This window comes from Rhinopithecus roxellana, chromosome 15 (genome assembly GCF_007565055.1).
Source record: "Rhinopithecus roxellana isolate Shanxi Qingling chromosome 15, ASM756505v1, whole genome shotgun sequence".
In the NCBI taxonomy this organism is placed as follows: Eukaryota; Metazoa; Chordata; class Mammalia; order Primates; family Cercopithecidae; genus Rhinopithecus; species Rhinopithecus roxellana.
The window spans coordinates 104,228,265-104,300,353 of NC_044563.1; the positions used below are offsets into that span (position 1 = coordinate 104,228,265).

Below are 72,089 nucleotides of genomic sequence, written 5' to 3' on the forward strand. Positions count from 1 at the left end.
ACTTAATTCTGCAGGCTGAACCTTACTCCATGGTTTTGTGGTTTCCAGGTGTGAAAAATCAATTATTAATAGCAAAGTAGGTCAGAGAAATGGGAGAAAAGGATGGGAAATGAAGGAGAGCATGCAAGAGTCTTGCTTCTATTTTTTTGATCACCAGTTCTCTGGCTTTTTTCTTCCTTACATCTTACCTCCCTTTGTTAGGAACACATTCCACACTTGGTTTCACTGTGAAGACTCAAGAAAAGGGAAAACGTATTTTGACTATTGTTTGTCGAGTTATTCAGTATTGAACATACTTAACATATTCCCAACCTACAGATCACAAAAACACAAACAAGCAACAACAAAAAACACCAACAAATATCTATAACAACAAGCAAGTGCTAGTACAAACAAAAGTGATATAAATCGAGAGGGAAAATGATCCTGCTTTCTCTACTTGCCTTGCGTTCACCAAACTCTCTTTGCTGACCCTGAAGCTTCTTTCATTTTAAACTTAGAATTCTTGCAGGTTTAGTCCAAGTATGCAATTACCCTTGGCTGTGAGAGGTGGCTGAGCAGTTAGAAAAATGCTACCAAATAGGATGAAAGGTGAATTTGTACTTAAAAAGTTGGGTTGGAATCTAAAGCATACAATTCAGTCTTCTAGGAGATTATAGTGTAGTACTAATAAATATATTTTGTGAAAAAAATTGATGCAAGGTTTAAATAAACCAGATTTGACTTCTATAATAAATTTAGAAACTCTTTTACCAAAGCTCCTCATTGCAGGTTTTGGGGATAAAGGGTAGAGTGCTATAAATCTATTATTTAAAGAAAACTAAAATGAATTCTAGATGTTTCTGGTTAACAGTAAGCCTCTATTTTCCCTACATAACATATTTGACCATTGGCCCGTCAGAACAGTAGCTGCACTGATGTATTAGAGACCATTACAAATGTGAATTTACTTAGTTTAGCAGGAAGCCTAGATGACTGTTTAAATATTCCCTATACTGTTGTACCAAAATATAATTCTATGTCTACTGCTCCTTGTAGTCTATCCAAAGGCAACTGGGTGGCAGTATTCTGAAATATGCACACCAAAAATACACCATTTACAATTCATCAAGTTAAAGTAACCCAGTGATAATCTCTCTCTGTGTGTGTGTGTGTGTGTGTGTGTGTGTGTGTGTGTGTGTTTGTATTTGTATTTCCTACTAATAGTATGCATTTTGCTTCCCTAAACATCCAAGATGCTTCAGAAAGAAGATTCTCTAACATCTTTTTCTATTCAGGAATTTTACTCCTCCACATCTGCCATGACCTTAGTCTTGAACACTCTTTTGAAAGTGTACAGATGTATTTGCATTAGCAAAATAATAGAAGGATTTGGTGTAGCTCACACATATAGGCTCTGATAAAGCTTTAATAATTTCCGCCTCGTATTTCAAATATTCTGAAATCGTGTATCTTTTTCAAAGACTGAAATAGGTTATTTGCATATGGAAGAGTGATAAAAAAAATTTTGATAAAGAAAATGTGGCTATTTCATAATTGCTTTTAGTCCTTATAATCAAAAAATTAAATATTAGGATATTGTTTGAGACCCGTTTACCATGAAATAAAATTATAAATATAGATGTGCTGGGGGTAAAAATTCTTGATAATTTAAGGGCTATTTACATGGCAGAAAGAAAAGGAAGAAGGCATATTAAGAATAACCTTCACTGAAACATAAAACCATATTAAGTAGATGGTGCCAGAGTATCCAACGTTTTTAAGGTAAAGATTGATCAAGGTGAGAAAAAAAAAAAAAAAAAAAAAAAACTTCAGTCTCATCTTTTTGGGATAATCTTCAAGATATTTAGATAAAGTAGAAGAGTTAGATGAGTGCTTACAAATACAATGTGGCACTGTAAAGCAATATAATTTTAAAATACTGTGTTCAACTACTTATTTGTTGCTTCAGCTTGTTTTAATAAGAATCTTGAACATAATGATATCATTAACTATCCAGACATAGCATGTGAATGCTGGGTAAGCAGTCATACTCTGCAAAAAGCTGTCTTTCTCTTAAATATAGTAACACAGAATCAAATATCTTAGAAAACATATGCTGAAATTACATATGCACCATTGTATCTGATTAGAATGTGATTCTGTACAATAGCTACTTCTGATAAAAATGAGTCTAAAAAGTTACCTTCCAAAAATCAAGGTCCCTGCAATTCTTTCTCTTCTTTTGCAAGAAGAAATGTGAATTCCTAAAAGCTCTGTACATACTAGATAGGAAGCAGCTGGGACACCACTGTCTTCTCATGCTCCATCGGGATACAGAACAAGATACATCTGGCTGTATGAGAGAAAAAAGAAATCTTCTAGAATTAATGTAGCACACTGTCAATTAGGATTCAAATTTAGATGCTGAATGAAGCCTTCTCAAAACACATACCAGTTCACATCCTTCTGTTTCTTAAACTGCTGCCAACAGAACTTCCGAAATTTCAACCTTATTTGAGAAAACTATATAAATTGTATGTAAAATTATATAATTAAATTTTATAATATGCTTAGCAGTAAAGTGTAATACTGCTGTTCATTTTTTGTTTTGCCCAGGATTAAGAAAAAAGAAAAATAGAGAGGAACTTGCTGCAAGGCAGACAATAAATGAAGCTATTTTAATGAAATCACATGATATTGGAAAAATCTTTGTTTTGTAAATTTTGTTCTATGCAGAAAATGAGCACATCCATCCATCCCTTGCACCAAAAACAGAAAGGAAGGCCTATGAAAATCAGACCATGAAGTCTTATTTTTCATTATTTGGTCTAGTAATTTAATTTCATTTTCCAGATTTTTAATGCTGCACTTTATTATGTATTTGATGCTGAATTTCTGAATTTGACTTGTCCAAATGGCATCAATCCTGCCTTTATCTCATTGCCAGAAGTAGTGAATATATTGCTTTTCATCCTGATGAAAGGGAAGATTCAATGTTGTTTGAAGGAGAGGGGCTGATCTGTGTGGTGGCAGTAGAACATATTCCGATTGATGTCCTCTAACCTTGAAAACTTGCCAGAGCATCCACCTAGTTCAACCCTAGTTCACTTATGGTGGAAACCCATTATGGGCACCGTTAGCAACTATTGTGCCTATATATTAATCAGTCTAGTTCATCCCCTTACTTCTCAGCCCTTCCACGTTGAAAGAAGTAAAAAGTGGAACTCACCAATTGCTATTTAAGCACATTTGCTAGTTTTGTAAAGTCTATAGACTTCTAAGAGGAATATATGAAACCTCAAGTAAATATATTAAAACATGGACAAAATAAATATATTTATGATATGTACTTTTTATTGTAGTTACTATCAAATTTTAATCAAAAAATTTGTAATACTAGGGAAATCTCAGGTTTTACTAATGGAATTATGAAAAAATATTAATCTTAATACAATTTGTAAAATGCCTTAAAAGTTAGATGTTGAAATGGACTTCCAGGTCCTGTAGCTACTTCTATTAAAATTATCATAATAATATTTTATAAAATGAGAAAAGTAGTACAGTTTCTCTTTCCAGTTGCCCTGAAGCAGACTAACGGATGCTTGTAAAGATGTTTCTCAGCATAAATGGATTGTTAGAGAATGAACTTCAGTTAATTCTGACCTTAAAAAAATGTCATGTAGCTATGTATTTTCATCTGAAACATTTTCAAGAGTCTTGCAAACAAGTCACTCTAAAATAATTAATGACAATGTTTATGTGCTCAGTTACATTTTGGTTTTTCAATACATATTCTTACCTTATGTGAAAGTAGATTGTATCCCTGGTTTTCATTTTTCAGCACATTTTCAGGTTTTCTAAGAGAAGTATAAAATCAAAATCTGTCACTACTGCTCAACATTTAGTTATGTAATCTGGAATTCAACTCTAAACAATATCGGGCAACTCATATAAGCAAGTGAATTATAGCCTAGGCATTGAAGTGTGCCTCTTTTTCATTCTACTCTTAAATCCCACTTAAAAGACCTGATAGTTTTATTATTATTAATATAAACGTTAAGAATGGAAATTTTCATAATATTGAAAAATGCTTTAAAACTGCAGATTTTATATATATCTTTATAACAAAAACATCATCCCATTTCTTATCAAAGACAAGTGCCAATATATATGGATAGATAGAATATTCGTCAGAAAATATATGCTACTAAAATAATCTCATCTATTAGCCAACATAGTTTTAATATTATCATTAAACTTTCATAAAACTCAATTTATTATAAATCCTGAGAGTGATTAGTAACTGTTATTTGAAAGCCATTTTAGTAATCATAGCAAGCACTAATATTAAGCAGTAAAAAATCAACAATTAGATAAATGTCAGAAATAAACCATGAGCTCTTAGAAATTAGTGGGATACCATTAGGCATTCATAAGATATAATAATTCAAAAGTAAAAATTATATGCTTTGTAGCTCAGAAAGTGCTTTCACCTATTTTCTCATTTGTGGAGCCGTGAAGTAATAGTAGGTATTTCAAATTCAAGCATCAGATATTTCATAAATAGTGCATATGCCTGTGTGTGGAATTATCGATGTTTTGAACCTATAAACAGGATAGAAAGGAAGAGATGCTGGGGAAACAACACTGGAGAAGAAAAAGAAGTAAATGGTAAAAGTGGAAAAAATGATTAGATTATGTTTATTTTAGAATAGATTCATTTAGTGACTATGAATTGAGGAACCTACTTAATGCCAGGCACTATTTGCAGCTCTGGATATACAGCAATGAACAAAACTTTTAAATCACGCCCACAAGATAAGGTAACCAACTCATCTCAGTTTGCACAGATGTTCCTGGTTTTAGTACTGAAAACCCTGTGTTCCAGAAACCTCGTAGTCTAGGGCAAATCAAGATGGTTGCTCACCATGATCAGAACCTCACTTTCTGGTAACTGTCATCTTGATTTCCAAATTCATATTAATATGTTTATCTCATTGTTAACGACAATGCAAGGTAGCACTGACCACAAGTAGCCAATGGCTAGTATACCTGTTTCCAACTGGGGCAAAGTTATGACAAGAACAAATTATAGTACTATCAAATTTCCTAGAATTATTTCTAGACCACACTCCTTGGAGTGCAACTGAAGTACCAAAAGCACAACTTGCCCTCAAGGAAAAGTTAGTGTCTGGGAATGTCAACAATCGTAACTACCACTTGCAGGACACCTACGTATATAGTCTCTAGTTCTTACAAAGCCCTCTAAGGTAGGTATCATTATCTCCATTGTAAGGATAAAGACTTTGAGAGTAAACTCTCCCGTTATTGGGTAATAATGAGAAAGAAAACCTAAGATAAAAGAAGAGAATTGGAGCTTTCAGATGGCTGTAGAAAGTCTTATTTAAGCAATAGCATTTGTTTTTCAGAACAGAAAACTATTAATGCTCTCAGTATATTTTATTTCTTGTGTTCTATTGGATTATATTTTCCTGGAAACTGGCTTCTCTTTGGGGACACATTTTGGTAATCAACGCTAGTCTTATTCTTGTTCAGTCAAGTTTACTAATGAAATGGATAGGACAGCACCTTTGAAGCACTGGCTTGGTTAATGTGGCAATGTTTGAACTATTTTTGTATTGACTATTATTGAATTTCATAGAGGAACTTCAAATTGAAGACGTTATGGATCAGCCAGCATTCAAAGATGAAAATAAATCAATCAACACTTTTTTATCATAATTATACAGTTTTAGATATTTTATTTTAGGGTTGCATTATGATTCACTTTTATATTCTAATCAAATGTCATTGATGGATATCCCTGAATACCACAGTAGCTAAACCAGCATATTCCAGTCCCTTCCCATAAGAAAATAAAATTATCTTTCCTAACTTCAATAGTTCTTTAACATCTCATTATGTACATTGTTTTTATGAAGTCAGTAGAATCATCCAATTCATCCTTCTTAGAATACAACACACTATTTAAAGTTGTCTAAACTTCTTAAGCGGTAACCATTAGGCAGCAACCATTTTGCACTTGCCAAGTAGCTAAAAAAACAGAAAACACATAAGACGTGCCCCTAAAAGCAAGACATTTAACTTCTGAAAGTTGGAGACTCAAATAAACAGTACTAAATTTTAAAAATCAAATTATCCCAACTGAGTGCTCCTGACAAATTTAAGTCCCTTCAGTATTGGTTAGTTATTTTTTATATTTAGTAAAAGCATTACCTTTGGTAAATAATAATTGCAACCAAAGTAAAAATATTGCCATAATAATAAATGGAAACATGAGAGAACTAACTGGTTAATATGGATTAGCATTGCAATACGGTAGAAAAGCTTTCCACGTAAAGAAATACGTGACAGACTTGAGAATGGAACACTAGTTGTAGAACTTTTAATACGAAATGAGTAGATTAGTTTTAAATACTTGACCCAATTCAGTGTCACTTCATTTGTAAGTACATTCATTCATTTATTCATGGAACATTTATTGAGTGTTTTTGCTATGCCAACAATAAAGTTATTGTTAATACAAAAATAAGGGACACAGCTTTTGCCTTCAAGGAGTTAACAATATTGCAAATACAATATGATGAACTGAATGGAAGAGGTAGCACATATTATATAAGCAGACAGAAGGGAAAGAGACCTGGGCTGTGTAGTTGGAAGATGGAGAATCAGATTTGTTTTTTATATGAATAAAAGCAAACTAGATTGTGTCCTACTGGATGAATAGGAGTTAGCCAGGTGGTAGAAGGTGATATATCACTTTTCCCAGAACAAATACAGCAAAGTCAAGGAACAAGCAACATCATGATGATAGACAACTGCAAGTGGCTTCATGTTTCTATAATAGAACTAAACATTCAATTTGGAGATTGCTAAAGACAAAACAAAGATAGTGATTTAAGGCGCTGTATATGGCATGTTGACCCTATTAAATGTAACTTATGGATAATGATGAAATATTAACATTTTCTAAATGGTTGTGTGGCATTGATAATATATTTGAGCTTTGAATGGGTTACTAGCATGGCAGAAGAAAAAAATTTAAGATTAAAAAGACTAGGTCAGAGAGAAATCCATATTGGAGATTGTTTTACTATCATAATGGAGAGATAATTGGTGGAAGGTCCAATTAAAATACAATAAACCGAGTTAGCTAGACTTGTTTTCTCATTGTATGATGAGAGGAAGAGAAGGAAACAAGGTTTCTTATATTTGTTGACTAGTGGAAATAATGGAAAATCAGCAGGTAAGGGGTGATTAGAAGATAATGTTTATAGTTAGTTGAAAAAAAGTTGTTCCAGGTGAAGATTGGGAAAGGAAGTATTGCAGGACTTTTCCGTAATTCATCTAAAGACAGAGTTCCTGTCCATCCCATGGCCCTGAAAATGTAAGCTTGCAGATGGTTTAAAGGGTGAGTAAAGCAGGGTTTTATTGGGTGAAAAGAAAAAAAGAACCAGGGTGCGGGGAGTTGGGGTGAAAACAGAGACTCTCACAAGCCAGAGTCCCTCTGCTAGGGCGCTTCCTGCCAGGTAGTTGGAATCTCAGGTTCCATACAGGAAGACGAGGGGCCAGGTTCAGGCTCCTCTCTGCTGCAAACATCATGAACTTCCCAGGGCTCCACCTCAGTGGGCAGGCTGGTTGGGGTTTCTTCAGGGACCTCCCTCCCACCTGGCTGTCTCATTCCCTCCTCTAAAGAACTATATCTAACTGCCTTTAGATTATGGATAAGGACAAAGACCGATCTTAACTGCTTCCTGCTGACAGGGTGCTGTTTGGGGAAACAGCCATCCCCAGAGGCCTATATAAGGGTTCCTGACAAAGGGGGCCATTGTCAGAGGCTTCGGTTGCATGAGAGTTTGGCGTTTGATGGCCTGAAGGCAAGAACAGACAAACTGGGTTATTAGAAAACGTATCAAAACAAAACAAGGGGAGGGGTAAAGACAGCTCAAAATTTCTGAGGTCTTTTACCAGTTTACACAGGGAGATGGAGGCCAATAGCTGACTGGTAAAAAAAACTTTACCCCATTGCTGGCATGTTGGGTTTTGGGGTTCCCATCTCCTGAGCTCAATATTAAACCAACCAGTTTAAGGTTTAGGAAATTAACTCTCCAGTTTGGAGGATGCATCTGAGGGGATTGTCTCATAGTATGGAGACATAATTACCTATTAGGAATAGAGGACCAAGGAGGAGAAAGGAATAAAAAGAAAGCATTTTTTTCAAAAGAGTCCCAAAGGTTCAGAATGCATTCTAAAGGGGTACAGACTGAAGATGAATGACTACCCTTCTAGAAAGAGGGGAGCAGGTAGCCCTGGTTCCCTTCAGTTCTTAGGAGATACCTGGGGTATGCAAGGGAGACAAGGAAGAGTGTCCTCTTTCCCTTCTTCCGACCTTGCATCCCCGAGTTTCAGTGACCTTGGCAGGTGCTGCCATGAATGTTAAAGCAGCTTGCACCCATGAAGCAGGGGGGTCTAGATAGCAGGAATCATCTGCTCCCACCTAGGTCTCTTTTCCACCTACTGTCAGAAGCCTTGGAGTTCCCTAGACCTCATTTATGCCATGGATATTAACGTGGTCTTTATCCAAGAAACAGGAAACTTGGGGTTGGCTTAATCAGTGGGAATCAGCCACACTCACCTGCACTGTGCCTTTTAACCTATCGTTGTCTTTGCTTCTGGATCCTTCAGATCCAGTTTTCCTTCCTGGGACTTTGACTTGAAGCTTGGAATTGAGTTTGGGACAAAAATGTGTCTCAAGAGGGGTTGCATGAACTTCTTATCATAAGCTGAATGGTAAGGTGAAAATGTGGAACTGAGTCCTCCTCCAACAAGGGAGAGGGAAGGATGTCTTGTGACACATCCAGATAACTGGCTGCTATAGTTATGCTTGCTAGAATTTGGGTGCATGGTGCTTTGCTTTGGTTAGCTCCCTTGGTCTTACTTTACCAAAAGGAAACTACTGAGTAATTGGTATCATATTTATTCCCATCACCTGGAAAGATTTGCAGGCTAATTGCTCAGAACTAGAATACTGGTCCATATTTCATCATTACCCATGCCTTTTGTTCTTTCTGAGCTACAGCCAGAGATTGCTGGTTGGTTCACAGGAACAATCAGGGTTAGTCTAAAATGTAGGCAAGAAACTTAAAAACAACGAGTTTAGAATTTAATGACAAATATATAAGTTTTGAAGCATGATTTGTTTCTCTGCAGACATCATGGTTGTTAGAAAACAAATTATGATAGGACTGAGTGGTTTTCAAAATAGTCTTTAGTCTTATACTTGGCCTGATTATTTGCATAAAGTGCAGCAAGAGCAATTATTTCTACATAGGGCTTTTGGATTGGCTTTGATGGAATTCTGTTCCACAAGGAATCTCAGATAAGACCGTTTAAAGCGGAGCCCAGGCATGGGTTTGCGTTCTTAAATACCTGTGAGTTGGGTGATCCTCTCCCCTTAAGGTCCCAAGATAAACTTGGAGCCCTTGCACCTGTTAGAAAGTGAAATTGTTTACTGACCACAGGTGAGGAACCCTGCATAGGGACTGTGTAGCCAAGGGTATGAGGCCAATTTCTGCACTGGGCTTTTATTGGCTCTGAAAGTGGAGATTGACTCCTTAAAGCAAAGCATACCCTTCCAGTCAAAGCCTTGGTAAAATAACCATTTTCTTCAATTGTGTTCTGTCGCAAAAGAAAAATGGATTCTTATTGCACTGATGCAAATATTGCCATAAATTAAGAATACTCACAGAAAGTCTCCAAATTCTAGAGGAACGAGGCAGAGAGAAAAAAACATGCCCCAAATTTTGTCCACAGGAGTATACCTTACTTAATTATTAAAGGCCGTAAATAGTTCAAAATAAGTTTCATTGACTTTGAAAACCAAAACAAGGATTAGCAATATTCCAAGCAAAAGTCAAAAAGATTTGCTCAGCTTCCTGAGTTCAGTCAATTTAGTTAAATCTTGTTTTGCTTGATATTCGTGAACATTTCAGCTCTTTATGAGTCCTGTACATTTTCCTTTATTCCAATGTCACAATCTCCAAAGTTATCAGAAACCTAATTGTCTCAAACACGATCAGAAATTGTATCTGAGAGCACCTGTCAGGGTCTTTTTTTCTTTCTTTTTTTTTTTTTTTTTTGAGACAAAGTCTCATTCTTTGCCCAGGCTGGAGTGTACAATGTTGTGATCTTGGCTCACTGCAAACTCTGTCTCCTGGATTCAAGTGGTTTTCCTGCCTCATCCTCATGAGTAGCTGGGATTACAGGTGCACGCCACCACACCAGGCTATTTTTGTATTTTTAGCAGAGATGAGATTTCACCAAGTTGGTCAGGCTGGTCTTGAACTCCTGACCTCGTGATCCAGCCACCTCAGCCTCCCAAAGTGCTGGGATTACAGGTGTGAGCTACTGCGCCTAGCCTAAGATATCCATGCTGCCAACATCTTGGCCTTGATCTTTTAGCCTCCAGCACTATGAGCAAATAATTTGTTGTTTAAGCCACACAGTCTGTGGTCAGAGTCTAATAGCCTATTATAAACCATTTTTTGAAATGGATTAAAACCAAACAACAATTGTCTATGAATAGCAAAATGTCCAGGGTAGTTACAGTTAGAAACACAATTGACAAATAAGTTTGGTTATCTCCGTGTTACAATAATTTAACATAACAACCTTAATTATGATTGATGGCATATACTTAGACATTAGAATTTTAGAAATACTACATAGTTTAGGAACATATATTATCACTATTCACCAAGATATAAAACTAAAGAAGATTGAGCATTATTTTAGCAATACCATGTACCTAAACATGTCAAATTTGCCTCTCTTCTCTGGACAGTTCAGGGGCCCCCTGAAGTATTCAAAAAGCCATGTGTCAGGAAAGACAATTTTTTTTTTTTGAGACGAAGTCTCACTCTGTCCCCCAGGCTGGAGTGCAGTGGCATGATCTCGGCTCTCTGCAAGCTTCGCGTCCCGGGTTCATGCCATTCTCCTGCCTCAATCTCCTGAGTTGCTGGGACTACAGGTGCCCACCACCACGCCCAGCTAATTTTTTGTATTTTTAGTAGAGACATGGTTTCACCGTGTTAGCCAGGATGGTTTTGATTTCCTGACCTCGTGATCCGTCCGCCTCTGTCTTCCAAAGTGCTGGGATTACAGGCGTGAACCACCGCGCTGGGCCAGGAAAGACAATTTTGAAGCTGAAGTTTGATTCTGAAAAGGCTGTTAAATGTTATAGGTTTAAAATACTTGATATTATGAAATAGAATTCCGGATTACCATAAGTTATTTATTTTGCCAAAATGATGATTCAGAAATTTAAAAGCAAACCCTTTTATAACCCTTTATGAATTTTGCTAAAAAGCAGATTAGCACCTTAGGAAAACCTTGTTATGCTTTTATTTCAATGTTCAATTTACAGAAAAACTATAAATACCTTTTATTGAAATTAATCAATATTTTTACACAGATAGCCTCTTCTGGAAGATTCACTTCCACCATTCTTCCACCACTTCTTTGAACCTTCAGCTTTTTCCTATTTTAACTTAAAACCATCCTTTTAGTTTACATTTCCATGTCTCCTTAACTTTTTGCTTAAAAACACATTTTATTGTTGTTACACACCTTGCATGTAAATCTAGCTCTAGGAGTTTCAGTAACTCCTAGCAATTTTTAACTTTAAGGTAAAATTTGGTAAGTTGCTTTAATTGTGTGCTAACTGCAGCCAAGGTTTGCCTTCTTAGTTAAGAATGGTTAGTTCCATCTGTCCCCAGGTCTCAGCAATTGTGAAGCCGCCAAGTCAAATAGTTCTCAAAATTCAAAAAGCAGTTTGTAACCTTAAAACACTTCACAAACCTTGCATGTGATCTCCATTTTACTAATAGTTTTTAGGGCTGTTTTTATTTCTGAAAGATTAAAGTCAGGGAACTGAAAGTTACCACAGATTTTATCTTCCCTTTAAACAATATTAGATCCAAGTGCTTATCTTTCTTCAGGCCAAATTAATTAGAGCTCTTTTGACAGACATTACACACAGACAGGCAGAAAAAAAAAAAAAAAAAAAACCCAGTCGCTGGGTGGGGCACTTTAAGAGACAGGGCTAGGCAGCCAGGTGCAGTAGCTCATGCCTGTTAATCCCAGCTCTTTGGGAGGCCAAGGTGGGCAGATCACCTAAGGTCAGGAGTTCAAGACCAGCCTGGCCAACATGGTGAAACCCCTATTAAAAATATAACAATTAGCTGGGCATGGTGGCAGGCATCTGTAATCGCAGCTACTTGGGAGGCTGAGGCAGGAGAATCACTTGAACCTGGGAGGCAGAGGTTGCAATGAGCCGAGATCATGCCACTGCACTCCAGCCTGAGCCACAGAGTGAAACTCCATCTCAAGAAAAGGAAAGAAAAAAAAAAAAAAAAAGAAAAGAAAAAAGAAACAGGGCTAAGACAACAAACTTGCAGACATCTAAGCTGGGGGGGCCTCATCCCCTCAGGCAGTATTGCTAAACTAAGCCTTGCCAAGCAGTAACCAGCCATGCCCTCAGGATGTAAAACAAGATAGAAGCTTGATTTCACAACAAAAACTTTGCAGAGAATACGGTTATAGTTGGCCTAGTAAAACATCTTCTACAACAACAATAAAAAAAAAACTTTAAAAGTTAGTTTGCTGACAGGGTAGAGAAGGCCACAGAGAAGAAACAGAGAAACAGTTTAAAAGTGCAACCTCTTATTCTTATGCAAGTGCTTCCTCCACCAGGGAGACAAGTTTAGCTTATTACTGTCTGAGAGTTAAACCCCTTGGACAGGGAAGGGGAAGGCTGGGGCAGCCTACAGGGGCTGGGAACGAGCCAGCTGGCTGTGCAGGACCCGTAGGCCATGAGTCCCAGCCCCAGTAGGGAGCGGGGAGCGAAGGGAGCTGCTGGTTACCGGTGGGTCCCAAAAAAGGAAGGAAAAGGCCATGAAAAGGCCCGGGAGCTACGCGGGGTGGAGGCATGGCTTCCCCCACACTCAGAAGTCTGAAGATTAAAAGGCTGAGAAGCAACAGTGAGAAGCTTTGAGTCTCCCCTTCTCTCAGGGCTTCTAGAGCCTCCACGTTACAGAAAAATGTTGCACGACTTTTCCTTAGTTCATCTAAAGATGGGGTTCTCGTCCATCTCATGGCCATGAAAATTTAGGCTCGCAGACCAGTTTAAAGGATGAGTAAAGACAGATTTTACTGGAGGAAAAAAGAAAAAAAGAGGGAAACAAGTAACTCTCTCAAGGCCAGAGTACCTCCGCTAAAGCACTTCCGGCCAGAGGGTTAGAATCCCAGGTTCCACACAGGAAGAGGAGGGGCCAGGCTCAGGCTCACCCTGCTGCAAACATCCTGACCTTCCCTAGGCTCCACCTCAGCGGGCAGGCTGGTTGGAGTTACTCCATGGACCCTCTCCCACGGACTGTCTCAGAAGGTAAAGCTAAATTTTAATGATATGGAGTTTGGATACCTATGGGAAATTCTAGTAGAGTTGTCCAGTAGGAAGCTTTTCTGGGCTGGTAATATGAATCTCACAGTCATCAATATAAAATTTGTAGTGAAAACAGTGGGTGAAATCACCTACTATGCAATACAGCTATTTCAGTGGGAAAAGAAAGAACTGTGAGAAATAACATTTCATAGATGTGAAGAGGAAGAGAAAAACATTAATTAAACAGCCACTAAAGAAATATTTGTTGTTTTCACTGTAGGTAAGGCCCTATGCTAGGCCCTGAGGTTATCTCTGTAAATATGAATCCTAGGCCAGAAACAGAAAACAGGTGACAAAGATAATTAATTGCAGCTGCGTTAACTGCTCTAAGGTAAAATTGCAGGGTAGATGATACTGCAAAGGGAATTTCTTTTAAAGTAGTGGAACTAGAGAAATTAGTGGTAATTGATGTTAATTAGAAGAAGATACAGGACAAGCGAAGTTGCAGTCTAAGGAATTTAGACTTTATTCTATAGGTAATAAGGTCATGGAGAAGAAAAATAGATATGAACCAAAATTCATATCAAAATGGTTATAAGAATTCAATGAGGAATCAGTGAAGTTATAAATCTCTAGCTGGGACTGAAGAAATAAGAAGATGCCTTAAGTAAATATATAAGGAACTTTGTATTTTCTGACCTATATCACACAAGCAGCCCACAAGTACTATGCAATAAAGAGAATTTTCTGAAGAATCACAAACTCATGATATCTACATTCAGACTGGTTTACTGTGGCTTGAAAAAATAGAAAGCAAATGCCTTTGATAAGTTTCCTAAATAGCTAACTAATCCATTTTAGGAGGTTCTTTCATTCCTTAATATATAGTACGAATTGTTTTTAATGGAAGAACCATGAAACAGGAAATTCAAAATACTACAAAGTCCACTATGAGAATGAAGTTAGGTTATCATCTACTAAATAACTTATTAATTGATGCTATAATAACTCAGAGAAAAATTGCAGTTGCAGTTTTCCAATGCAGTCAGATAAGAAATATAATGAATAGAAGGAATGTAGGCTTTTATACTTGTGATTAGACCACTGAAGAGAAATTCAAGGAAAGTAATGGATGCTGCAGTATGAATAAATAAAACCTCTGGAGACCAGATTACAGGTAACCATTTTGCTGTGAACACCAAGGCACACACGAGAAGTGAAGTAATACACACCTCTGCCATCTCAGGGGCCTGTCACCCAATGTTAGGTGACATCATGTGTATTATTAATCCAAGGCTTGGAAAGCTTTTTAAAATGCTTTGGTATTTGTTTTAAAAAAAAGTATTAAAATTGGTAATTGACCATGATTTCTAATTTTTTTATAAAATATTATTCATAAGCTGTCTGCTTATGCTGGCATTGCAAAACATAGCAGTATATATTTATTACACAATAGTAAATTTACTTATATATTAATAAGTAACATTTTGAAAACATGGAAAGAGCTGGAACCTTCTGGGTCATGATAACTGGGTTTATTTTGCTTGTAGTGCAGGTCAGAGAGAAACATGTCTATGCTAATCATTAAGCAATGAAATAAAAATAGAGTCATGAGCAGATAACCTCACCTGGATCAACATAATAAATGTCAGAATTGGGTGGGGGACAGAGGAAAAGCAAAAAATAATAAGTTTTGGCCGGGTGTGGTGGCTCACACCTGTAATCCCAGCACTTTGGGAGGTCGAGGCGGGCGGATCACGAGGTCAGGAGATCAAGACCATCCTGGCTGACATGGTGAAACCCCGTCTCTACTAAAAAAAAAAAGTACAAAAAATTTGTCGGGCATGGTGGTGAGTCCTGTAGTCCCAGCTACTCAGGAGGCTGAGGCAGGAGAATGGTGTGAACCCGGGAGGCGGAGCTTGCAGTGAGCCAAGGTTTCACCACTGCACTCCAGCCTGGGCAACAGTGCAAGACTCTGTCTCAAAAAAAAAAAAAAAAAAAAAAAAAAAAGAATAAGATGTTTTTAGTCACACACAGAATCTTAAAATCAACGTCTTTCAATCTGTAAGTCTGATAATTAATGGTTTGGATTCTACATCAGTTTCCTTCTGGTTCTTTCATTGGATGATTACTAGCACAGTATCCAGGAGGAAGATTATCACCATTCATTACAAGCCTTCTGAGTATGTTACAATATTAGAATTTAGATAGGTTTTCTTTCTGGAGTTTAAAATGTAGAGTTTCTATATTTTAATTGATTACTTAGAATTTGGTAAGCACCTGTCCTATGTCTGTTTGTATCCAGTGAATCAAGTATGTATAGTTTTTGCTTTTACCTTTACTTGGGTCCTAGAAACATAAGCACAAACATGTTCGCAGACAAATTATTTTTATAGTTTCTTGTTTTATTTTATACCTCGAAACTTTTGTTCAGCTGTCCCATGGCTATGGAAAATATTGTACTTTAAAAATATTTACCTGTTGCCTTTAAGCCTATTGACAGATTCTATCTTTACACAGCCATACTTTCCTTGAATGAATCCACACCCTAAGTTTGCCCATTTGTCATTTTGAAACAGGAACAGCAGGGAAAGGGGTAGAACACCATCAAACCATTACATCTTTTCTAACTCCAACTATTCACTTTTTCCATTTTAAATATTTTTAAACATTTTAAAATAGTATTTTAGTAGCCATTCAGACACTAGATACAATATTTTAGCCTTTGTTTTTGAGTTCCAAATTTCCATTAAAATTTTTGACTTTTTAAAAACTGCATGACTCTAATATTTTCGTGAGTATATACATGTGTGGACATAAATCCCCATGTACTTCTTCCACACTTATATTCTCCTTTCTTTTGCTACTGGCAACACACATTTTATAAAAGTTTTTTAGTGAATGTGTAGGACAATAGTTTTTCTCTTCTAGTAGTTTTATGGTTTAAAACTCTCAGTTATATGTTCTTTATTGTTTATTAATTTTTCCACCTGCTTCTGAAAGATTCAAAATATCAAAGTTATAATGGTACTGACTTTAAAATCACATTATTCATTAATATAGTTTTCCTTTTGAAAGAGACAGTTGTTTCTCAATATGTCATTTGTGTATCTACATCATTGGTAATAATACTTATTCATTATAATATTAATAACATTGTTATAGCTAGCATTTATTGAATTCTCAGGTCAGACCACTCTTAGGTTTATAAATTTGATTTTACATTCCTCAACTTTTCCAACTGTCCTCAATATTAAGACTAAGCACTATAAGAAAAATAAAGGATGAGTCTGAAGATTCCACCCAAGGTAGGAAAATGAGGACCAGAGGTACATACTATTTTATTTCCCTTCTCCATTGCCTATCCTTCAGAAGTAGAAACTCTGTTATACATTCTACTTACATAAAACCACCCTTTTATTAAATCTTGCTTAATAAATGTCTCTTAAAGAACTGAAAAAAACAGTTAATGAATCCATAACATAATTTTACACATCCTTTCTTAGGTTCATAAAAGAGAACATGCTCTACAAAGGTTAATCACACACACACACACACACACACACACACACACAAAATGTGGTCCTAAACTATTTCTGTGTCTTGGAAAATGTGTCTCAGAGTTGCAGAATCCTTTCAGTGACCTGAAATAGAGACCTTGACAATGTAGCCCTGAACATCCATTATGAATGTAAAAGGAATAAATGTAAAAAGCAGAGTTTGTAATTCTTGCAATGTTGATGCCAAGTTCTCCTCTGTTCACAGTATTTCTAATGACTATCTTAGTAAACAGAGCTGACTTAATATGTGCTCTTGGGATTTCACCTCCTGCCCTCAATCATATTTCTGCCAAGTTGTATGTTTTTTAGTGTGAAGACTCTTAGAAAATATCTAATATGATGCAGTTTACAGAGTTTTCAGTTCACTTTTTTTTTCCCCTCTAGATTGTGGGGGTCTTGAGAGATGGAAAAAGGAATTACATTATTGTAAAACATAAAGGGGTCTCATGTAAAGATTCAAGAAATGTTAAAGTAAAATGCATGCGTCACTTAGTAAATACACCAGAATCACATTAATGCATTTGAAAGAAAACTTTTGCAAAACTTAGATGTCTTTGTTGCAGGCCTTCAGGCTCCTACTCTTTACTCATCTTTTCCCTGAAACTACTTTTTAAAAGTCAGGTTTCAAGAGGCAGAATTTCACTTTTAAATGATTTAATTAAATTAGGGGTTTGCAAACTATTAGCTACCTACCAAAGACCACTGCTAGTAAATAAATTTATTGGAACACAGTCATGCCCATTTGTTTATGCAATATCTATGGTTGCTTTAATGCTGTAATAACAGAGTTGAGTAGTTGCAACTGAGATTGTATGCTTCAAAAAGTCTAAAATAGGTTGGGCATGGCGGCTCATGCCTGTAATCCTAGCACTTTGGGAGACCGAGGCGGGTGGATCACCTGAGGTCAGGAGTTGGAGACCAGCCTGGACAATACGGTGAAACTCCATCTCTACTGAAAATACAAAAATCAGCTGGGCGTGGTGGAGTGCGCCTGTAATCCCAGCTACCTGGGAAACTGAGGCAGGAGAATCGCTGAAACCCGGGAGGCACAGGCTGCAGTGAGCCAAGATTGCACCACTGCACTCCAGCCTGGGCTACAGAGCGAAACTCTGTCTCCAAAAAAGAAAAAAAATTCTAAAATATTTACTATTTGACTCTTTATAGAAAATTTGCCAACACTTTGTGTAGAAGATGGAAACTAATTAGTCTCTCCAATATAAGCAATTATTAACATAGTATTAAATAATTTGTAATAGTTGGGCTTTGAAGTCCCATATCTGCATTCTTTAAGAATACCTTCCTTCAGCTGGGCACAGTGGCTCATACCTGTAATCCCAACACGTCGGGAGGCCGAGGCAGGCAGATCACCAGATCAGCCAATCAAGACCATCCTGGCCAACATGGTGAAACCCCACCTCTACTAAAAATACAAAAATGAGCTGGGAGTGGTGGTGCATGCCTGTAATCCCAGCTACTCGAGAGGCTGAGGCAGGATAATTGCTTGAACCCAGAAGGTGGAGGTTGCAGCGAGCCAAGTTTGTGCCATTGCACTCCAGCCTGGTGACAGAGCGAAACTCTGTCTCAAAGAAAGAAAGAATTTTTAAAAAAGGATACCTTCCTTCCACTAGCTACACTGCTTGTTTGTAATTATAGACTAAAACAGCATGGTATTTATGAGCAAGTAAAATTTCACATTGGACACTACTCTGTGACTTAAAATACTGTCTTTGAGATTCCTTCAGCACTTCTTTGGTTGCAGAATTTATTACCACCTTCAGTATTTTTAATTGTATCTGAGTGAATTAACAAGAATCTCATAAAAAGAAATATAGCCAATGAGCTTTTAGAAAGCTTCCTTTTTGTTTAAAAAAAAAAAAAAAAAAAAAACACTGAATGAAGCTAATTTCTCTTAAATGTGAGTGTTCCCTAGAAACTTCCACACCATCCTATGCTATACTTACATGTTGATTAGATGCTTCACTTGCATGTAATTTTCCTGAAGAAATATTTATTTTGCTGTGTTGATGATTCTTTTTCAACTACAATTATTAGGGGAATATAGTCAGTCCCTAAAAATAAAAGATGACAGGTGTTCAGGCAACCATGACAAATTTAAATGGCATGATTACTTCTCTGCGGTAGATTATTTGTTTTATTGTCTGAAATAACATAATTACATTGCGGTCTACTTCCATCTATAGTTACATCAAAGAGAAGATAAAAGAATAAATTAAGCTTGTTTCAAGTACATTTTGGATAATAATTGCAGAGGACTTGAAAGTTGGCAGGCCAGTTGAAATGTGCCCAGAATTCACTAAAACTAATATCTAATATTTTGAGGATTTTGACTTGACATATATTTTAACTTTCCATCTATTTTCCGAGTGTTTTTGAACAAGCTCCAAATCTCCATTTAGAATAATGAGCAATAAGGAATTTTTCTTTTTCCTTATAATCCAAGGGTATAGAGAAGAAAAGCTCCTACCCAGATCATTTCCCCCTAAAGATTCTATCCTTAGACTTTGCTTCCCACTTAAATGTCTAACTCATCCTTTCTCAGTTCTGACTCCATATTAGAAGCACCTTGTGATGTTCAAAAAAACAGTAACATTCAAGCCCCATGCATACTTCAGCGATTTTGATTGAGTTTATCTGGGGTAAGGCCAAAACGTCAATGTTTTTAAAGATCCCCTTGTAATTCTAGTGTACACTAGGGTTGAAAATTGCTGCTCTAAATGCCTTAGTGACTATATAGGTAGATGCTATGAAATGACAAACCCAGTGGACTATCAGTAGGAGCCAAGTATGAAGTTTTTGATGGAGGTTTGAATGAGCTTGAAATAGCAAAGCAATGGATGGAAATTTAGTTTCTCATATTGGATGTGAGCAATTAGAATTCACTTCCCAACTTAGTATAATACCACACAGGCATACCATTTGTCATGTGATTTCACACTTAACCAATACCTGCTTATGGCTTAATGAATATAAATGAATACGAATATAAACTAATTGTGCAGAGGGTAGTAATCATTTGTCCTCTATGTGCTTTTATCATAATAATGAATTTAAATGGCTATCACAATTCTTTTTTTTTTTTTTTATTATTATACTTTAAGTTCTAGGGTACATGTGCATAACGTGCAGGTTTGTTACATATGTATATTTGTACACACCATGTTGGTGTGCTGCACCCATCAACTCATCAGCACCCATCAATTCATCATTTATATCATGTATAACTCCCCAATGCAATCCCTCCCCCATCCCCCCTCCCCATGATAGGCCCTGGTGTGTGATGTTCCCCTTCCCGAGTCCAGGTGATCTCATCGTTCAGTTCCCACCTATGAGTGAGAACATGCGGTGTTTGGTTTTCTCTTCTTGTGATAGTTTGCTAAGAATGATGGTTTCCAGCTGCATCCATGTCCCTATAAAGGACGCAAACTCATCCTTTTTTATGGCTGCATAGTATTCCATGGTGTATATATGCCACATTTTCTTAATCCAGTCTGTCACAGATGGACATTTGGGTTGATTCCAAGTCTTTGCTATTGTGAATAGTGCCACAATAAACATACGTGTGCATGTGTCTTTGTAGTAGAATAATTTATAATCCTTTGGGTATATACCCAGTAGTGGGATGGCTGGGTCATATGGTACATCTAGTTCTAGATCCTTGAGGAATTGCCATACTGTTTTCCATAATGGTTGAACTAGTTTACAATCCCACCAACAGTGTAAAAGTGTTCCCATTTCTCCACATCGTCTCCAACACCTGTTGTTTCCTAATTTTTTAATGATTGCCATTCTAACTGGTGTGAGATGGTATCTCATTGGGCTTTTGATTTGCACTTCTTTGATGGCGAGTGATGATGAGCATTTTTTCATGTGTCTGTTGGCTGTATGAATGTCTTCTTTTGAGAAATGTCTGTTCATATCCTTTGCCCACTTTTTGATGGGGTTGTTTGTTTTTTTCTTGTATATTTGTTTGAGTTCTTTGTAGATTCTGGATATTAGCCCTTTGTCAGATGAGTAGATTGCAAAAATTTTCTCCCATTCTGTAGGTTGCCTGTTCACTCTGATGGTAGTTTCTTTTGCTGTGCAGAAGCTCTTTAGTTTAATGAGATCCCATTTGTCAATTTTTGCTTTTGCTGCCGTTGCTTTTGGTGTTTTAGACATGAAGTCCTTGCCCATGCCTATGTCCTGAATGGTACTACCTAGATTTTCTTCTAGGGTTTTTATGGTATTAGGTCTAACATTTAAGTCTCTAATCCATCTTGAATTAATCTTCGCATAAGGAGTAAGGAAAGGATCCAGTTTCAGTTTTCTACTTATGGCTAGCCAATTTTCCCAGCACCATTTATTAAATAGGGAATCCTTTCCTCATTTCTTGTTTCTCTCAGGTTTGTCAAAGATCAGATGGCTGTAGATGTGTGGTATTATTTCTGAGGACTCTGTTCTGTTCCATTGGTCTATATCTCTGTTTTGGTACCAGTACCATGCTGTTTTGGTTACTGTAGCCTTGTAGTATAGTTTGAAGTCAGGTAGCGTGATGCCTCCAGCTTTGTCCTTTTGACTTAGGATTGTCTTGGCAATGCGGGCTCTTTTTTGGTTCCATATGAACTTTAAAGCAGTTTTTTCCAATTCTGTGAAGAAACTCATTGGTAGCTTGATGGGGATGGCATTGAATCTATAAATAACCTTGGGCAGTATGGCCATTTTCATGATATGGATTCTTCCTATCCATGAGCATGGTATGTTCTTCCATTTGTTTGTGTCCTCTTTGATTTCACTGAGCAGTGGTTTGTAGTTCTCCTTGAAGAGGTCCTTTACATCCCTTGTAAGTTGGATTCCTAGGTATTTTATTCTCTTTGAAGCAATTGTGAATGGAAGTTCATTCCTGATTTGGCTCTCTGCTTGTCTGTTACTGGTGTATAAGAATGCTTGTGATTTTTGCACATTAATTTTGTATCCTGAGACTTTGCTGAAGTTGCTTATCAGCTTAAGGAGATTTTGGGCTGAGACGATGGGGTTTTCTAAATATACAATCATGTCATCTGCAAACAGGGACAATTTGACTTCTTCTTTTCCTAACTGAATATCCTTGATTTCTTTCTCTTGCCTGATTGCCCTAGCCAGAACTTCCAACACTATGTTGAATAGGAGTGGTGAGAGAGGGCATCCCTGTCTTGTACCAGTTTTCAAAGGGAATTTTTCCAGTTTTTGCCCATTCAGTATGATATTAGCTGTGGGTTTGTCATAAATAGCTCTTATTATTTTGAGGTATGTTCCATCAATACTGAATTTATTGAGCGTTTTTAGCATGAAGGGCTGTTGAAGTTTGTCAAAAGCCTTTTCTGCATCTATTGAGATAATCATGTGGTTCTTGACTTTGGTTCTGTTTATATGCTGGATTATGTTTATTGATTTGCGAATGTTGAACCAGCCTTGCATTCCAGGATGAATCCCATGGTGGATAAGCTTTTTGATGTGCTGCTGAATCCGGTTTGCCAGTATTTTATTGAGGATTTTTGCATCGATGTTCATCAGGGATATTGGTCTAAAATTCTCTTTTTTTGTTGTGTCTCTGCCAGGCTTTGGTATCAGGATGATGTTGGCCTCATAAAATGAGTTAGGGAGGATTCCCTCTTTTTCTATTGATTGGAATACTTTCAGAAGGAATGGTACCAGCTCCTCCTTGTACCTGTGGTAGAATTCAGCTGTGAATCCATCTGGTCCTGGACTTTTTTTGGTGGGTAGGCTATTAATTGTTGCCTCAATTTCAGAGCCTGCTATTGGTCTATTCAGGGATTCAACTTCTTCCTGGTTTAGCCTTGGGAGAGTGTAAGTGTCCAGGAAATTGTCCATTTCTTCTAGATTTTCTAGTTGATTTGCGTAGAGGTGTTTATAGTATTCTCTGATGGTAGTTTGTATTTCTGTGGGGTCAGTGGTGATATCCCCTTTATCATTTTTTATTGCATCTATTTGATTCCTCTCTCTTTTCTTCTTTATTAGTCTTGCTAGCAGTCTGTCAATTTTGTTGATCTTTTCAAAAAACCAACTCCTGGATTCATTGATTTTTTGGAGGGTTTTTTGTGTCTCTATCTCCTTCAGTTCTGCTCTGATCTTAGTTATTTCTTGTCTTCTGCTAGCTTTTGAATGTATTTGCTCTTGCCTCTCTAGTTCTTTTAATTGTGATGTTAGAGTGTCAATTTTAGATCTTTCCTGCTTTCTCTTGTGGGCATTTAGTGCTATAAATTTCCCTCTACACACTGCTTTAAATGTGTCCCAGAGATTCTGGTATGTTGTATCTTTGTTCTCATTGGTTTCAAAGAACATCTTTATTTCTGCCTTCATTTCATTATGTACCCAGTAGTCATTCAGGAGCAGGTTGTTCAGTTTCCATGTAGTTGAGCGGTTTTGATTGAGTTTCTTAGTCCTGAGTTCTAGTTTGATTGCACTGTGGTCTGAGAGACAGTTTGTTATAATTTCTGTTCTTGTACATTTGCTGAGGAGTGCTTTACTTCCAATTATGTGGTCAATTTTGGAATAAGTGCGATGTGGTGCTGAGAAGAATGTATATTCTGTTGATTTGGGGTGGAGAGTTCTATCAATGTCTATTAGGTCCGCTTGGTGCAAAGATGAGTTCAATTCCTGGATATCCTTGTTAACTTTCTGTCTCGTTGATCTGTCTAATGTTGACAGTAGAGTGTTGAAGTCTCCCATTATTATTGTATGGGAGTCTAAGTCTCTTTGTAAGTCTCTAAGGACTTGCTTTATGAATCTGGGTGCTCCTGTATTGGGTGCATATATATTTAGGATAGTTAGCTCTTCCTGTTGAATTGATCCCTTTACCATTATGTAATGGCCTTCTTTGTCTCTTTTGATCTTTGATGGTTTAAAGTCTGTTTTATCAGAGACTAGGATTGCAACCCCTGCTTTTTTTTTGTTCTCCATTTGCTTGGTAGATCTTCCTCCATCCCTTTATTTTGAGCCTATGTATGTCTCTGCATGTGAGATGGGTCTCCTGAATACAGCAGACTGATGGGTCTTGACTCTTTATCCAGTTTGCCAGTCTGTGTCTTTTAATTGGAGCATTTAGTCCATTTACATTTAAGGTTAATATTGTTATGTGTGGACTTGATCTTGCCATTATGATATTAACTGGTTATTTTGCTCGTTAGTTGATGCAGTTTCTTCCTAGCCTCGATGGTCTTTACATTTTGGCATGTTTTTGCAATGGCTGGTACCGGTTGTTCCTTTCCATGTTTAGGGCTTCCTTCAGGGTCTCTTGTAAGGCAGGCCTGGTGGTGACAAAATCTCTAAGCATTTGTTTATATGTAAAGGATTTTATTTCTCCTTCACTGATGAAACTTAGTTTGGCTGGATATGAAATTCTGGGTTTAAAATTCTTTTCTTTAAGAACATTGAATATTGGCCCCCACTCTCTTCTGGCTTGTAGAGTTTCTGCCGAGAGATCTGTTGTTAGTCTGATGGGCTTCCCTTTGTGGGTAACCCGACCTTTCTCTCTGGCTGCCCTTAAGATTTTTTCCTTCATTTCAACTTTGGTGAATCTGGCAATTATGTGTCTTAGAGTTGCTCTTTTCGAGGAGTATCTTTGTGGAGTTCTCTGTATTTCCTGAATTTGAATGTTGGCCTGCCCTACTAGGTTGGGGAAGTTCTCCTGGATGATATCCTGAAGAGTGTTTTCCAACTTGGTTCCATTTTCCCCCTCACTTTCAGGCACCCCAATCAGACATAGATTTGGTCTTTTTACATAATCCCATACTTCTTGTCGGCTTTGTTCATTTCTTTTTCTCCTTTTTTCTTTTGGTTTCTCTTCTCGCTTCATTTCATTCATTTGATCCTCAATCGCTGATACTGTTTCTTCCAGTTGATCAAGTCGGTTACTGAAGCTTGTGCATTTGTCAGGTATTTCTCGTGTCATGGTTTTCATCTCTGTCATTTCGTTTATGACCTTCTCTGCATTAATTAGTCTAGCTGTCAATTCTTCCACTCTTTTTTCAAGATTTTTCGTTTCTTTGCGCTGGGTACGTAATTCCTCCTTTAGCTCTGAGTTCTCGTTTGATGGACTGAAGCCTTCTTCTCTCATCTCGTCAAAGTCATTTTCTGACCAGCTTTGATCTGTTGCTGGCGATGGGCTGCGCTCCTTTGCAGGGGGAGATGTGCTCTTATTTTTTGAATTTCCAGCTTTTCTGCCCTGCTTTTTCCCCATCTTTGTGGTTTTATCTGTCTCTGGTCTTTGATGATGGTGACGTACTGATGGGGTTTTGGTATAGTTGTCCTTCCTGTTTGATAGTTTTCCTTCTGACAGTCAGGACCCTCAGCTATAAGTCTGTTGGAGATTGCTTGAGGTCCACTCCAGACCCTGTTTGCCTGGGTATCAGCAGCAGAGGTTGCAGAAGATAGAATATTGCTGAACAGCGAGTGTACCTGTCTGATTCTTACTGTGGAAGCTTCCTCTCAGGGGTGTACTCCACCCTGTGTGGTGTGGGGTATCAGACTGCCCCTAGTGGGGGATGTCTCCCAGTGAGGCTACTCAGGGGTCAGTGACCCACTTGAGCAGGCAGTCTGTCCGTTCTCAGATCTCAACCTCCGTGTTGGGAGATCCACTGCTCTCTTCAAAGCTGTCAGACAGTGTCGTTCGCGTCTGCTCAGGCCTCTGCTGCTTCCCCTGTTGTTTATTTAGCTGAGCCCTGCCCCCAGAGGTGGAGTCTATAGAGACAGGCAGGTTTCCTTGAGCTGCTGTGAGCTCCACCCAGTACGAGCTTCCCAGCGGGTTTGTTTACCTACTTAAGCCTCAGCAATGGCTGGCGCCCCTCCCCCAGCCTCGCTGCTGCCTTGCGGTTAGATCGCCGCAGACTGCTGTGTTAACAATGAGGGAGGCTCCGTGGGCGTGGGACCCTCCCGGCCAGGTGAGGGATATATTCTTCTGGTGTGCCCGTTTGCTTAAAGCACGGTATTGGGGTGGGAGTTACCCGATTTTCCAGGTGTTGTGTGTCTCAGTTCCCCTGGGTAGGAAAAGGGATTCCCTTCCCCCTTGCGCTTTCCAGGTGAGGCCATGCCTCGCCCTGCTTCAGCTCTCTCTGGTCAGGCTGCAGCAGCTGACCAGCACCGATTGTCCGGCACTCCCTAGTGAGATGACCCCAGTACCTCAGTTGAAAATGCAGAAATCACCGGTCTTCTGTGTCACTCGCGCTGGGAGTTGGAGACTGGAGCTGTTCCTATTTGGCCATCTTGCTCCGCCCTGGCTATCACAATTCTTGAGGCTAGAAGTAATTAATGCATTTCAGACTGTGGACATAGATGGGACCTAGGATATAAGAACAAGAAAAGTTATTATTTCTCATCAGTGTACATCTTTAAGAATAAGGCAGTCATATGCCTTTCCTGGAATAAGAAAGAAAGAAGATTCAGTGAAGACATGAGGTTCCTCCTATCGTCAAGGGTTCCTCCTATAGTGTGTCTCTTGGGGCACAGGGAAGATAAACAGTGTGGCATAGGGAAGTGCCTCACCTGTAGCTTTAGCTGGATGGTCTACTCTTGTAACGAGGCTCTTGGATATTTCTAGGGAACATATAGTGAGAGTAATGACCTAAAAGGATTATAGGCTAGGGGATGGAAGTAAAAACTCTCCAAACCAGCTTGATTCTTTCCACAAATGTAATTAGGTAAATTCCAAAATCTTGATATTTTGTCTTTTATCATGAAAAAATTAATCCAGAAACCTGAAAGTCATTTATTCATTCCTTTATTCAATTCAATCTATAGCTATTTTCTATATTTTTCCCAACTATACTTCATTATCAATATTGAAATGTCTAACATGGTTAATCCTATTGTTAGTCTTCTTTCCTTCATTTCTTTGTTCATTTCTTTTCTTTCCCTCTCTTCGCCCTTTTTTTAAAAAATCTCTTCTCAGTTTTTCTGTTTTTTAAACTACAAAATTAATACATCCTGTTGTAACAGGAAAACCAATACAATACGAAGATATGTAAAGACGACACTTATCATTACCCATCTGTCCCAGGTGATCAACATTAGAAGCTTGGCATTTTTCTTTCTGCACGATTAGTTTACTTAAGCTGTTGCCACACTTTTTTTTTTTTTTTCTATTTCCTTCAGGGGCAAGAATATTTCCTAGAGCAGCAACTAAGTAAACAACTCTGTAGTGAAGTACTAAAATTCAGGCTCCTAGATTTAGAATGCTTGTTTGGATCTTTCCTCCACTATCCACTATAAAGGAAACAACTTAAGCTTGAAATGCTCTATTTTTTTCATCTATAATATGAAAATAATAGCCTAACTTCATCATACAGAGGCTGTGAGGATTTATGTGTGGTAATGCATATAAAGTATTAAGATGTGATATGGCATCTAGACAACTACAAATAAAGGATGATTTTTATTACCAATCAACTTTTATGCTGATTATCTCATGCATTTTAGAGAAGAGAACATTTCCAAGTTGTTTTTCTCCAATCTGTGCAAGAAATATTTTCCAATGTGCTAAGCCTACAGCAAGAGCCCACAGGAGCTGAGTGGGACCAGAGCTGTTACAGATTTATTTCAGGGAATTGCTTGACTTAAAGTTGAATGTGAATGGGTAATTTAAAATCATTCTGTGTAGCAGGACGTTCAAACTAAAGATAGACATTGGTGCTGATGGCACTACATCATGACTTTTTCAGATATTTTATGTACAAGGGAGGGGTTGGGTGTGTGTGGGTGTGGTGATGTGACCTGCTCACCTGAGTAAGTAAGCAGTCCAGGGAGAAAGCAGTGACCAGCCAAATTCCAAGTACTCAAGTTATTCTTTTCCTCAAGCCTTTTCTTGAGAAAAGCTTGTACATTACCTTTCGGAGAGATGGGCATCAATTGCTATGGCACTAAATACTCTGTTCTCTTTGGCTAGGTATATATCTTATACTCGGTGCTAAATATATAGTAAAGTCTCAATAAATACGAATGAAGAAATGGATGCATAAATGGATTAATGACTAACTGGATGTTTGAATAAAAGATGTGGTCCTCCCATTGCATTCCTCTTGTCTGCTGAGGAGACCAAGAAAGACCACACAAGGCTGTGCTTAAAACACATTTTTAACTGGCCGGGGGCAGTGGCTCACACCTGTAATCCCAGTTTGGGAGGCCGAGGCGGGCGGATCACGAGGTCAGGCGATTGAGACTAGCTGAAACCATCCTGGCTAACATGGTGAAACCCCGTCTCTACTAAAAATACAAAAACAAAATTATCCGGGCGTGGTGGCGGACACCTGTAGTCCCAGATACTTGGGAGCCTGAGGCAGGAGAATGGTGTAAGCCGGAAGGCGGAGCTTGCAGTGAGCCGAGATCAGGCCACTGCACTCCAGCCAGGGTGACAGAGCGAGACTCAAACAAACAAACAAAAACCAAAAAACACATTTTTAGTGTCAATGACAATGTTTTTAAGATATTCTCTTTTTTTTTTTTTGAGACGGAGTCTCGCTCTGTCGCCCAAGCTGGAGTGCAGTGGCCGGATCTCAGCTCACTGCAAGCTCTGCCTCCGGGGTTCCCACCATTCTCCCGCCTCAGCCTCCGAGTAGCTGGGACTACAGGCGCCCGCCACCTCGCCCGGCTAGTTTTTCGTACTTTTTAGTAGAGACGGGGTTTCACCGTGTTAGCCAGGATGGTCTCGATCTCCTGACCTCGTGATCCGCCCGTCTCGGCCTCCCAAAGTGCTGGGATTACAGGCTTGAGCCACCGCGCCCGGCCTTTTTAAGATATTCTTAAAGTGTCTCTGAGTTTCCTCATCTTTAAATTGAAGCTCATATTTTCTCAGTGTTACGGTGCATGGATTACTTGGGACAATGTGTGTGTAATTTTTTTTTCATATTATACTTATTAAATGGGTAATTATGAAAATAAGAGTGTTAGGATGCACTAAAAGTTGAGCTTTATATGGGTCTGGCACAATGTGAAAGATTACAAAATATTTGATGAATGAGTGAATGAATGAATGGGTGGGTGAAAACATCTTGATTAAATTATGGCCCAGCTTCTGCTAATTCACACAAAGTCCAGAGTTACTGGTGAAAGATGACTACACACTTATACGAGGTGTCATCACACAATAGCTGTGGACTAAATCTGTCCCCATAACCCTGATTGGTTGGTTTGTTGGAATGACTCCAGACAAAATTAATACAAATTTGTTTTCTCTCTGGCTAAGTACCTACATTATAATCTCAATTTTGCCTCTTTATTCACAAAGCCTGAAATATTTAATATCTGCTCTGTACAGGAAATGTTTTCTAACTCTCTCTGTACTACAGGCTCCAAGATTGCTGGGCCAAGTCTGATATTATCTACCTCAGTACCTCACTTTCTGCCTGATTTATTATGGTAATCACTCCCTCAATGACTATTTAATGAATGAATAAACAAACGTATAAATATATTCTTCACTCTACTCCCAATGCCCTATGCACTGATCTTCAATACAGAAAGTATTTGTTTCAGAGTTCACAAAAACAGACATTTTACATTTTACTAGGATAGAAAAATAATTTAAAATTTATAACTACATTATTAAATGCAAATTGTTTAAAAAACATTTTAAAAGCGTAGTGTGTATCATGATGAATTATTTTCTGGTTATCTGCAGAGGTAGAATGTACTTCTCCAACTTATGCTTGAGATTCTAGCTGGTCTACTTCCATATGTGGATATTGCAGGAAAGATGATATTCACGGGCTGAAAAGCCTTCTTGTCAAGGATGGAGTTTACCTGGGAGTGTTTGTCTTTTGCTGGTCCTTTCTTTTGTTCTTAAAAAATTTCAGGTGGGGAGAAATGCATATCCAATTATGCTAACGAACTCACAGAGGAGGCTTTCAGCTTCACGCTGTGTAGTGCTCACGGTGTGGAAAGACTTTCACTTAGTACAATTCTTTGGTCTATAAGAGCCGTGTGACTTAAAGTTAAGTGCTTTCAAGATTCCCAGTATAAGTAGAATGGAGTCTATTTAAGTGCATGTGCCCTTTATGGCTATTTATAAACTCTTATTAGCCTCCATTTTTATGTTTCTTTCTCCTTTTGTTTTTGTAGTTGAAAATTTCCTTTTGCTATTTTGTCTGATTTCCTGTAGTCGTTTAATATAAATCACTTCAAATCTCTTTTTTTCAAGTAGGTAGGATAACCAGAATTTCTAAATATGATATAAACTATGTTTATAATCTTACTCCTGAGACATTTCTGAATTAAGTAATTTTTTCTTCCCTGAATCAACCAATACATGCTTATTTCCCAGTCCCCCTCCACAATATTCATGGGATTCAGAGTAAGAATACTAATGGAAGTCCACAAACCATATTTTTAAATAGCTAAAAGTTATAAATAAGCTAATATACTGTTAAATAAAATACATTCTGTCTTCCTACCTTGACAAATATCTGCCCTTATTCTGGCCTGGAAGGCAGGCATGAACTTAGCTTTCTTGAGCTCTCAGAGTGGAGTGACTCAGGGAGGGTCAGGCCAAACCCTTGCCAGCCTTTCTTCTCCTTCTGTTCCATGCAACTCTTGCTGGAACCACCAAGACACAAAATCTCCCACCTCTACCACAATGCCCCTTGGCCATCCTGCAGGGCTTTGAATGTGCTATAATCTGTCTTAATTTGACCCTGAAATGTTTGGGCAAACAAATCTCAAGCCCTAGCAGACTGGACTGTGGACTAACATGTGGGTACAAGTGCTAGTGGGCATGTTCTTTTGATGCTGTGGTTTCATCCAGTTCGTGGCATAACCAGAAGAAAGCCAGGATGGACCCTCCAAATCACAGGATTCTTTTATTCATGTAGAAGGGAAGTACTTTGTCACGTAATGGAAAGAACATTGACTTTGAAGTAAACTGTAGCTTCAAATTTCAGCTCATAGTTTTGTTAAGACTGTGATCCTGGTGAAGTTGCCCAAACTGTTTGGTTTCCTTGTCTGCCTACTTTATTATAATTTCAGTGAGAGAGTAAACAAGATGATGCAAAGCATTGGCACAGTGTTTGATGTCCAATAGATGCTTAAAAAAAAGTTGGTTCTTTTTGCTATTATACAGCTAGTAAATATTTAGTAAATGATTGACTTTTTTTTGTTGATTTCATTTTATTGATTATACATCTTTACTCATACCCCTCTACTTCACAGGAGGTGGCTTTAGTCTTACTAAATCAAAAGGCTGTTTCAGTTTTTGTAATGATGTGAGCTGAGGTTCTCTTCTGGAACCTCAGTTTTCATGACTGTTTATATAAGTCCTGGCATTTGACTGGCTTCATCTGCTTGATTCTCACTTTTTGATAAACTGATACCTAGTTCAGATTGATATCTGGCTGCGTTGGGACCTGTTTGATCTTGGAATAAAAGCCCAATAATAAATCAATATTCCATGGAGTCTTTTGGGTTTGATCTAGGTGAAAAAGCTCTTTTATCATCAGGATTCTTTGATGTAAGTGACCCTCTGTTCTTTTGATGTGCCAAATGCCCAGAAAGAGAGAGTCTCAACAAACTAGCAAGTCCAATTTTGGCTTTGTGGAGATGAAGAAGTAAATGACTTTTAGGTAACTGGGAACCACATACCCATGTGAATGAAGACTGGTGTTTCTTTCTTCTTTTATATCCTCAAGTTGCTCTATCAGCATGTATCAGTCAGTAAACCACTGGTTTTAGATTTATTTCTTGTAAAGTAGTTGTTTTATTTTCCTGTACCTTACAACTCATTTTTATATATTATATTATGGCTAATAAAATAACCCCCTTTTAGATTTTGCCAGTACTTTTCACATTTATTAACAACAATGACAAAAAAAGTAATAAATATACATTATGGACTAGGGTGTATAAGGCATGGAGATATAACTGTGAAAAATATAGAGCTGTGATCTAGTGGGAGATGCTCATGTTTATATTAGGAAAACTACACAGGAAAGACTTCTGTCTCACACTTAGGGATACAAAAAACACTCTGAAGAAAATAATTCTTAAAGAATAATAGAAGGAGGGTGTGTAGAGAAAGAGAAAGTGGAGGGAGGAGGAATGAGAAAGTAGTAAATAAAAGGAGTTGGAAAATAGAGGAACAGAAAATGTTACAGGCAGAAGAAATATGTTTTGTAAATCCTTGATGTGATGGACACTGTATAAGCTCTCTATGGTTGAGTAACAAATTATGTTTATACTTAGAGGCTAGAAACAACAACAACAAAGACAGTTTTTGTGCGTCAAGAATCCAGGCATGTACTGGCTGGGTCCTCTGGCTTCAGGGTCCCACAATGCTACAGTTAAGTTGGGCAGGGCTGCAGTCATTTGTAAGCTGGACGAGTAAGGAATTCACATTCAAGGTCATTAATATGGTTTTGACCAAGTTTCAGTTTCTCATCATTTGTTGGGCTAAGAGTCTCAGTTCCTCTCTAATTCATTTGGCTGTTGATCAGAAAAATTACTTCCTTGCTACATGTGCCTCTCCATAGAGCATCTCATAGTTTGGTAGCTGGCTTCCATTAGGGCAAGAGACAAGAGAGTAAGGCAAGCAAGATGGAAGCTACAGTCTTCTTGTAACTTAATTTCGGAAGTGACATCCCATCTTTGCCATATTCTCTGTTAGAAATGTGTCACTAAGTCAAACCCACACTCAAAAGAAGGGAATTATACAACATCATGAATACCATGAGGCAAAGATTTTTAGGGACTGTTTTAAAGGCTGCCTACTATAGGCGGTAGAGTATATTTAAGGAACTGAAAATACTACTGTATGTTTGAAGCATAATAGTGATAAAGTGAAGGGAAATTAGACTGGAGAGCTAAGCATTAGCCAGATTGCAAAGGGATTTAGAAGTCATGTTAAGGGTTTGGTGATTCATTGTAAGAGCAAGAGTTTAAGCTGACAATGACATTATCATATCTGCATTTTAGAAAGTTACTTTGATAGTAGTGAGGAGACTGGGATGTGCTGGGTTGTGTTTGAGGCTGCTGTGATAATCTAGCTGATAAAAGTTAGTGGCTGTTTAGAGCATTAGAGTAAGAATAGAAAGCAGTTGTTGAACTCAAGAGATTATCTGGTCACAAATTCAAAAGATACAGCAGAGTGTATATTAGGTGGCAAGGGAAAGGTGAATTAAGGATGAAACTGTTTCTTACTTGAGGAAATTATTGAAATGTAGTTTCATTCGTTAATTGTGTTTGGGTGGTACGCAAAGTCATTACTCTTAGGAGATCTGTACAAATTTGAAGAACTGTGATACATCAAACTGAAGATGGCCAGTAAACATTTGAAAACATGATCTGGAGCTCAGAAGAAAAAAATGGGTTACAGTTAGGGATATAAAGGTCACATGAATCTTAGTTGGTACTTTGTTGATTAGAGTGTATGAGATTCTAGAGAGAGGGATCAGCACCAGACAGAGGTATTCCAGCGTGGAACGTTTTGACAATAGCAAGTAAAAAGGTGGATTCATGTGGGAAGTAACAAGAGGGAGGCTGAAAAGGGGCCAGGTTATGCAAAGCTTTGAAATCAGCAGTTAGACATTTGGACCTTTTTCCTTAATGAAAATTGGAGACATTGTTTTGTTTGTTGGTATATGTTTTAAGAGTGGGAACCACATAATTGCATGTATTATAGATAAGCAGTTGGTGTGTGATTTGTGTATGTTTGTGAGGTGTTATAGGAGTCTCTGTTCATGCTCATATAGGCCAAGTAAAGACTAGATCAACCATATATCCTCTTTTGATATTGCTAATGTCTGAATAAGCTCACTGGAACACTGGTTCTCTTATTATTGACTGTTTCATCAAAAGAGTTGTTATCTTCAGTATACAAGCTGTCACAATATTTTTAAGATATTGAATGAAAATGCATTTGCTATCAACTCATTTTTCTGAAAAAACAAACAAATACAGAATTCTTGTATACTCTTTACTCAGCTTTTCCAAATGATAACATTTCATATAAATGTAATTATCAAAACTAAGGAATTAACATTTATGCGGTTTTATTTTAAATTTTGTCAATTACTCATGTAATATTTGTTTTGGACCAGGATTCAATTTGGAATCCCAATTTTATTTGCAGATACAGTGATTAAATAGTATCATAATAATAATTACATTTTTTTCTTTGAGTCATGAAGAGAAAATTTCCATTTTATTGTATATACTGATATTGTAATGTAATAAAACAGAGTATATTTGTTTTGGATGCAATTTTGCTTTTCTTTAAGCAAATAAATTCTAGTAGTATACAATTGACTTAGCCTAACTAGAAGCCTTAGAAATATAACCAGTGCCCAGGGCTAATGCAAAGAAAACAGAGGAAAGGCAAGTATAATCCAAAAAGACCAACCACAAAATGTGCTTAGGGTTTTAGATTTAGTAGTATGAGATGGTTAATACCTTGAATAAATGAACACAATACTTCTGGGAAAGCAGAGGTTTTGGCAAGGAAATTGGGAGTATTTCTGTTCAAGTTTTTGCTTCTCAAAATTGGTGAATTATATTTTAAAATTTATTGTTATTTATTGCTTGTTAACTTTTCATTTTGAAATTCTATAGAAAAGTCACAAAAATATAATAAGAAATTCCTACCTCTAGTGTTGAATGCCATTGCTGCCTTAGGGGGTTAGGCTTTTCTGGCTTGCTGACTGCTCTAGGGGGTTCAGGCATAACTGATAAGGTACATCCCATGAAACTGTGACCAGGTGGGTACAAGTTACCACCACACATAACAAGAGACCCTTGCCTGCAGCATCATGGAAGGATACGAAAAGTCCTTTGAGGGACAAAATCTGCCAAAGTACAAACAACTTGAAGCCAATAAGCAAAACAGAAAAAGAAAAAAAGAGCACCTAAATGAAGATGTGAATGGATTCATGGAATACCTAAGGCAGAACTCATAGATGGTTCACGATGGGGAGATGATAGCAACAATCAGGCAGTAAGGGAATAAATTGCAGTTGCTTTAAAGAAAGGCAGTCTTATGGGAAGGAAAACAATGAATGACAAGCAGTGAAGAGAAATACAGTGGTGTGTTTCCATTGCAGAAAACCTGGTCATACAACTGCAGATTGCTCAGTTGCCCCAGAAAATCAAGAGATGGGCACTGGAACGTGTTCTGGGTCTGGGTCCACAGAGGGCAAAATAATCAAGGGCAGGGCTAGAGTAGCCCGGGCTCTTGGTGAATTTCCTTTTGCAAAATGTTTGTTTGTGGGGAAATGAGACAACTGTCCAGATCTTGTCCTGATCATCCCAAAGGACTTTGTGCTGATGGTGGTGGTTGCAAACTTTGTTGCTCTGTGGAATGTTTTAGGAAGGATTGTCCTGAAAGTCAGAATTCAGATCTTTGGAATGGTCAAAGTTGATTGCTGATCAAAGGGAATGAGTGCAGACTCTGAAGAAATTGGATGACTTAAATCACAGAAATCCAAAACAAATATACCTAAAATTGTTATTTTTTGATAATGAGTAAGTACTATTGCTACTTACAACCTCATTGTTACTTTGCAAACAGGACATACTTCACAAATTAGAGCTGGGCTCCCTTGGAGTCAAGCATTTATTGTAGGTGTCAGTATGATTGAGATGTGGTCAAAAACATCTTTGAGTATTCTGTCCATTGAGAAGTACTTCTATCACTGTTTGGAGAAAATCACTGAAGGAATAATAATATTAAAAAGAATTTTCTAAAGGAACATGTTTAACTGATACAACTTAGACATAACTAAGTGGTGATATAACTGATTGTAGCAATCATCTTTTTGAAAATGCAAAATTACACATAAATGTGAATCACCCCTGAGCAAAGATACTGCTTTGCATTTGGAAATAAATTTTTCTTTGTATTATTTTCTTGTTTCAAAGTATCAATTTTTTATTATAATAGTATAAGTTGCACACAATCTTTATTTAAAATATATTGAATGAAAATCCATTATCTGATTATTCTGAAAAAAAAAAAAAAAAAAAAAAAAAAGAACAAAGAGTTCCCAATTCTCAAATACTCTTTACCCAGCTTTTCCAAATGGTAACATTTTACATAAACATAATTATTGAATCTAGGAAATTAACATTTATTCAATTCTATTTCAAATTTTGCTAATTTTCCATGTTCATTTATTCTTTCTCTCTCTCTCTCTCTCTGTCTCTCTCTCTCTCTCCCCCAATCCCACCCCAGCCCCCTTTCTCTTTCTTTGTTTTTTGAGACTAGGATACAATTCTGAATTCCCGTTTCATTTAGTTTTCATGTACTTTTAGGCACTTTTAATCTGGAAAAGATCTTCCATCTTCCTTTGTCTTTCATGACTTTTATATTTTTGATTGGCTAAGAATTTGGTAAAATATTTTCAATTTTTCTGATTTTTCTGGTAATTCATTTTCTGGCAAAAAATAACAAGAATGATGTGTTCCCTTAAATGTTGGGATTTTTGAAGGATCCCATTTATTAATTATTAGCCTTTTTACCATCAGACTTTTAACAAATGGAGAAATAGTCTTTGGAATTACATAGGCATCAAAACATATGCTTTGTTATTTATAAAGCTGAATTAGATAATAAACCTTAGACTTGATTCCTTGCTCTTCTGAATTGAGTTCGTCATTCAGGCAACAGCAAAGCAGATGAGTAAACCCAGATGCCTTCTTATGAAGAGGGAGGGACTCTCCAGGTATTTTATTGTAAGGAGGAGAAGAGCAAACTCGAATATATTACACTTACTCAGTAAAATCTATGGGCCAATGCAAGTCACACCATGGTTTTCTTGGTCTTGTTTGTGCTGCTATAACAGAATACCACAGGGTATAAATCAGAGTATAAGTCATCCAATTTTTAGGGAACAGAAATTTATTAACTCATGGTTCTGGAAGCTGGGAAGTCCAAGATCAAGCTGCTGGCCTCTGGTGAGGGCCTACTTTCTGTGTCATGTCATAAGAGAAGGGCAAAAAGGAGGAGTGTGAGAGAGGCAAAGGGGGCCAAACTCACCTTTCTATAAGGAACTAGCTACCATGATAACAAACCCACTCCAACAATAGCATTAATTTACTCTGCCCTCATGGCCTTATCACCTCTCATTTGGCACCACCTCCCAACACAGTTGCATTGGGGATTAAGTTTCCAACACATGCTTTTTTGGGGACACATTCAAACAATAGCCTTCTGTCCCTGGCCCCTAAAATTCATGTCTTTCTTGTGTACAAAATACATTAATTGCATTCCAATAAATTCAAAGTCCTATTTTATTCCAGCACCATCTCAAAATTCCAAAGTCCAGAGTGTCATCTAAATCAGATATAGGTGAGATTCAAGGCACAATTCACCCCAAAGCAAATTCTCCTCTTGTGAGCCTGTAAAATCAAAACAAGTTATCACTCCCAAATGACAATGGTGGGACAGGTATAGGATAGACATTCCCATTTCAAAAGGGAGAAACAGGCAAGAAGAAAGGGATAACTAGTCCCAAGTAACAACATTAAATCTTAGGGCTTTAGAATAATATTTGACTCCATGGCACAGTGGGGTGGGGGTTGGGCTCCCAAAGTTTTGGGCAGTCCTGCCTTTATGGCTTTGCTGGGCTCAGCCCATGCAGCAGCATTGGTCCCACTCCCATGGCTCCATTAGACATTGTCTTTATTGGGACCTGTCTGAGGTTAACTTGTTCTCATGACTCTAGGCACTGCCTTACTGGGGACTCTTTGGTGGCTTGTACTCCACAGTTCTGCTGGGCACTGTATTAGCAGAGGCTTTCTGCAGCAGAAAGCCTTGTAACAAGTCTCTGCCTGCGTCCCCAGGCTATCTAGAACATCCTTTAAATCTAGGTAGAGGAAGCCATGCCTGTACAGCTCTTGAATTCTATGCTTCTGCAGAATTAGTACCATGTGGACACTGCCAAGCTTTATGGCTTGTACCTTATGCAGTGGCTGGCGAAGCTGCACCAAGTCCACTTGAGCATTGGCTGTGGCAGCTGAGAAGCACTGCACTGGAATTCGGAGAACAGAGACTTGAGATGGCTTTGGACAGCAAGCCCCAAGTTCCCAGTGGTGTCCTAGTGATATGGCTCCGATGAGTGGAGGGACAGCAGGTTCTTTGTCTTGCGTCGAATTGGAGAAAACAACACTGACACACATGGAGTGGTTTTACGGAGGAGGAAGAAGCTCCCCTTTACAGAGAGAGAGGGAGGGGAGCACCAAAGACGAGAGAAGAGACCCCCAGTGGGGCAGAACCCAACCAGGTATATGAACAGGCTGGAGTAAGCGGTGTCTGATTTGCATATTGCTCAGGGGATTGGTTTGACCAGGCATATCATTCATGTAGCCCGTGAAAAAACTGGCCCTCCCACCCTAGCCTTTAATATGCAAATATAGGGCTCCATGATGTTCTGTACACATGGAGATATTGTCGGGGCAGCCATGTTGCCAGGCAAGGGCGAAAGGACAATGGTAGGAATCACCACGTTGGGTGGACTTAGTTTCTAATGGTTGGCATTTGAATATCAAATGTTTCCAGCCCCGGTCTAAGAGCCAGGGCTTTTCTACTAGATAAGAAATGTTTCTGGAGCTGCTTTAAAAAGAAATAGAAACTTTCCTAGGACCCCTGTTTCTCTCTGTCTAAAATAATTTCTTAATAACTCCTACCACACGAATTCTCTCTTTTGATAAATTTCCTTCTCACAGGCCTTGGCACTCTGGGCCTTTGATGGAAGGGGCAGCAGTGGTAATCTCCAAAGTGCCTTAACGGTCATTCTCCCATTGGAATGAATAGCCTCTGGCTTTGTTCTATCTAGATTAATCGTCTTATCAAACAGTCCTTGGCCACACTCTCAGTTTCTTCTCCTGAAAATGCCCTTTCGTTTTCACAGGGCCAGTCTGAGAATCTCTCAAATCCCTAAATTATATTACCCTTTTAATTATAAACTTCATCTTTAAATCATCTTTCTTTTCTCTCATTTTACTATGTGTAGTTAAAAGAAGTACAAACCACCCAGAAGGCCTTGCTGCTTAGCTATTTATTCTATCAGATATCCTCGTTCATCCCTCTTAAATTCTGCCTTCCACAAAGCCATCAGACGTGGACAGAATTCAGCCAAATTCTTCACCATTTTATAACAAGGATGTCCTTCACTCAAGTTTCCAATACCTTGTCCCTCATCTGCGGCTCAGATCTTATCAGAATTGCCTTTACTGTCCATATTTTAATGAATATTTTGATTACAACCACTTAAGTAATCTCTAAGAAGTTTCAGACTTTCCCTACAGCTCTTCTCTTCTTCTAAGCCCTACCAGAATCACCCATAATCCTACATTTATGGTAATCTTGGCCTTTCCTAGCTTGCTTTTCTAAATTTTTCTATCGTCTGCCCATTACCCAATTCCAAAGCTGCTCCCACATTTTCAGTTATTTGTTACAGGACAGCCCCACTTTTCAGTACCAGTTTCCGCTTTTCTCTATTTTGTGCTGCTGTACCTGAGACTGGGAATTTATAAAGAGCAGAAATTTATTGGCTCACAGTTCTGGAGACTGGGAAGTCTAAGATAGTGGTACCAGCATCTGGCAAGAGCTTTCTTGCTTTGTCATCGAGTGTTGGAAGAGCAGACAGGATGAGAGATAGAAAGGCAAAACAGGGCCAAACTCATCCTTTCATAAGAAACCTACTCCTAAAATAATGGCATAAATTCATTTATTTTGTCTTCATGCCTAATCACCTCTCATTAGACCCCATCTCCCAAAGCTGTTACATTGAAGATTGAATTTTCAACACAAGTTTTGTGGGAGACATATCCAAACTATAGCAGTGGTCATCAGGAATGTTTATCAAATATGTTTTATTTTGCTTTTGGCATGTGGTGGACTTGCATTTTTTCTGCACCCATGGCCCTGTTGTTTGCTTTGGCCAATGGTGTGTTAGAAAAGGTGTTTTGTATTATTCCTTGAAGGAAGATTTCTTACTCTCTGCCAAAGAGATGGTAGTTACTAAATCAACCTGAGTCTCTAAGAGCAGGAAACATGAAAAGAGCTGATCTGCAACAGTCATATAAGATGGGTAAGAAATTAATCCTTGATGTTTTATACCTCTGAGGCTTGGTGGGTGGATTGTTACTGTATCATGGCCTTAGTTCTGCAAGATGAATCAATTTTTAGCCTGTGGAGCAGTTTTCTCCCCAAAGGGAAGAAAAATATTGATGGAAGTTCCAATTTTATGGGACACTAAGGACTTTTCAAGAAAAAAGCTTTCCCCACAAGAAAATAATAATACATAATCATAATGATAACATCACTGGCAGCTAACATCTATAAAGTGTCTATTATGTATCAGTAATTGAGAGACATACACATTATCTCTTTTAATTGCCTCAAGAATGTTATGAGGTATTGTTATTTATCCATTTCGTGAATGAATCACTGAAGCTTAATGGTGTCAGTTCTTTTACCCGTGGACTCTGATAATAAGAAGTCAATCCTGAATTTAAATCTAGTTCTATCTGACTGCACTGCCTAAGTTTTTATCCAGTATGCTATCCATTTGAAAATATATATAGGTTTGGAGTAAAACATATGTGGTATTAATATCTGGGTATTTAATTTTTGTTTAAAAATATCTTTGAAAATTGTAACTGATATGGTTTGGCTGTTTCCCCACCCAAATCTCATCTTGAATTGTAGTTCCCATAATCTTCATGTGTCATGGGAGGGACCTAGTGTGAGGTAACTGAATCATGGAGGCGATTTCCTCCATGCTATTCTCGTGATAATGAGTACTCATGAGATCTGATGGTTTTATAAAGGGCTTCCCCTATTTTGCTCAGCACTTCTCCTTCCTGCCACCATGTAAAGAGGGGCATGTTTGCTTCCTATTCCACCATGATTGTAAGTTTCTTGAGGTGTCCCAGCCATGCTGAACTATGAGTCAATTAAACCTCTTTCCTTTATAAATTACCCAGTCTTGGGGTATGTCTTCATTAGCAGCATGAGAACGGACTAATACAGTAACCAACAAATATTATCTAGCAAAATACATTGTAATTTTTGTGTCAAAAATAGGATTTTAAAAATATTATAATATGGTATGTTCAGAAATCAGATTATCTCCCTTTTTCTGGGTTTTGGTTGCTACTTGTTGTGGCTTGTAGTTTGTTTTATAAGCTTATTTTGTAAAGACTATTTTTTTGTGCATTTCCATTGAAATGACTGTTCCATTAGCTTAGCAGTGACTTGCAGAGATTTCCTCATGCCTTTGCTCCTCCTCCTCCCCACACTCCTCCCAAATCAGTGTCCCATTCTTCTAAAAATAAAAATAATAATAAAATAAAAACAAAAGTAGGAAAAAATGGTCTTAAAATAGTAATTTCCTATGATCTTTGTTTTTTAAAACATTAAGTAGTGTACATTTTTTGTTATTGTTGTTGGGCTGCTGTAACAAATTATCACAAACTGGGTGGCTTAAAACAAGAGGAATTTGCTCTTTTACATTTCTGGAGCCTACAAGTCTAAAATCAAGCTGTCTGCAGCATGATGTTGCCTGAGGGTCCTAGGGAATAATCTTTCTTTGATTCTTCCTAGCTTCTGCTGGTTTCTGGCAATCCTTGGCATTCCTTGGTTTATACTTGCATTTCTTCAATCTCTGCCTCCATTACATGACCTCCTTTTCTCTGTGTGCTTTGGTGGGCCTTCTGTTTTTCTTATAAACATACCAACCATTGGATTTAAAGCCCACGGAAAACAATATTAACAGCTTCACTATTCCTGTTTCTACATTTGAGATACTCTTGTCAAGCATCTATCAGAGGCTAATTTAGGAAAAAGTAGCCCATGGAGAAAAAAATTATATTACTTGTCATGACTTCAATAGTTTCCCCTAAATCTTAGATCCACCCAGAATTTCAGAATATGACTTTAATTGGAAATAAAATTTTTTTCAGGCGTCAAAGAGATATTATGGAATTTTCTTCTTTCAGAGTCCATGTTTGTAGATTTTGGATGTTTGAATGAAGTAGATTGCTTTGTAATATTTCATTTTGTATTTTATTTATTTTTGTTTGAGACGGAGTCTTGCTCTGTCATCCAGGCTGGAGTACAGTGGGATGATCTCGGCTGACTGCAACCTCTGCCTCACAAGTTCAAGCGATTATCCTGCCTCAACCTCCTGAGTAGCTGGGATTACAGGTGCCCACCAGCATGACCAGCTACTTTTTGTATTTTTAATAGAGACAGGGTTTCACCATGTTGTCCAGGCTGATCTCGAACTCCTGACCTCAGGTGATCCACCCACCTTGGCCTTCCAAAGTGCTAGGATTACAGGCATGAGCTACCGTGCCTGGCCTCTTTTATTTTATATCTTGAGATGGAGTCTCGCTCTGTCACCCAGGCTGGAGTGCAGTGGTGCGATCTTGGCTCACTGCAACCTCCACTGCCTAGTCTCAAGTGATTCCCCTGCTTCAGCTTCCTGAGTAGCTGGGATTTCAGGTGCCTGCCACCGTGCCCAGTTAGTGTGGTCTCTCAAATTCCTGACTTCAAGTGATCTGCCTGCCTTGGCCTCCCAAAGTGCTGGGATTACGAGCGTGAGCCACCATGCCTGGCCTGCTTTGTGATATTTTAGAGTGACTCAGGAGGACTTGGAAGTTATTGAAAACAATGTTAATATCCTTTAAAATATTTTATAAAATTTGCTTTAAAACAACTATATTATATGCAAATGCTGTAACAGAGATGCAACTGCAGTATTAGGTGATTGAGAAGATAAAGCTTCTGGTTAAAAGATCTAAGATCCAAAGCTCTCAAAAGTAGAGAAAGGGGTTCATGAACTTGGATGGAAAGTTTATATCCTTATTTTCATTAACTTCTAACTGAAACTTAGTATTTAATATTTTTTGTTTGTCAGTGGAAGTGACAAACCTACTGTTTATAATCTATAAATGTAGGTGACAAATTACAACAGTATTAGCAGAACCTGTATTGGTCAATGGTATAACTAACAGATATTTCCATTCCCACTACTGTAGTTACAGATATCTCACCATTACCTTTATACTTATCACCATTTCAAACTTACAGCCATTAATAGATACATAGCTAGATCTTGTTATTTAATGTGTTCATAAAGAAACATTTGTTTTCTGTGTCACAAATTTGTTTTGCTCTTCAACTAATTTTAATAATTTCAGCCTTCTTTGTTACATATATATTTTTTTTACAGAATTCTCAGAATGGTGTTAAACAGATACTGAAAACAAAATTTTAAAAGACCGTAAACCACAAATAACTGACTTTTAGAAGCTGTTAGTAATATCCTCGCTTACATTTCTGGTTTTAGTTTACTTGTTTCCACATGCATATAACAAGTGCTGACTATATATGGTTCACTGTGCAAGGTACAAGAAACAAAAATGGTTGAAGCATAGTCCTTATCCTAATTTGGAAAAAGGCAAGAATATAAGACAAACACAAATGAAGAACAAAGAATGTTTAGCAGAAGTAGGATGAAACATTTTAAGGAAAATAGATATGTGTTAACAAAGACATTCACCTGTGAGATTAAGGGATTGGTAAGGGGGTTTTGGCCACAGTTGGATCTCTTCTTGGCCGCGCCTTGTAGATACTGTTGTGAAGGTAGTTCAACAATATCTTGGAGGCCTTGAATAAAAACACAAGAAATTCATCCCGAATTTGGTAGATATTGAAGAGCTGGTAAGTGTGCCAGCAGGTTATTGTCAGAGCTATAATTTAGGAAGATTAATCTGGTTGCAGGATGTTGCCTTGGAGAGAAAGAAAGCAGTAGACCAGTGAGAAGGCTATTACAATGACAAAGTAGAAGTGTTCTAAAGACCTGTATTAGGGTAATGTGGGCGAGAGTGAACAAAATGTGAAGAGCACAGAGAATATAGAATCTATGTGATTTGGGTAACTGATTTAGATAAGGTAGGTGAAGAATGAATTAAATCTGTGAGACTGGTGTTATTAGCAGTCATTTAAAAAGAAATGTGACAAATACTATTTTGGATATGTCGGGTTTATGGTATTAGTGGCCTTTGGGCAACATATCCAGATGGAGAAGTCAAGCGGTCAGAAATGCAGGACTGAGATTTCCAAAAAGAGCTAATATCAAGAAAGAGAGATTCAAAAGTCCGGAGGAGCATACTTTGAATTAATAGCCCACATTCAAGTAATCAGGCTTTCAATTTTATTGAAAGCTTGGTTTCTTTCAATTGGCTGTGATTTCTGGTTATATCTTTGTGGTCTCTTCACAGCTTGTATCGGATTTAATAAAGACCAGCATTTCATTATTTGCAGTTTGACCAGGGTAGGATATATATTTAGCAGAAAACCTGTTCTTGGGCAATTTTCCAGTCCAATTTGCAAACCCAAGAAGTTCTGATCTGCTTTCTAAACTTTAGGTGCTCATCCTAGCAAACAGGAATAGATATACTGCCCGTTAATCTTCATACTCAACTCAGCTGTTCTTTCTTCCTTAGAGCAAAATGATTTAGGGTAGTAATATGAAAGGAAATGAACTAACACGATATAAAAAATGGTGCATAACTTGGAACCTTAACTAAGTTCGGAGTTGCTGCTGATTACTTTCCGCTCTCATTCTTTATTTGCAAATGCCACTGCCTCATGGCCACTGAGTTCTTATTATATTATTGCATCATTAATCATTATAGGAATCCCAATACAGCTCTAGGATAAACACAAGCATGCTTTATCTTTCACTCGTGTCTTGCAATGTCTCTCCTTTTCTTCATTATCATATTGGAGCTTGCATTTAAATAGCCACTTGTTTCTGAAGTATTTTCAAAGTGCTTTATGACCACTGATGTGCATGTCTCTGGGGAGAAAAGCAACAAAAATTCGGAACTGCATTGGAAGGTGGGTTTAGAGATATAAATATACAACCTCATCTCCCTTAGAGTGGAAGACAATTCATTAGGTTAATCAAAATGATGTTTTTGTTGAACAAGGAACTAAAAGTGCAATATCTCAATGAAAAATGAAATTTAATACTAAGCAAAGTCTTCTGGTCACTTTTGCACTTTATGTGTAAGTAAATTAATGCTTTATAATTTGGGCCTAATGAAAAATAAGATACCATGGGCAATATTTAGTCAACAAGTATTTATTGACAATGTGGTATGTACCAGGTATGATATTAGGGATCTGTGATATATTAGCAAACAAAATAGTCAAAAATCGTTTTTTATCAGGGAAAGACAGGCATTAAATTATAGGAAAAATAAATAAACATGCTATATTTCATAAGGTAATAGGGAGAAAAAATTAGAGCAGTGTAAGGGGGATTGGTCAGGCAATGATGGTGGAAAAGTAATTTTAAATGAGTGGATAAGGGCAGATCTCATTAAGAAGACTTGATAGAAGGTAAGAAGAGTAGGAAATTTGCTGTGTAGATATAAGAGTTGGAGGAAGCATTTTAAGAAGGGACTAGTCAATAAAAAAACACTAGTATAAAAACCACAATTCTTCATGAATTATACCTTCCAGGAATAGTCTTTGCCTATGCACAGGAGATTACCTTCATTCAGCTAAAGAATTTCGCAGAAGAATTCCCTATATTTAAGCTCTTTTCTCCTAGAGCAGTAGTTGGTAAGCTATGCCCATCAGCTAATTCTGGCCTACCACCTATTCTTCTCAATAAAGTTTTATTGGAAAATAGCCATCCTCTTTGATTTACATAGCTTCTCCAGCTGCTTTCATGTTATGACAAAATTGAGTGCTGCAACAGAGAACATTTGGCCTAGAAAGCCTCAAATATTCACTGTTACTACTTTTAGAAAAGCTTGCCAACTCCAACATAGTATTCAAAAAATGATACAATTAATAACTCAAGCTTCCCACGGTGGCTCGTGTCTATAATCCCAGCACTTTGGGAGGCCAAGGCAGGTGGATCACTTCAGACCAGGAGTTTGAGACTAGCCTGGCCAATATGGTGAAACCCTGTCTCTACTAAAAAAAAAAAATTAGCCAGGTGTGGTGGTGGGCATCTTTAATTCCAGCTACTCAGGAGGCTGAGGTGGGAGGATTGCTTGAACCCAGGAGGCAGAGGTTGCAGTGAGCTGAGATCGTGCCACTGCACTCCACCCTGTCTCAAAAAACATAAGATAAATTAGAATCCACTAACATCTTTGAAGACAAGGACTATGTCTTAAATAGTTAACCATAGACTTTTACACAATATTTGAATATTTTCTCCACCAATTTGTGACATTTAGCAAGTTACTTCCTTAATCCTGGGTTTTCTTCAATACCCACTTCATAGAGTCAAGAGAATTAAATGAGATGGGGTATTTAGGGTGCTAGCACAGAGATGATTTGAATCGTATAGCAAATACTTGAATCTATAATTAATATAATTGAATATAAAGGTATATTAATTTCCTATTTCTGCTATAACAAATTACCACAAACGTAGTGATTTAAAACAGTACACATTTATTTCCTTACGATTCTGGAGTTTAGAAGTTCAAAAGGTGTCTCACTGGACTAAAATCAAGGTGTTGGCAGAGCTGCTTTGCTGTCTGGAGGCTCTAGAGGAGAACATGCTTCCTTGCATTTTTCAGCTCTTAGAGGTCTCCTGCATTTCTTGGCTTGTGGTCCCTTCCTCTGTCTTCAAAGCCAACAGTGTAGCATCTTCATCGTCTTTTTGACTCTGAGTCTTCTGCTTTCCTCTTTCTCTTGTAAGAATGCCTGTGACTACATTAGGCTCACCTAACAATACAATATAATCTCACCATCTCAAGGTCAGCCTGAATTCCATCTGCAGCCTTAAGTGGTCTTTGCCGTATAACCTAACATATTCACACGTTCTGGTGATTAAGACCTAATATATTCAGAAGGTCTTTATTCAACCTACAACACTAAGGCCCACAAACTATCTTGCTAAAGCCCATGACTATGTAGCTAGTTATGTGTAGAGTCAAGAGTTCCCTAATATTTGTTGAATGTTGAATGCCCTTTCAATTTTTTTATTTTTTATTTTTTTAATTTATTTTCCTGCTTTCAATAGTAATATACATTTGCTTAATATCACAGAAGGCATTGAAGCAACACTAGATCAATAGGACATATATCTTTCTAAAAAAATCTGATTATTTATTTTAAGCCTCTCATTTATCAGGACTTCATTAGCATCTGGAGAGATGACTCAAAGAAGAAATGTTGGCCAATGCTTTTGGATTTGTATTCTAAGCTTTGACTTGAATAGGTTTTCTTTATGAAATTCTAACTGGAGATTAGATAGGTCAAGTGTTAGCATGAAGGTGGAAAAAAAATTGATCTGTATCAATTCTGAATACAACAAATGTTTACCATGAAAATGATGGGGATCTTCAAGATGGTGGCAGAGGCTGAAAATTGCCTCCCCTGTCATAGCCACTCCATTCTTATACATAAGTCCTACCTTAGCACGTGGCTGCATATCCAGGTTCATATTGCACAGTCTCCCATGTACTTAGATGTGGCTATGAGACTATGTACCTAGATGTGGCTATTCATTGGTGTATGAGCAAACATGATGTAAGCAACTTGTGGGTCATAGCCTTAAAAAAGAGAAGTGCACTCCCTTTTTCTTTTGACATTGGCCTGTCTGCAAGTCTGGGTAAGCAGAATCCTTAAACAGTAATCTGCACACTGCATGTCAAGGAAGGCAAAGACCAAAAGTTAGAAGGAGCTAAGGAGATTCTTGATCTCTTTAACCCTCTGTAATAGGTATACAGGGCCAAGTAAGCTGTGAATAAACCTCTGTATTGTATAAGCCACTTCATTTTTGGGTCTCTCGTTACAGAAGCCTGATCAGCATCTTTATGAACATGAGGCTAATTAATCCCCTTGGTGACTATAACTAATCTCTCAAATATTATTCCAAGTTCATATCATCTCCAGACCTGTGTTTATGTCTGGTGAGTCACTTAAAATAGAAGCCAGTAAATCAAGATTGAAAAGCAGTACTTGGAAGTGTTGGATTCTTATGGTGATAAGTAGCTTTCTAGATGGAAAGGGGCCTTTACTGTTTTTATGTCTAAATATCAGACAAACAAAAATATGCAAAGGTTTTGTGAACATTTCATTGTTTTTAACGTTTTGTAATAAGCTGTGTAATGTGTATGTAATTTTTAAAGCTACAAATATGTTGGCACTATAAATGGAACAGAAAGAGGAATTACAGGGAATCTACCCATCGTTTCAGATGGATTTGCAGTTTGGAGCATATTTCTACCTATTGCTCAAAATACAGAGAAGATGTACTCAAATGACTTTAGTTGTTAGGGGACTACTGAATTCCACAGCCAATAAATTAGAAGAGTTTATTCACAGTATTTTTAAAGGGGCTGTATATTGTACTGGTTAAGATTGCTGGACTGGATTAGGAGTCAAGGAGACCTGGAGTTCAGTACTAACTACCACCACTCACTCTTGTCAGTTTGGATGAGTTGCTTCATTTTGTGCCAGTGTTTCTCAATCTGTCAAATGGTATTAATCTTTCTTTCTAAAATGGTGAAATGGTTTGGCTCTGTCTTCACCCAAATCTCATCTGGAATTATAGCTCCCATAATTCCCAAGTGTTGTGGGAGGGACCCGATGGAAGATAATTAAATCATGTGGGTGGTTTTCCCCATACTGTTCTCCTGGTAGTGAGTAAGTCTGACGAGATCTGGTGGTTTTATGAGAGGTTTCCCCTTTCGCTTGGCTCTCATTCTGTCTTGCTTGCCGCCATGTGATATGTGCCTTTTGCCTTCCACCATGATTATGAGGCCTCCCCAGACAGGTGGAACTGTGAGTTCGTTAAACCTCTTTCCTTTATAAATTACCCAGTCTCAGGTATGTCTTTATCAGCAGCATGAAAACGAACTAATACAAATGGTTAACATTTTTTTTTCTTTCTAAAATAGCATTAATCTTTCTGTCTAAGGTTTTTATGAGACTGTGGCATATATTGTTCCTAGCAAGTTGCCAGACACACTATAAACAAAGTAAAAAATCGTGATTAAAATTGGTTTTGATATCAGCAGGTTCTTTTTTTAAAAAAAAATTTAGGTTCAAGGGGTACATGTGCAGGTTTGTTATAGGGTAAATTGCATGTTGCTAAGATTTGGTATACATGATCTTGTTACTCAGGTAGTGCACATAGTACCCAATAGGTAGTTTTTTAGTTCACACCCCCTTCCTGCCCTCCCCTCTCTACTAGCCCTCGGTGTCTATTGTTGCAGATAAACAGAGATAAACACTGTCTATTGATAAACATTTTTAAAGCTACAAATATGTTGGCAGTGTTTATCTCCCACTTATAAGTGAGAATATGCAGTATTTGATTTTCTTTACTGCATTAATTTGCTTAGAGTACTGGCCTCCAGTTCCATCCATGTTGCTGCAAAGGACATGATTTTGTTCTTTTTGTGGCTGTGTAGTATTCCACAGTGTATATGTACCATATTTTCTGTATCCGGTCCACCTCTGATGGGCATCTAGGTTAATTCCTTGTCTTTATTATTGTGATTAGTGCTGTGATGAACATATGAGTGCATACGATTTTTATATAATGATTTTTTTCTTTGGGTTTATACTCAGGTGGTGGAATTGCTGGGTCTGATGGTAGCTCAGTTTAAAATTCTTTGAAAAATCTCTATGCTGCTTTCCATAGTGGCTGAACTAATTTACATTCCTACCAGTAGTAGTTGTGTTCCCTTGTCTTCATAACCTTGTCAACATCTGTTATTTTTTGAATTTTTAGTAATAGCCATTCTGACTGGTGGGAGATGGTATCTCACTTGGTTTTGATTTGCATTTCTCTAATGATTCGTGATGCTGAGCATTTTTTTCATATATTTGTTGACCACATGTATGTCTTCTTTTGAGAAATATCTGTTCATGTCTTTGCCCATTTTATAATGGGGTTGTTTGGTTATTGCTGGTTGAATTATTTACATTCCTTCTAAATTCTGAATATTAGACCTTTGTTGGATGCACGGTTTGCAAGTATTTTCTCCCATTCTATAGGTTGTCTTCTTATTCCATTGACAGTTTCTTTCACTATGCAGAAGCTCTTTAATTAGGTGCCACTTGTCTATTTCTTTTGTTTGCTGCAATTTCTTTTGGGCACTTGGTCATAAATTCTTCACCAAAGCCAATGTCCAGAATGACATTTCCTATGTTTTCTTCTAGGTTTTTTTTGTTTGTTTGTTTTTGTTTTCATTTGTTTGTTTTTGTAGTTTGAGGTCTTTCATTTAAGTCTCTAATGCATCTTGAGTTAATTTTTGTATACAGTGAAAGGAAGGGGTCTAGTTTCAGTCCTCTGCACATGGCTAGCCAGCTATTCCAGCATTATTTATTGAATAGGGAGTCCTTTCTTCATTGCTTATTATTGGTTACTTTGTCAAAGATCAGATGGTTGTAGGTGTATGATTTTAATTCTGTGTTCTCTATTCTGTTCCATTGGCCTGTGTGTCTGTTTTTGTACCAATACCATACTGTTTTGGGTAGTGTGGTCTTGTAGTATAGTTTAAAGTCTGGTGATGCCTCTGGCTTTGTTCTTTTTGCTTAGGATTGCTTTGACTATCTGGGCTCTTTTTTGGTTCCATATGGATTTAGAATAGATTTTCTAATTGTATGATGAATGTCATTGGTAATTTGACAGGAATAACACTGAATCTGTAAACTACTTTGGGTAGTATGGCCATTTAAAACATATTGATTCTTCCTATCCACAAACATATAATATTTTTTCATTTGTTTGTATTGACTTTTATTTCTTTCAGCAGTGTTTTGTAATTATTGTTATAAGAATCTTTCACCTCCTTCCTGAGCTGTATTTCTAGGCATTTTATTATTTTCATAACTATTGGAAATTGAATCGTGTCCTTGATTCGACTCTCAGTTTGGACATTATTAGTGTATAGAAATGCTACTATTTTTTGTACACTGACGCTGTATCCTGAAATGTTATTGAAGTAATTTATCATTTCCAAGAACCTTTTGGTGAAGTCCATGGGGTTTTCTAGGTATAGAATCATATCAGTGAAGAGAGGTAGTTTGACTTCTTCTCTTCCTATTTGGATGCTTTTTATTTCTTTTTCTTGCCTGAATATCAGCAGTTTTAATGCTTTTATTCACTAAAATTCAAATTTGGCCATCTATCAGAATTGCCTGAATCACTTTAAAATAAATTCAGATTCTCAGGTATTCTCCACACAAGTTTTGATTCAGTAGGTCTGGGTTAGGTCTGGGTTCAGTAAGTCTGAATTTATATTTTTCTACATTAAATAATTGAATTTTCTACAGCTATCCTGAGTCCATCTAACATTCAGTAGTCTCTTGTTTAAACACCAACCCAGAGAGAGCTTCACATTAGTTTGCATTGCATTTTACACAACACATAAGGTTAAAAACATTTTTAACCTTCTCACCCACACTTTGAAATAAGTTAATATCATATTCATTTTACAGATAAGATAATTGGAAGTATTGTTTATTCATATAGCTTATAAACTGTATCTTTTGTATTTACTACCATTCTGACGGATACATATAATATCTCATATAGCTCTAAATAAGGAGAACTAAGCCAATTTAAGAACTTTGAATACCTCCTTTTTTCAAATTCTTCTTTACACTGTTACAAATCTTGAACTTTTAGGAAACTAAATATTGTGTTTACTACTCATCAGGAATCCTCAAGTCAGTATAAATTTCCTTCTAATATCCAAGCTGAGCATGAAAAAATGAAGATGAAAGCAAGCAATCAGTGTGACTTAGAAATGTGGAGGCAACCAGAGATCTTTCTGAACCCAGATCAGGAAAGAAGCAGAGGATTGACTGTGCCACAGTGAGTCTGTTTTGGGGAATTCTTACCATTTCTATTTTGAAGGGAAAGTCAAATTCTAAAGAGGCATTTACAGGAAACAGAATGAGAAAGCCTTTCAGGCTAATTTGGAAGTTTGTGGGTTGAATCAGAGAAGAGCAGCGTCTTGTTCTTAAGGTTTCAGGACCAGAGAATATATATTCCAAGTGGAAAACGTCTTTTTAGAAAATTTGCTGTAGATTTTGCAATATGTATAGTGATTAAAACCCTATTATTGCAAGTCAAAAAGTGAGAAGTATTAATAATTATTTTAAATGGTGTACCATAAATCACTGTGGTATTACATATTAAACCCAATCACGACTACCCACAGCCTTTCATCTAGCTTAGTCTAGGACCTGTAGTGGTCAGCCGATTACTTTTCTTGTTTATTGCTGCCAGGAACAGCCTGGGACATATAGTACTTTAAAAGACTGAGACCTAGTGGTCATTCTAACACTTCTAAAGCCCCCTGCCCCAGCCAGAATACCTCAGGGCTCCTTCACTCTAGGACAAACTTTCCCAAGCTTGGTAGCCCTGGCCAATTAATACATGTTTGGATGCTACTGCCTTACCTCTCTTGACTTCTCTGAAGAAGTTCTTCCTTCTTTAGCCACTAACCCCATCCTCACCATACCCTCCCCCATGTTCTAATGTGTACTTCTCAGTTTATATTTGGCCTTGACTATACACTTGATTAATCTGATCTGGGATCTCTAAGTCATCTGACTCTCTTAAGAAGTCAATACTGAATATAGCTTGACCAGGGAGAAAACTTACACAGCTTGCTTGCTTCTGCCCAGTGGTTTTGCTGGACTCTGTAGTCAGTGTAGTTAACACTTTAGCCCCTATCTTTGTCTGTCTCTTCTCCTGCCTCATTTTGATCAAATTAGATAATACGATTTTTTCTCCTTCTGCCTCCCTTCTTTATTAAGTTGCAAGGTTTTAATGCAAAATCTTGGAAAAGTGTTTGACGAAAGGAAAGCTCAAATCTAGCTTTACACTGTGTGAATTTTTCCTGAACACTTGGAATGACGGTGTCTGATTGAAGGTCATTTTAAAACCATTTATGTAGAGTTAAAGCCATGGAGAAAAATTCACTACTACCCAAGGCAGTAAGACACAAAGAAAATCCACATTGTTATGAATTCTTTGGGTCATGTAACTTTAGACTTACCTTAAAAAACAATTTAGCTAGCACATTAAATTGCAAGGCTGCTGGTTCCACCTTCAGTTGTCTTCTGAAAATTAAATAACTCTAACCTAGCCAACCCTAAGTTTAATTTCTCTTCAATGTATGGAACAGGTTTAATCTGACACTGAATGGGCCCAAGGGTAAAATTAAATGAACAGTAAAGGGGAGATAAAATTATATGTTCTTCCTTGACACTTAGCAGCTTGTGTTCTTGACTAAGTCCTCTCAGTTGCTTCTTCTATTCAATGAGCACATCGAAATTTTAAATGTTTTTTAGGTTAAAAAAAAGGGGTATTTTCATTAGGAAAATTAACATGTGAAAAGATAAACCTGAAAAAATTTAAAAAACTATCTCTAGAAATGTGTTTTTAAAGTATCTCACCTTGCAATAAGGGACATGTCACTGAAACATAAATAGCATAAAATCCAACTAAACAATGATAACAAAGGGAGCTAGGTGATACTCCAAGAGTCAAAGTCATTGGGAATTATACTCTTATATTCAGAATTAGAATTTATGATTGTCCCTGTAGTTGGTGCCAATGAGGTGGTCTTCTTGGACCACATAAACTGCATTTTAAGGTATTTTTTTGATCCCCCTTAATATACATATTCTGTAAAATATAAACAAGTCTTTTGGTGAGTTTTAGTTACTGAAGTGGTGTTTGATATGTACTGAAGCAGATTTCCCTTCCTATTACAAAAAGATTAATTGCTCTGTGAGTAGCTGAATATATAACATTAAATGGAGAACTTACTAGGGAACACGCTTTCTACCATATATAGGCAAAATGGAGAACAGTTTCTAGAGATGAAGAGAAAAATGCACATACTTAGAAAACTGAGAGACTGGAAAAAAATACCTTGACAACATTCAAATTACTGTTTTGTTTATTCTGCAAGCCCAGCGAAATACCCCATACAGAGTTTCAGGAGGCCCCAGGTGTGCTGAGGAGTAGAAAATAAAAGAAAACCTGTAAAACTATAAAAGTTTGCAAACTTTCCACTTTTTATCCCTCTATTGAGATAGATTTCTCTCTTTTTTTCTGCTTTTTGTTCGCTTTCTAAAATGTATTCTCTTTTTTGTACGTTAGTTCCTTGGTTTTGTGCTCCTGATTTTAGCTTATGGGTAGATAGAGCTAAACATTAGGAGGAAGAGACTTTTACTTTACATTGGAAGAAAGGTTTTAACCTCTTTTTAAAGAGACAAAATTATGAGAATGTTAAAAAGAGAAGGAGGGGAAAAATAAGGAGGATCAGCATAGGGTGGGTTTTGGGATACCGTTTGGTTATGCGTTGACACTAAAGGAGTTGAAAGAAGGAGTATAAGATGGTTTCAGTATATAAGAACTCTTGAGAATAAAAAGATTGAAATGGAGAATTTTATGAACCACTTCTATTGCTTATATTGTGACTTCTTTGAATTCGTTTGAGAGACTTCAGTAAAGATTTGAATTGTTTTTATTAATAATTAGATTTAATTGCAAGGCTGTTTCTTTGTGCCTTGATGGGCCTACCTGATATTTCAGATTTTACTCAGGTCACACTTATGAAAGAACAAATTTAAGGCATATTTTGTTGTCTCCAACCAGAAGAATACAAATTAATACACGTTCTGTCAATGCTCGGGTTATATACTTGCCTAGGTAAACAAATAACATTCTATACAGGTAAAATAAAGGGAGAATATTACATTTATTTGTTTATGTATTTATGAGACAGGGTCTTGCACTGTCACCCAGGCTGCAGTGCAGTAGCATGATCATACCTCACTATAGCCTTGACCTCCCAGACTCAAAAGATCCTCCCACCTCAGCCTCCTGAGAAACTGAAACTATAGGCACATGCCACTAACACTGGCTAATTTTTAAAATTTTTTTTGTAGAGACAGAGTTTCACTGTGTTGCCCAGGTTGGTCTTGAATTCCTAGGCTCAAGTGATTCTCCTGCCTTGACCTCCCAAAGTGTTGGGGATACAGGCATGAGCTAACATGCCTGGGCCTGCAGGGCCTACATTCATTAACAATATATTGTTATGATGGTAATAGTTAGGACAGAATAGAGGGATATGCAGCCTCCTCTCATTCTGTAATACTAGAATGGGTAAAGCTAAGGGAGCCTATAAACATTATAGATTAGTCCCAGAGATGTAGAGACTTATTACAATGTTGTTTAATAGCTTGGATTAGAAACCAAGGTGATGAGTGCCTACCCTATGTCTTTTTCCAATATGCCATACTGAAACGTTAAACTTTGGTTTCCTTGTTTTTAGGAAAAAACATTTGCTTAGGAATGTTGGAAAGATACAGTTACCCTTTTGAGAAACATTCCAGGAATTTTGCAAGAAGTATATTCATGCCATTACATCACGGAGGAAATTTCACTTGCTACCTGGCAGTAGGATGTGGCATTATTTTCAGAAATCACCACTAAGTATGGCTACTTCATGCCTTCCAAGAGCCATAAGTTTGCTACCGGCTAGGTACTATTGATTACAGTTCTGAAAATTTCCAAGAAAATTTAGAAATTGTGATAAATATGAACATTGAAACCTTTTACACAATTGGTTAATTATGTTCCCAGTAATTATTTTGTTAGATGATAACTTAAAGGTGAAAAGTGCACTACTTTTTCAGAATAGTAAAAAAAAAAAAAATTCTTTGAACTTTCTATGGCTAGGTTGAAATCTTGGAGCCTATACAGTGAATTCTAAGCTGAAATGAGTAAGGCATAAAAAGTGTCATGTCTTTGGCCACTATTCCAGATTTTTCAACAGTCTCAATTGCAAATATTACCTCAGCAGACCACTTCTAGATTTTTGGACTTGACAGTCATTGTCAGTGTATCCATCCTTCATTTCAAACCAGTAAATCCATTGGCTTTGAAGGAGAGAATAAGTGATGTAACTTTTAGAAATGTGTTCTCCCTCATTTCATTTCTCCCCAAACCTGAAATAGTTTCTTGCCCAAAGATCCTCACTGGAAATGTTGAATATAAAAAGCACGTACTTTTTCTCGCTTTAGAAAGGTTTGTAGTGAGTACAAAATATGGGTTTTGAATTCTTCCCAGATTCATTACACTCAGCAACCATTATAAAAATACTCAGTTTCTGAACAAACTATATGTGGCTACAATACTGGCTGAGTCAAATGTCTTTGTGTGACAAATATGAAATCTCTGGTAAATACATTAGGCATAATGACTCAGGCTTGAAAGGAAATATTTAGCACATTCTGTGCATAAAACACTACATTTTGCCCTAGGTGGGCTGCAAAGGAAGCTTCCTCAAGACTATTTGATCTACTTGGGGAGCATCAAACTACATCAAGATTTAAAAATATTGTTAGATGATATAATCTGGTGTTTCTGACTGGGGAGGTAATCAGTATAGAATTGGGTTCATCTGTGAAGGCTTTGTGGAGGTGGCCAGCTAGAAGGGTGTGTGGACAAAGCCTTTGCACACAGGAGGATCTTGATATGATTACTGACTTCATCAGGTGGTCTTCAACACATTTGCCCAGAACAACACAGAAACTTTGTTTTTTTCCTGCCTTGTTTAATCAAGGTATGAGTAGATTATGTCCTCTCAGTTTATACTCATTTTTTTTTTAATTACAATATGAGTAAAGATTCGGCAGGCATAAAATTTAGGGAGACACTTGAAATGTTGTTTTTAATCTTTCCCTTTCAATATGTTTACAAATAACATGGTAAACTGAACCTCTTTCCTTTAGAAATGCTGATATCCTGAGGGCTTAGTCAGTTTCAAGGCTCTTGCAGGGAATTGCATTACTCGGGTTTCTTTGAAATGAATGCAGTTATTAAAATAGCAATGACTGTAGCTACGTGGTATATGGGCATTAAAAACTGGCACAGCTTGGGAGCTTGTTTTTAAAACAAGCTCATATAAACATCTGTACGTAAAGATGTCAATAAGTTGGGGTTACAACAGATGAACGTTGCTCAGTTTACTCAATTCTAATGTAGCTTTAACTTGGTTTGATATTGTCTTTTAAAACATACATACATACACACACGCACACCCACACACACACAAACAAATAACAACCTGCTTTTGCAGTAGTGCTTGTCAAAGTAATGAAGTTCTCAAAATGTAATATCCCTTCTGAATTTAGGGTAAAAAACATAAATTTTATAAGAACAGGGTGCTTTATGATGATTCCAATTCTTTGTTTCTTCAGGGTAGGATTTTAACTCTGAATAAAGATTGTTATCTTACACTGGAAATGATACTTCTTCCATAGAAAGCCAGGGAGTGGTATCTTAAGAATAATCTTATTATTTCCAACACTTCCTACACACCAGGACAAAAATATGATTAGAATAGAGTTCCAAACTCAATTCTCATCCTTCTACTTTTGGCTGCAGCTACAAAAGTGGGTGGGAGGAAGACAACAGAAAGTGTTCACATCCAGCCCATTTGTCTGTTTAGATAATTGTGAATCCCTCATGCAGGGGTCTTCATGCTTATGAGCTACACATCCTCAGCTAACTACCTCTCCACGAGTACATAGTTTTAGTGTTGATCCTTTTGCTCTCTTTTTCTACTTCTGATTCTGTCACTTCCTATCTCTAGTTTCTTTTTTTGTTCTCACTTTTCTCCATGTCTCAATCTACATTTTCCCTTCTGGTCAATGTTTCTGCCTTATGGCTTCCCAAATGTGGTTTTCTCTTTTTTCTTAAACTTTTACTAAACTGTTGGTTATATTCTTCAAGTTCCTTTTCTTTTTCTTTGTAATAAAACGCTATTAATATACCTAAGAAGAATTCAGAGCATGCTTTCTTCTAGAAAATGTTCCCACTATCAACAATAGTCCCACGTTGTCAGTATAATACTCCCACACTCTCAGCATAACCTGTCTACTTGGTTTTGCTCTCATCAGATCGTAATCATATTTTTATGGTACATGTATCATTTGTCTTGACCAACATATTATAAGGCAAGGATTCTATCTCTTTCAGTTATGTGCTAAGTTTCCAATCATTACTTTATACCCAATAGACACTCGTTAATATTAATAGTCCGTAAGTGGTCAATTAATTTTGTGAAATATGAAAATAATTTAAGAGGTATATGCTGTGAATACAGAAGAGTTTGATCTTTATGTGACATGTATGGACTGTCAGCTTGTATCTCTTCATATGTTTGATTATAATACTCCCATTACATGATATTATACTTTTAGTGTTTGAAATTAATATTTCTAAATATTTTACTTCTCAAAAATTTTATCTAGAGTCATGCTTCTCAATCTTTAATCAGGCTACAAATCACCTGGAAACCTTGTTAAAAAAACAGATGCCTGGGCCTAACCCTTATATATTCTGATTTTATGTATCGGCATGGGATCCATGATTTTATGTTTTAAACCAGGTCCCAGTAATGGCAATGCTTTTGGTCTGAGGGCTATGGTCTGAACAGAACAGACATACACAATTATACAACATGCATAACTACCTTTTCTTGAGCCATGAACTAGTTTTATTTGCTAGGTATGGTATTACATGCATCAGTAGTGAATAAAACAGCTTCAGTCCCTGATATTTGTGAAGCTCAGATCAGCAGTGCATAAACATTGTTGATGGAGGACTGTGACTATGAGTTTAGCATACGATTAAGGAAATGTGACTTCATAACATGCAGGGCTATAAACAGAATATGTGAGGAGACAGAAAGCCCTGGCATTCCTGGAAAACATATTCACCATTTTCTAGTTTTTGGTCTGATCAGAAACCTACAGCAATATGAACAGATAGAACTGCACTTGTTAACACCTAATGAAACCAAAGGAGGTTACATTTTCTTTTGAAGATCAAAGAAAGAAATTCATTGAAAAGCAAAAAAAAAAAAAAGTCACCCTTTGCCAAAAGTTCATGATAAAATGAAAACTGCTGTAACTTCTGCCTCTTCCTGATTACCTTGAGTATAAGAGTGAGTTCTTCATTACTAGCAACAAGGGAATAGGCTTTTGAGCTGCTGGACACTAAATATGAATGAATATCCTAATGAATAAGCAATAATTTTGAGACCATAAATGTTTGATCAGGTATTCTGTGTCAGTGATACTTTATATCAGCTAATTTTTTTGGACCTTGTGATGATTTCTACTTAAATAACACAACTATGAAGTTTATGGGAATATGTCCATTGTTGTTACTTTATATATAGACACAGCAACTGAACTTAAGAAAGTTTAATTGAATTACTAAATGTCACAATGGCAATAATTGAGAGATTTTTTTAAGTTAGAAAGGCTAACTCTTCAACCACTTCAACACTTTCCACTTCATACCAAGCATCCCATAGGATTGGCATGTAGATAAAAGCCGAGACCATGGACTCCACCTTATATTCTTCACTTCTAAAAAAATCAGCATTTGAATATGCTAAACAACAAAATAGATTATGTACTATTGCTGCTTTAATGCTTACACAGTAAAGTAGAATTACTGTGACTCCCCTTTAATCATGATGTGTGGCATTCTTATACGTATGCTCCCATTAAGCATACAAAAAGCTGGATTTCCTTTGGGTTAATTAGTATAAATTGGGTTAATCTTTTTGAGCAGAGATTATGTGACTCTCATGCAATGGAGGACTTAATTAATTTTATGAAGCAAGATGGCATTCTGTCATTAAGGTTATTTCTTTATTTTTCCCATCTTTGTCTCCAGCCTTACTCCCAATTTTGCTGTTGTGCTGTGCTAAAGTGTAACAGAGAGCATGTGTTTTCAAACATATTTCTCTATTGTATGATGCTAAAATCAGTGAATTTTTGTATTAATTTTCAGTAAGGTGCTTTATATTTTACCTGATTGCCTGTTTTACCCCTTTGGAGAATTCAGTCAAAAAACTAGTCTTGTCTCCACTATTTATTGCAGAGAAGAATCACTGACCACTTGCGGTCAAAAAAACTGTTTCAGAGTTAGGGTATGGCTCAAGCCTCAGAATGTATATGTTCTGCCCTGACCCTGCCATTCAACATAGTAATATGATTCTGGCAGTTACATATATATGCTCTTCTCCCTAGAGGAATGGGAGGGGAGCCTGGTCAAGATGCCTTAATTTAAATGGCTTAGGTAGTGATTTCTCAAGAGTTCCAGCGTGTAATATCAATCCTTAATATCCCAAAGACCTTGAGTTTGGTGTACACTGTTTGCAGAGCCTTGATTTGGTTCATACATTCACTTCTTTCTTCATGACTCATAAGAGCTAATTTACCTTTAGTCTCAGATGACAATCCTGATTTATTTAAGACAATGAGCGTTCCCAATCTCTTTGCCATTGATGGTTTAGGGATAGTTGTGTGTATTCAGTTGTGTCAAATGACACAAGTGGAAAGATAGTGGAAGTATTCTAGGGAAATGAGATGATCATGATGTGAAATTTGTTTCTGTCACACCTATCAGATGAATATAAGGGGGAACCGGCATGAAGGTGAAGCTGAAATGCTGAGGAACACAAAGAAGAGACATCTAAGAAAAGATACCCTTTGGTCACATCATTGAGCTACATAACTAACCAGTCGTGAAACCTGTCCAACCTTTGCTCTTCCTGTTATGTGAGATGATGCATTTCCATATTGTTGAGCCCAGTTTGACTCTGGGTTTTCTCATACTGCTCACAGCAACCCAACTGATCCAGGGTATTAGTTCGGGAATGCTAGGCTATGCTGCAGTGAGAAATTAACTCCTATATCTCAGTCTCTGAACATAATAAAGAATAAATTCTTGCTTACTCTGGTTTCATATAGGTCTGACATCCTTTCTTTATCATGTTTGTATGCCACCTAGAATACATGACTTTCAAGGCTGCTTTGTAACAGAGTTGAAGGGTTTGGCAAGATGCTTTTAAGGGCTAAGCTTGAAAGTAACTTGTGTTACTTCCACTGTTGCTTTTCCAGTGGCCAGAATCCAGTCACATAGGTCCCACATAACTGTAAGAGAGGTTAGAAGATGGGGTCCTCCTGTGTTCCCAGGAAAAGGGTATGGTATGATGAGCCTACAGCATTGTATCTTCCATATATAGCGATAAAAGATAATTGTTAAATAGCTTGAAACATGGCCGAACACAAAACATGATGCATTAGTCAGGGATTTGAAAGAGATAAAGAAAGATTTTTTAAAATTAGCTCACAGTTGTAGAGGCTGTCAAGTCTGAATTTGCAGGACAAGCTGGCAGGCTGAATACCCAGGGAAGAGCTGACATTGCACTGGAGTCTGAAGAGGATCCTCAGTCTTTTTGTACTAAGGCCTTCAACTGATTGGATGAAGCCACCCACATTTGGAGGGTAATCTGCTTTGCTCCAGGTCTACTGACATAAATGTTCATCTCATTAAAAAAACAAAAAACAAAAAACCTCTTTACAGTGACAAACTGACGTTTGATCAAATATCTGGGTACTTTGGCCTAGCCAAGCTAATACATAAAATTAACCATCACACCTGATAATGTTTGAAATCAGCTACACACACTTTGAAACAGAAATCACCGATTCATTTATTTTCAGCAAAGTTACCACTAGCATATACAGTCATAACCATCTGACTCTTATCTCTCACCTGATGAAGTGGTAGAGAGACAGTCCTCTGATATACATTAATACTGATATGTTACTGATTCAAGTTCTCAGTTTCCCAGGTGTGGAAACTTAGTGGCTAGGTTCTGCAGCACAGAACAGAGTATCTTCATAGTAAGACTCAGCAGAAACAGCTTTATAAGTTAATGCCAGTGTCACCATCTTAAGGATTATCAGACCGAAACAAAACATTATCATTCACTAGTCTGTGACTTACACTATTTTTTCACTGACAAATTTTAATCTTATCTATTTCAGGGGTACAGAATGATGTTGTAACATGTGTATACAGTGTGGAATGAATGAATCAAACAAGTTATCATATCCATCACTTCAAATACTGATTATTTATTTTTCCTAACTGAAACTTTGTATCCCTTGACAAACATCTTCTCATTATCCCCATTCCCCAGTCTCTGGTAACCATCATTCTACTGTCTGCTTCTATGAGCTAGATTATTTTACATTCCACACATGGCAGTTTTCTTTATTTGCTTTTCTTATTTTACTTAGAATTAATGTCCTCCAGGTTATTCCATGTTATAGCAAATGACAGATTTTTAAGGTTAAATAGTATGTCATTATCTATTTATCTATATAAAGATACCACATTTTCTTTACCATTTCATCCAATGATGGACACTCAGGTTGATTCTATAACTTAACACTTCTAAATAGTTTCAATAAACATGAGAGTACAAATATCTCTTCGATATACTGACTTCAGATCTTTAAGATATATACCCAGAAGTGAGCTTGCTAGATTATATGGTAGTTCTCTTATTCATTTTTTAAGAAACTTCCCTACTGTTTTTCATAATGGCCATATTAATTTACACTCCCACCAACAGCGTGCAAGTTTTCCCTTTTCTCCACAGGCTTACTCTACTTTAAACATGGAAGTCTGCTTTGTAAACTCAGCTAAGTTTAGTAGTGTGATTGGTAGAGTATGAATCAGGCAAAAGAATTAAATAATAATAAAAAGTTACAGTAGGCTGGTAAACCATGCTGGTCCAAACATCTGGACATTTTTTATTTGGTGTTCCTGCACCCCTTTCCCTTGGCTCTGCTGACAGATGTTCTAGACACATTTCATCATTACTTCCTCTTTTCCATAATTTCCAGTAATCAAATGCCAGTAGCTTTTCTTGGATTCTATCCTTATGTCAACTTTTCTAATTTCAAAACATTTTCACAGCACAATATGGTTTCCAAGTTTGTGCCCTTAAATTCTTTTTCCTGTGTGGGTATCAGTAGAAATACACATATGCTGGAATTTTATGCAAAGGCAGCACAAGATTGGGGAGCAATTACTGTGCATATGCATAGGAAAAAAATGAAAAATAGATTATTTGAATACATAAAAATTTAAAATGTTTGCACAAACACAATTTTATACATATTCTAAAAAAGCTTTTTCATTATTTTTTCAATAAATAGGTTTTTTGTTCATTGTAGTCATAAAAATGTATATCCTGCAATATATTCTAAATATTTTCATAAACATTTTCCATTTTATCGTTTTTATATATTAAAAATAACTTTGAATGGTAAAGAAAGAAAAGAAAGTATCAATTGAGAGTTTTGGAAAGAGTTTGAAAAGGTTGAGGGATCTATCACTAAAAAAATCTGTCAATGTATACAAATAATTATAACAGAAAGGTTTTATATTTTTCTCTACTTTTAATTAAAAATGAATGTCAATTTGCACTTATATTTCTATTTGTGTGTCTATAAACTTCATAACCAGGAGTTCGAGACAAGCCTGGCCAGCTTGGTGAAACCCCATCTCTCCTAAAAAATACAAAAATTAGGCAAGTGTGGTGGTGGGTTCCTGTAATCTCAGCTACTTGGGAGGCTGAGACAGGGATAATTGTTTGGACCTGGGAGGCAGAGGTTGCAGTGAGCCAAGATTGTGCCTTTGCACTCCAGCCTGGGTGACAGAGCAAGACTCTGTCTCAAAAACAAAAACAAATAACAACAAAAACAAAAACTGCCTGATATTCTAAAGTTAATGCTGTCAATGAGATTAACCAGTTTTGTATTATTGATCATTTGGTCACTTGACTTTTAACAAAAAAACACCACAATCAATTGTGAGATGACAAAATTTTCACATATTGTACATGTTATTATATTATTTATTTGATTATAGTCATAGAAAATATATCAGTTGATCAATGACTATAGCATTTTAAAGATTGTTAACCCATTTTTGTCAAGTTAGTCTTACCCAGTGGACTTTTCAAATGTATGCTCTCATCAAAATATATGTCAGTGTTGGTGGTAGGCTGATTTCAGAAAAGGTGCCAATTCTCCACAATCCCCTTGCAATGTGACTTTGCAGAGTAGAGTTTGTATTGCCATTCCTTGAAACTGGGCTGGTTTTGCGACTTGCCATGGCCAATAGAATGTTGAAAAAATGAAAGTATGTTTGTTCTAAAACTGGGCTTCACGAGGTCCTTGTCACTTCTGCTCTTTCTCTTAAAGTCTTGTCTCCACCATAATAATAAGCTTGGGATTGCCTGAGGGAGGATGAGAGAACAAGTAGACTGAATTTTCCCCACTGAGTTAATCATAGACCAGCGCAGAGCCAACCCAGCCTAGCCTAGCCCTGCAGAACTGCCCGTCTGACTCACAGTTCAAAGAACTAAGCTCTTGTTGGAACTGCTCAGATAGCCCGTAGAGTGTGAGCAAAAATAAATGTTTTTTTTTTGCATTCCACTGAAGTTTTGTGGGTGTTTTCTTTGGCAGCATTATTGCAGCATTAGATAGTGTCCAATTTACTGCATTCTCACCAGTATCAGATATTTTATATATTAAATTGTTAGGCAAAAATAAACCTTATTCTTTAAAAATCTAAGTGTCTAATAGGTCAAATTTCTGGTAATTCAAGTCCTCAGATGTGATTACGTGTTTGGAACAACTGAAAAAAGACATAGACTATAAAGGCTAGCATTGGTATGTTTAAAATTTTTTATTGCATGGGACCCATATCAGACTTTCACATATCATTAATCTAAAAAATATAAGTATAACCAACCATTAATTTTTGGCTTAGATTTTTAAAAATAATGCCATTTCAGATAAGATTGTGACAAAATATTAAAACACATGCACATTAGCTAACATTTGACAAAATCTTAATTTAACATGTTTTGGATGATGATTCTGGATTTGGGTAAGGTTTTGATAATTCCATTTTAAAACACTTGTATGGTAGAATAGCAAATAGATTTTGAGTTTTAAAAAAATGAAGTTATGTATTAAAACAAGATAAAGAAAAAATAGAGAATTTTTTCTTCTGAATTTTTGTGTTATGAGAATGCAGAATGCTGCAGCACCAAATTTGAACACAAGATATGTCACTGTCTATGCTCAGGGAAGCAACTAAAATAATGCCGTAGGTTTATTAATAGAATGCCAGCTGTGTTTAAAACAGAGAGGTAGAGGTAGCAGAGTACAAGCCCATTTTTGTCAGGATGTATATTTTAAATGTATCTTCCATTTTAGCACTGGGGAATGAAAATTGAGTCAGGTTTGTGCTACATGTAAGTTAGGCCTGTATATTGGAAAACCAGTGAGAAAAGAAGAAAAAATAGTCATGGAAGGTGACTAGCCATTAATTAAGAGCAATGATAGGAGGATTGCAAAAACCAGGGCATGAATAGTAAGTAATATCCAGAAGAGGGTTCCAAAAATAACTGTCAGGAAAAATAGAAGTCCATAAATATGTAGACTTTAGAGAAAAGGAGATAAGAAATGAGAGTTTAGCTCATGTGCCAAACACACCATTAGAGTTCCCAACCTATTTCCAGCATAATCTCCTTTATTTATCCCACTGACCCCCACCATTCCCTGTATTGCTAGAGTACTCCTCACATGACTCTATCATACCACTGTCATACTACCTTACATAGTGTAAACTAATTGCATACTAATATGACTGTCTCCTTCTCTAGATTATAAAAATCTCTGGGGGGCAATAATCTATGAACTAATGCTGTATTCTCAATTACTTACAAGGTGCTTTGTGCATGACAAGGTACTCAAAACTGTGTTTTTGAATAGATGAATGAATGTCTAGGTAGAAAAACAGAAGTACTGCAATCTAGGATCTAAGGTGCCACAATACAACAGTGAGAAAGGAAGTCAAGACAGTGTTTGAGATGCCTCTTGTTACTGAAGTTTGAGATAAGGTGGGTTAGGTATCCAGGCATGGCAGGAAAAAAAAAAATATGAGAGAGCAGCATCCAGGAAATACTAAGTCCCAATTTTGACATGGTCAGTAATTCCTGCTTAGGAAGTGCATGGCCCTAAAGCATCAACCATCTGGAAGTCAGAAAGTAGATGGGGTAAATGAGTGCATGTGATTCTAATACAGTCAAGCAGTTTAATACTTTGATGTATTGATCTCCCTCTGTCCAATTAAAAGTTTCATAAGGACTATCACTTTTTTTTAGTAAAGGCATTTTATTAATCATCATTGCAATCATATTCTTTTGATAAGAATATAAAACTGCATGCCAATTTAGCTTCTTAAGCTTAGAACAATGCCACATTCCCCATAGAGCTTATTTTGACTCCATGTAGGATGACAATGAGTCATTAGAAGCACAATCTCCCATCTAGTTCTGAGGTCTTCTTCTGTCATTAGCAAAACAACTTGGATGTGTAGCATAGAGATCTGCAGTCATCAGAAGGATGCTGGGCACCTTCTCTGAGCACCTTCAGATAAACTGCTTTCTCTGGCCCAATCTTCCTACTTACCCTGGGATTTACTTATAAAAATGCGTTTGGCTTCAACTTCAAGTCCTGTTACAGGGGAAGTTTGAGCTTGAGAGAAGAAGACAGCCTTCAAAGGCTGGGAATGGGGTTTGCCCATCCCTGCTAAGATGCTGTAGAGTCTATGCTGTCCTAAAAGCATAGGAGAGGGAAGTGTGAAGAACCTTAGGGTAAGGCCATCAGGGTAGAGAGTAACTTTATAGTTGTAGATTTCTAAGAATCAGTCTGCATTGGTTTATGCTGAGTTGGTAATGAAACCTGGCATATGGTCACAATGAATTGCTTCAGCAAAGGGCTGTTTTACATTTTTGTTTTAAACCATGTTTCTGTAGTGCCATTGCTTTTGATCTCCCATTGTTCAGGAGTTTGGGGAACATATAAATAGTAATTTCCTTGAAGAACAGAGAGAAAATGCATTTAAGCAAATTAGAAAACAGTATATGAAATTATGTAATTTAGAGCTTGAGTAGTGCTGGGGTAGGCTAAAAGTAATCAAGACAGGCTTCCCAGGGGGTGGTATTTTATCTCTTTCAAGCAATGAGAGATGTGTTTAAGCAAGAAGGAAAAAATAATTTCTCAGAATATAGGCACAGAAATAATCAAAACACAAAACAAAAACCAAAAAACCCTAGAAAAATGTTGATATATTTGAAAAAAATATATAATATTCTTACTATATAAAGAATGCTTAGATATTAGTAGGCAAAAGATTAATAAATCAATAGAAAAATAAACTAAGATCATATATAGCAAATTGTCAGACAAAGTAATATAAATAACTCTTTTTATTTTTTTTATTTTTTGAGACAGAGTCTCGCTCTGTCGCCCAGGCTGGAGTGCAGTGGCGTGATCTTGGCTCACTGCAAGCTCCGCCTCCCAGGTTCACGCCATTCTCCTGCCTCAGCTTCCGAGTAGCTGGGACTACAGGCACCCACCACCACGCCCAGCAAATTTTTTGTATTTTTAGTAGAGATGGGGTTTCACCGTGTTAGCCAGGATGGTCTCCATGTCCTGACCTCGTGGTTCGCCCATCTCGGCCTCCCAAAGTGGTGGGATTACAGGCTTGAGCCACCGCATCTGGCATACTCTTAAATGTATAAAAGATGCTCATTGAATTTTAAAAATTGACATTTAAAAGTGAGTAGGGTATCAATGTTTTACATATAATATTGAAAAGATTGGTAACACCCCATATTGACAAATACTTGAAGATATAGACACTCTTATCCTATATGTGAATTGATAGAACTGTTCAAGTATTTACTAATGACAATTTCTCAGTCCTACCCTGACTATCCTGTTTAAAATTGCACCCAGTCAACACCCCATCAACTTTCAACTTGGAGCTATTGAGTTTTGTTAATTCACTATTATTAAATATGTAGTATATTTATTTATTTATTTATTTATTATAGTAGTTTTTCTCCCCTCATTATAATAATGTGCTCCATGAGCACAGACAGATTTTAAGGTGTTTGGTTCACTAATCTATCTGAAGCATCTAAAATCATGCCTGGTACACAGAACTTAACAATGTTTGCTGAATGCATAAAAAGTGAATGAATAGAGGAATGGATTAATGTGTACAAGATCTATACATGTTCATTTTTTTAATTTTTAATTTTTTTGAGACAGTTTCGCTCTGTCACCCAGGCCGGAGGTCAGTGATGCTATCTCGGTCCACTGAAACCTCCACCTCCCGGGATCAAGTGATTCTCATGCCTCAGACTCCCAAGCAGCTGGGATTGCAGGCCCCTGCCACCACATCTGGCTAATTTTCTTATTTTTAGTAGAGAACGAGGTTTCACCACATTTGCCAGGCTGGTCTCAAACTCCTGATCTCAAGTGATCTGCCTGCCTCAGCCCTCCAAAGTGCTGGGATTATAGGCATGAGCCACAGTTCCAGGCCAAATGTTCATATATTTTGACCCACTAATCTTAGCAAGCTGTGCAGAGAAAAGATAAGATAAATGTGCAAGAGTATTCACAGGAATGTTTATTACAGTGTTACTTATAATAACAAAAACCAAAATCTTAAATGTCCATTAATACAAAATTAGTTTAATAAATTGGCATTTCATGCCAAGAATCAAAATATGGCTGTGAATAACACCTACATATACTAAAACAGAAAGACATAACTAATAAATTGTTAAAATTTATTAAAAATAAATGATAAATTAACAGGCACAATATACAAATAGCTGTTAAAAGGTCTAGAAGAATATGAATATGGCTGTTAAAAGTGACTATATTTTTTGTAAATATGGATGTAATTTTACATTTTTCTAGCCGGGTGCAGTGGCTCACCCTATAATCCCAGCACTTTGGGAGGCCAGGGTGGACAGATCACCTGAGATCCGGAGTTTGAGACCAGCCTGACCGACATGGAGAAACCCCGTCTCTACTAAAAATACAACATTAGTTGTGCATGGTGGCACATGCCTGTAATCCCAGCTACTTGGGAGGCTGAGGCAGGAGAATATCTTGAACCCGGGATATGGAGGTTGTGGTGAGCCGAAGTCATGCCATTGTACTCCAGTCTGGGCAACAAGAGCAAAACTCCAACTCAAAAAAGAGAGAGAAAAAAAATTTACGTTTTTCTTTATCCAACTTTATATTTTTTTTTAATTAAGCCTGAATAATATTAAGGAAAACTATGTGAAGGCATAACATTTTGACACATCTTAAAATACCAAAAAAAATTTAACATTTTATAATGAAGAAAATGTTCTTTTTGTTGTTTTAGACATAAAAGTACATTGTTCCTACAGGTGTAACTTACCTTTCATTTAATTTTGCAAATATCTAATCACACCAGTTTTAGAATTACAAAACAAGCAAACAAAACTCTTCGGGATAACATTTTTATGAGTAAGCAAAGCAGTAAATTTTGGCCACTCTGAACTATAAATCAGTCGTTTATAAAAGGAAAATAATCTTCTATTAGAGGTTATGAGAATAAAAGGAAAGCTTATTAAGAAAGATTACAAAGTACCTGCTGTGTGGTATGCACTAGGGAAGATCAGTTCCCTTTCCTTATGCACTCCCTTCCTTCTCTGTACAATCTTCTGGCTGAAGGGGAAAAAAAAGTTAGTGTTGAAATTTTTACCTGAAAAGCTCTCCTACACAACAACTGATCATATTAGGTGGCTAAGAAAAGCATCCTGGTTCACTACAGAGTCAAGTAGTGATTCTGTTAATAAGCATTTATGCATCTCCGTATGTGTCATTGGTGTGTGAAGTCATCAGGAATCATAATATAATATCCGACTGCTCTAAACGTTGATAGTGAGGATAAACTTTAAAAGACATTCAATGTTAAACATAGAAAAATATTTAATAGCATGATTCTGCTCTCGAAATAATTAAGTAGAAGTCAGTTAGCAAGTGAAACCTGAACAGAGCAGGAATCATGAAGTTGGCTTGCAGGAACCCTGAATCCATTGGCATACACTTGCTGCTTTTATCCACTGTCAGCTCAATACACTGTCACACCAACTGCAGGGAGATAAAAGGCTGAATATCTTATTACCAACTCCCTTGAGCCCAATGGCCAAATGTTTTTGTGATTTGAGCTTAATTACCTTGAAAAAGGTGCATCAGTTTTATGAAGTTACAACTAAAACTATTGAAATCTTCCGTTGTATGAAACGTGCCGAGACCAGCTCGTTTGTGGAGACCCTAACCCAGCTCAGTGGTGCTAGAGAAATTAAAGACACACACACAGAAATATAGACTGTGGAGTGGGGAATCAGGGGTCACAGAGCCTTCAGAGCTGAGAGCCTCAAACAGATTTACCCACGTATTTATTGATAGCAAGCCAGTCATAAGATTTCCTAAAAGTATTCCTTGCGGGAATCAAAGGGATGGGCAGAAATAAAGGGATGGGCTCTGGCTAGTTATCTGTAGCATGAACATGTCCTTAAGGCACAGATCGCTCATGCTATTGTTTGTGATTTAAGAACACCTTAAGCAGTTTTCTGCCCTGGGTGGGCCAGGTATTCCTTGCCCTCATTCTGGTAAACCTACAACCTTCCAGCGTGGGCGTCAAGGCCATCATGAGCATGTCACAGTGGTGTAGAGATTTTGTTTATGGCCAGTTTTGGGGTCAGTTTATGGTCAGATTTGGGGGCCTGTTCCCAACAAAGTGGATCTATAGGTTGAATTCTAAACCATTATTATTGCTCCAGCTTTGTAAAAATCAAGTGGTTCATTTCTTTAAGGAAACACAAAATGCCAAGTAAAATTGTCATTCCCAAGCCCATATTTGGTGTCAAATAATAATAATAATAATAAAAGAAAAATAATTGCATTTTTTATTGACGGAACCCTAAAGAGAAACTACTTAGCAGGGCATGTGATTCCTAAGGTCTTTAAAACGTCTATTAAGTAGAAAATCTTTTTGTTTGTATTGACCTCAGTGATTTTAACAGATGAAGCCACTAAAATTTTAGTTTTAAATTGTAGTAATATTATATTTCAACATGAAATTTGACCATAGTGCTTAAATATTTTTAGGACATTGAGTGTACCACAGTTCTTGAGATCAATGCTACTCTCTCTAGAGCAAATTTAAGAGTTAGAAAATACATAGTATTCAGTGTGTTTAACTATGAATTACAGTGGAGTGATGGATGTTATCCTCCTAGCGTTAGGCCACCAACTGGGTGAATTGCCTGTGTAGACGAGGTATTTTCTTAACACTCTTTTCACCTCCACAAAAAGCAATTACAGTTTCCCTTTTCTCATTACAAAAGCAATCAAATGAATCGCCTGATTATTAGGTTTATATGAATGACTCTTTAAGATATTTAGCAGTTAACTGTCCTTAAAAAAATGGAAATGATTTACTAGAGAGATGTGAGAGTTTGCCATTTGAGTTAGGGGAATAATGGCATTAGTAATACTGTACACAGAATCTCTCTATTGATTTCTCTGTTGTCTAAAACAGGTGACACATAGATCAAAATTTGATTCTATTCTACACTGAACTAGCTACTTAAGCAAAATAAACTTCTTTCTACAATATTTCAGTTAAATAAATGTTGTAAAATAAGATGATTAATAGGATTTTCTCTGTATTCCATTAACTCACCTATGCTGTGGGACTGCTGAGACAAAGAGGATCTTGTTAAGAACAGACATATGGAGCTTTTCATCTTAACTGAATTCTTTGCTTGCAGGTCTGTTTTTGATCCTACATATCCTTGTAGCATTTTTTTCCAGCTGATTTTATAAGTATCTGTCATAAAATTTGGCACTTTATTGTGTATGCTTTTTCTCTATAATATTTTAGGAACTCATATATGTATCCTTTTAAAAAAACATATTCCTCATCCTTACAATGTGAAAAGTAAAAAATATAGAAACAAATATAGAAAAATATTCCAAAAACGTATTAATAATCTAGATTCATTAAATTTTAGCTTACTCAAATATCCCTCTGAAATCACACGACCCTGTCCTTCAACACAAAATACAGTACAGTGTCTCTCACTTTTTATTAAGGTTCTATTAAGCATACATGAGTTCATCCCTCACAGGCTTATCAGTTTTTTGAAAAGAGGGGTATTAGACATAGGCATACCTCATGTGATTCAGCTTTACTCTGTTGTGCTTCACAGATATTGTAATTTTT

The 72,089-nt window shown here is 37.1% G+C and overlaps 1 pseudogene; it reads left to right on the forward strand.

The window, feature by feature from the left end:
• The first annotated feature begins 29,482 nt into the window (after window positions 1–29,482).
• LOC104672778 lies at window positions 29,483–35,493 on the forward strand (annotated as a pseudogene).
• The last annotated feature ends 36,596 nt before the right edge of the window (window positions 35,494–72,089 follow it).